The sequence below is a fragment of the Acipenser ruthenus genome, chromosome 32, assembly GCF_902713425.1.
Source record: "Acipenser ruthenus chromosome 32, fAciRut3.2 maternal haplotype, whole genome shotgun sequence".
Lineage (NCBI taxonomy): Eukaryota > Metazoa > Chordata > Actinopteri > Acipenseriformes > Acipenseridae > Acipenser > Acipenser ruthenus.
In genome coordinates this window covers 8,396,479-8,458,172 of record NC_081220.1, presented here as the reverse complement: position 1 = coordinate 8,458,172, position 61,694 = coordinate 8,396,479, and the positions used below count along the sequence as shown (strand labels likewise).

At 42.1% G+C, this 61,694-nt stretch overlaps 20 non-coding genes across 20 annotated transcripts; 8 read left to right on the top strand and 12 right to left on the bottom strand.

Moving 5' to 3' along the window:
- Nucleotides 1-8,393: 8,393 nt before the first annotated feature.
- Nucleotides 8,394-8,466, top strand: trnak-cuu (transfer RNA lysine (anticodon CUU)). Its single transcript has one exon. It is a non-coding gene; the product is annotated as a tRNA-Lys (tRNA).
- Nucleotides 8,467-8,813: 347 nt separating this feature from the next.
- trnal-caa (transfer RNA leucine (anticodon CAA)) lies at nucleotides 8,814-8,924 on the top strand. The gene is made up of 2 exons: nucleotides 8,814-8,851; nucleotides 8,879-8,924. It is a non-coding gene; the product is annotated as a tRNA-Leu (tRNA).
- A 716-nt stretch (nucleotides 8,925-9,640) lies between these two features.
- On the bottom strand, nucleotides 9,641-9,846 carry LOC131703568 (small nucleolar RNA U3). Its single transcript, XR_009310009.1, has one exon. It is a non-coding gene; the product is annotated as a small nucleolar RNA U3 (small nucleolar RNA).
- Nucleotides 9,847-11,993: 2,147 nt separating this feature from the next.
- Nucleotides 11,994-12,066, top strand: trnak-cuu (transfer RNA lysine (anticodon CUU)). Its single transcript has one exon. It is a non-coding gene; the product is annotated as a tRNA-Lys (tRNA).
- A 347-nt stretch (nucleotides 12,067-12,413) lies between these two features.
- trnal-caa (transfer RNA leucine (anticodon CAA)) lies at nucleotides 12,414-12,524 on the top strand. The gene is made up of 2 exons: nucleotides 12,414-12,451; nucleotides 12,479-12,524. It is a non-coding gene; the product is annotated as a tRNA-Leu (tRNA).
- Nucleotides 12,525-14,172: 1,648 nt separating this feature from the next.
- trnaw-cca (transfer RNA tryptophan (anticodon CCA)) lies at nucleotides 14,173-14,244 on the top strand. The gene has a single exon. It is a non-coding gene; the product is annotated as a tRNA-Trp (tRNA).
- Nucleotides 14,245-15,960: 1,716 nt separating this feature from the next.
- On the top strand, nucleotides 15,961-16,033 carry trnav-uac (transfer RNA valine (anticodon UAC)). The gene has a single exon. It is a non-coding gene; the product is annotated as a tRNA-Val (tRNA).
- An 11,693-nt stretch (nucleotides 16,034-27,726) lies between these two features.
- Nucleotides 27,727-27,798, bottom strand: trnaw-cca (transfer RNA tryptophan (anticodon CCA)). The gene has a single exon. It is a non-coding gene; the product is annotated as a tRNA-Trp (tRNA).
- A 397-nt stretch (nucleotides 27,799-28,195) lies between these two features.
- On the bottom strand, nucleotides 28,196-28,267 carry trnae-uuc (transfer RNA glutamic acid (anticodon UUC)). Its single transcript has one exon. It is a non-coding gene; the product is annotated as a tRNA-Glu (tRNA).
- Nucleotides 28,268-30,452: 2,185 nt separating this feature from the next.
- Nucleotides 30,453-30,526, bottom strand: trnan-guu (transfer RNA asparagine (anticodon GUU)). Its single transcript has one exon. It is a non-coding gene; the product is annotated as a tRNA-Asn (tRNA).
- Nucleotides 30,527-31,460: 934 nt separating this feature from the next.
- Nucleotides 31,461-31,532, top strand: trnae-uuc (transfer RNA glutamic acid (anticodon UUC)). The gene has a single exon. It is a non-coding gene; the product is annotated as a tRNA-Glu (tRNA).
- Nucleotides 31,533-34,201: 2,669 nt separating this feature from the next.
- trnae-uuc (transfer RNA glutamic acid (anticodon UUC)) lies at nucleotides 34,202-34,273 on the bottom strand. The gene has a single exon. It is a non-coding gene; the product is annotated as a tRNA-Glu (tRNA).
- Nucleotides 34,274-36,284: 2,011 nt separating this feature from the next.
- trnak-cuu (transfer RNA lysine (anticodon CUU)) lies at nucleotides 36,285-36,357 on the bottom strand. The gene has a single exon. It is a non-coding gene; the product is annotated as a tRNA-Lys (tRNA).
- A 623-nt stretch (nucleotides 36,358-36,980) lies between these two features.
- Nucleotides 36,981-37,053, bottom strand: trnaf-gaa (transfer RNA phenylalanine (anticodon GAA)). Its single transcript has one exon. It is a non-coding gene; the product is annotated as a tRNA-Phe (tRNA).
- A 919-nt stretch (nucleotides 37,054-37,972) lies between these two features.
- trnaw-cca (transfer RNA tryptophan (anticodon CCA)) lies at nucleotides 37,973-38,044 on the bottom strand. Its single transcript has one exon. It is a non-coding gene; the product is annotated as a tRNA-Trp (tRNA).
- A 2,652-nt stretch (nucleotides 38,045-40,696) lies between these two features.
- trnal-caa (transfer RNA leucine (anticodon CAA)) lies at nucleotides 40,697-40,807 on the bottom strand. The gene is made up of 2 exons: nucleotides 40,770-40,807; nucleotides 40,697-40,742 (listed from the first exon to the last, which is right to left on the bottom strand). It is a non-coding gene; the product is annotated as a tRNA-Leu (tRNA).
- An 831-nt stretch (nucleotides 40,808-41,638) lies between these two features.
- On the top strand, nucleotides 41,639-41,712 carry trnan-guu (transfer RNA asparagine (anticodon GUU)). The gene has a single exon. It is a non-coding gene; the product is annotated as a tRNA-Asn (tRNA).
- A 135-nt stretch (nucleotides 41,713-41,847) lies between these two features.
- Nucleotides 41,848-41,920, bottom strand: trnaf-gaa (transfer RNA phenylalanine (anticodon GAA)). The gene has a single exon. It is a non-coding gene; the product is annotated as a tRNA-Phe (tRNA).
- Nucleotides 41,921-42,820: 900 nt separating this feature from the next.
- On the bottom strand, nucleotides 42,821-42,892 carry trnaw-cca (transfer RNA tryptophan (anticodon CCA)). The gene has a single exon. It is a non-coding gene; the product is annotated as a tRNA-Trp (tRNA).
- Nucleotides 42,893-43,520: 628 nt separating this feature from the next.
- trnaf-gaa (transfer RNA phenylalanine (anticodon GAA)) lies at nucleotides 43,521-43,593 on the bottom strand. Its single transcript has one exon. It is a non-coding gene; the product is annotated as a tRNA-Phe (tRNA).
- Nucleotides 43,594-61,694: the final 18,101 nt, after the last annotated feature.

Genomic DNA, 61,694 nt, shown 5'->3' with positions numbered 1-61,694 from the left:
GCTCGCTTAGCATGCGCGAAGTAGCGGGATCGATGCCCGCATTCTCCAAATAATTTTAAAGTATCTGCGTATTTTGTCCCGGCGCATTATGGAGATAAATACAAAGCGTGACAATTCTTTGTAACAGTGACGCCCACCCTACATGTGTATTTTAATGCACAGTCTGCTAATTTGTAATAATCCCCGGACTGAAAAACTGCAGCGCGTGATATTTTGTAGGTCTTCTTATCTCCTATGTCCGCTAACGCTAGGCACAACGTGCCCGAGTGCTGTAGCAGCAGCCATGAAGCAAGTTAGTTTTTCAGTAGAAATAAAGTTTTTGTGTATGTGTAACCTTTTTTAAAACTACAGTGCATGCAAGACCACACGGTTACGTAATGGGCAGCTAGGCTGCGTCTCCTCCTAAATATTAGTTTCGGTTTGAATGAATTACTGTGAATAAAACAACCTGTTGTTTTAGCGTACTCTGCGTTGTGTTGTGTATTATTATTTGTTTGACCCAGACCACAATCACTCTGGCTCAGACTCAGGTACAACAGAGTTTATTTTTTGCTCATCTCCTGCAAACGAAACCAAGTATAGCAGACAGACATCAGCACACTGTTGCACAGCTGGAGCCATTTTACAAACTAACTCCAGTATGCTGATGTAAATTACCCACATGGAGAAGAAACAGGAAGTGTCCCAGAATTCCCTACCAGTTTGTAGTTTATTTGCTAACTTCTTAAACTAGCTGGCTACACAGAAAAGGACGCCCTCGTCTTACATGTTAATGCAAACGTATGTCACAACTGTTGCAAACTCTAAAGTCTCTGGGAATCCGCAGGGCCTGTTTCTTCTTTTGGGTTTCCCAGATTTGCCTGCCCCTAGCAATCTTCTGGCAATATCGGCACTGTTCAGAACCTAGAGTCTCTGCGTGGTGCTCTAAAGATAACCTATTAGGTGGCCTCCTCTGCCGAGTGGAGCGGCGGAGTTCGATGTTTCCTGGGGCCTGGCCCATGGCAGGCGGACCTGCTCTGGCCTGGCTACGGATACTTAAAATCTCCGGGGTCTGGCTCGGGGCGGATGGACCCTCCGGGGTCTGGCTCGGGGCGGATGGACCCTCCGGGGTCTGGCTCGGGGCGGATGGACCCTCCGGTCCTGACAACTCACTACCTAAACAGATGTGGTCTGGGTTGTGCGTTTCTGAATAGTCAGCCCCTATTTCTGTATCATGATAACCCCTTTCCCAGCTAAGCTGACTGTCATTATCGCTATCGTCTCTATCGCTGAGAAATGGATGGGTGCCCAAGCCCATGTGTCTGCTAGGTGCGAGTGCAATTGATTTAGGGAGCTTCTCTGTTCCTATGCTATCAATCTGATTCCCCCGGTTTCTTGCTTGTGACCCTACCTCTACATATAAGTTTTCCTCATCCTCAGAGGTGTCTATTTCAAAATTTGACCTTACGTGGCTAGTGTTCGAACCCTGATCATCCATACAGGTAAGCTGCTTGGTATTGTTTAATGGGAGAAACATACAGGGCGTCAGTAAGTTTTGGTGAATAACTCTTTCCCCCCCTCCCGTTTCAGGACACACAACGTATACTGGCAGATCAGATTGTTTACGAACTACAATGTGCGGTATTTTCTCCCACTTGTCTCCCAATTTTTGTTTTCCTCTAGCACTTTTATTTGCCACTAGGACACGGTCTCCTGGTCTCAAGGTAATTTCTTTTGCTTTCTGATCGTAATACCGTTTCTGACGGCGCTTGGATCTTTCAGATTCCAACGTTGCTTGCTTGTAAGCCAACTCCAGTCTACTACGGAGACTTGACACGTATTCCTCTGGCTCTGATTCCTCCTCCTCCTGGCATGGGAGCCCCAAAGCCAAATCCACTTTAAGACGAGGATGTCTGCCATACATGAGGAAGTAGGGTGAGAAGCCTGTGGACTCATGACGGGTGCAGTTATATGCGTGGACCATGGGTTCAACGTACTCCTTCCAGTTTGACTTCTGGTGAGGTTCCAGAGTGCCCAGCATGTTCATCAAGGTTCTGTTAAACCTTTCAGTGGTACCATTACCTTGTGGGTGGTAGGGAGTGGTTCTGCTTTTGGCTACCCCCATTGCTTTCCAGAGTTGGCACAGGAGACCACTCTCAAAGTTCCTCCCTTGGTCAGTGTGTATCCTTTCGGGAATCCCGTAATGGCAAATGAAATGTTTCCACATAACCTTGGCTATGGTAGCTGCTCTCTGGTCAGGAGTAGGATAAGCCTGAGCATAGCGTGTAAAGTGATCGGTAACTACCAGGATATTTTCTATACCCCCTTTGCAGCGCTCCAAGGTGAGAAAATCCAGGCATACAAGCTCTAAAGGCCTAGTCGTGTGAATAGAGATCAGGGGTGCACAGGCGCCCTGTGAACTTTTCCTTAGGCAGCATCTTTCACATGATTCACACCAGTGTTGGATAGTGGAAAACATAGCTGGCCAATAGCATCGTGCACGCATAAGATCTACGGTTCGTTCCATCCCCAAGTGGCCCATGTCGGTGTGTAGCATGTCGAATACTTCCCGCCTTAGCCTTTCAGGCAGCACCACCTGTCTAACTTCATTCCCTTCTGGCGACTTGAATGTTCTATAGAGGATGTCCTCTTCAAACGTCAGCTTGTTCCACTGTCTCAGCATCGCTCTGACAAGGGGCTCCTCCTGCTTCCTCTTCCTTACACTTGGTGCCCGTCCAGCCTTGAAGTAACGCAGCACAACGGAGATTACTGGGTCCTTTTCTTGATGTCTCCTAAGCTCCTCCCTAGGCAGTCTGGGGATGACCTCAGCCCACTGACTGGGTGGTGCAGTGCTGGATAGAGTATTTCTGGTGGAGTTAAATTCCCCTTGGTCTGAAGTGCTAGCGGTATTGACATTACAACCGACCTTCAGTATGCTTGCAATTTCAGCTCTCGGCATGCGTGAGAGGCCATCTGCGTTCGCGTTGCTCTTTCCCGGGCGGTATTTTATCTCGAAGTCAAACTCCGCTAGCTTTGCAACCCACCGTTGCCCTGTTGCATCAAGGTGGGCAGTACTGGTTACATATACCAACGGGTTGTTGTCAGTCAACACGGTGAAACGGTGCTCTAACAGGTAGTCCCTCAGCTTCTCAGCTACTGCCCACTTCAAAGCCAGGAACTCAAGTTTGTGAGCCGGGTACCTTTTCTCGGAGGGGGTGAGACAGCGGCTGGCGTACGCAATTACCCTCTCTTTGCCGGACTGCACCTGGGCCAGCACTGCACCTAACCCCTCTGTTGAAGCATCCGTCTGGAGAACAAATGGAAGGCTGTAGTCGGCGTACCCTAAGACGGGTGCTGTTGTCAATCTCTCCTTCAGCTCAGTGAATGCTTGATCACATTGCCCTGTCCAACTGAATGGTGGTGGCCTCCCGGCCGGTTTGTGGGGCCGTTTTCCCTTCTTAGGGGACCCTGCGGTCAGGTGAAAGAGGGGTGCTGCTAAACTGGAGTAATTTTTTATAAATCTCCGGTAATAACCGGAGAACCCCAAAAATTGCGCTACCTCCTTCCTGTCTGTCGGGGTCTTCCAGTTCCGCACCTGCTGTATTTTCTCTGGGCTATACCACCGGCTGACACCACATGTCCCAAATATTTAACCTCTTTCCGGAGCAGGTGGCACTTCTTAGGTTTTAACTTAAGCCGGAACTGGCGCAGCCGGTCAAAAACTAACTGCAGGCGCTCTAGGTGCTCGTCAAATGTTCGGGAGAATACAATGACATCATCTAAGTATATCAACACAGCTGAAAAATTTAGGTCTCCCAGGCAGTGAGTCATCAGTCTTTGGAAGGTGGCTGGTGCATTCTGCAGGCCAAAAGGCATTCGGTTGCACTCAAACAGGCCCATGGGTGTAGTGAATGCAGTTTTGGGCTTGTCGTGTTCAGCCACCTCTACCTGCCAGTAGCCGGAAGTGAGATCCAGTGTGGAGTAGAATTCAGCATCACCAAGAGCATCCAAGGCCTCCTCAATACGGGGCATAGGGAATGCATCTCTCACCGTCTTTGCATTTAGTTGTCTGTAGTCAATGCAGACTCGGATTGAGCCGTCTTTCTTCCTGGCCACTACAATGGGTGAGGCATAAGGGCTCTGACTTGATCTAATGGCTCCCGCTTCAACCATATCCTGTAGATGTCGTCTAACCTCCTGAAACTGGGCTGGTGGGATCCTACGGTAAGGCTGGCGCATGGGCTTGTTATCAATCAATGGTATTTCATGCTTGACAGCGGATGTACATCCAAGGTCGAACTGATTAACTGAAAACACATCAGAGTTCCTCCGGAGCAGTTCTTCCAGCTTTTCCTGTTGTTCCTGGTTCAGCACTGCTGCCTCCTTCAAATCCATCTCCGGAATGTCCGATTGAACTGGTGCTTTATCTGGTGGGGAAGAACTTTGTTGATCATGCGATGAACCGGCTGTGCTACCTAGATCTGGGGTAGGGTCAGAGGGAACCACTGTTTCTACGCTGCTCAGTGCAGAGATGCTAGCTACTGTCTGGCCCCTTTTTATAACAATATTGTATGTGCTTTGGTTGTAGAGGTGCACTAGAGTCCGCCCATGGACCACATCTGCCACTGCTTCTTCCACCACCATGTTTTTAATAAACTGTTTGCCATCTGGAGGTCTGATAAGTACAGTGTATGGACTCCTATCACGAGACCATGGAGACTTGACTGTTATGCATCTGTGTTCCCCAGGCTTAATTTTCACTGGCTGTTTTCCTGCATAACGAACTTGTGACACCGTCTGGGGCTCCCTTCCGGGTGACTTCACCCTCACCTGTTGGTAGGCAGCATGCCAGGCTGGATGTTCATCTTTCAGGCAGCTAGGGAACTCTCTGCCCAGCCGTTTTTCTAAGTCCTGCTTGCTAGCCCTAATAACATTTGTTCCTAACAGAAGTGGTACAGACTTTCGGTACTGTGTCGCCGGCACAACGAAAACTGGAACAGCCGCATAGGTCTGGTCTAGAAAAGACAAATTCAAACGCAACACCCCTTGATGTGGGACCTCGTGACCTCCAGCCCCTTCTATGCGGATATCAACCTCATCTGGTCTCAGGTTTCCGAGGGTGGGGTGTTGGTGCCAAAACTCCTCAGTAATTGATGTAATCTGGGATCCTGAATCAATTAGGGCTCTACAGGGGACACTATTCACCACAACAAAATCTTCATTCATTGGGCCAACTAAACTGGAAGAATTTGTCTCCCCACTGCACTCCATCTGTGGCGCACTGTGAACACAGGTAACTATAGGGCTGGTCTTGTTTTCGTTGCCCTCCACTTGCCCCTCAGTGTCAGGCTGTACTAGTTTAAATGAGAATTGTTTTCTCCTACACTGTGCTGCACAGCATAAGCATTTGGCTGGTTACGGCACCCTTGACCACACCGATGGCACACAAAGGGCTCCTGGCGACGCGGAGGTCTCTGAGTCGCTGCTCCATTACCACTTCCTTGGCTACTGGTGGGGACATACCTGTAGGTAGTAGCAGTTTGTTGCATAACCATGGCCTCCAAACGCCCCATCTTCTCAGACTGCTGTCTCTGGTGAGTGGCAAGGTCCTGAACTAGGGTGGTAAGACTCTGAACAGCATCACTTAACCCTCTTGTGGCTGCTGCTTCCTGCTGGGGCAAAACATTACTTTGCATGCTCCCCTCTGCACTGACTGCAGCCTGCTGCATGCTGCTAACACTCTTTGCTCTCACCTTCTTGTCGCCTAGTGAATTTTTCTCCCTCACCAGCTGTCTCAGTTCTCCCTGTAACTGCCTGAACGTAAGATAGCGAGGCTGCATGGGGGCAAGACGATCACGTACATCTTTCTCACTTATGCCACGCATGAACTGCTGGGTGAGTTTATAGTCCCTGTCTTGGAGTGCCCCGCCTCCATTTATTTTTTCTTCAATGCTCCTCAATAAGGCATCTAGCTCTATGGCATAGGTGGAGGCTGACTCATCTGGGCGCTGGTGTCGCTCATAAAAGTCTGCCATTGGGTCAAGAGATAAATGGCAGTCACTGTACTCAGCCCTCAACTCCTCAAAGGCTCTGGAGGCGATCTGCTCTTCTAATGGGAGGTTCAATACGAGCTTCCTTGCTCCACCACTCAGGTAACGCACCAGTGTGTCAAAATGTAGGGACGCTGGAACATGTGTAGCACTCAACAAGTATTGGATATCCTTAATCCAGTCTTCTATATCAATCCTGCAATCTTTACTATTGCTGAATAATGGCATACCTCGTACCTGATGCATCGCTGGCACATAGGTAGGAGTTGGGCCCACTGGGAACGTTTTGCATTTTGTCATCTGGGGCATGGCTCTGGTCTCCTCCTCCTCATCAGAACACCATCCAGATGGTTCTGTCTTCACAGGCCTTTCTGACCAGCCCTTTCTACTCTCAGACATCTTCTGTGTCCAGTCCTCCCTCAATCCAGCAGTAAAACCAGAAGAATATTCTTCTGTCTTTCCCTTTCCAGAACTAAACTGCTTAGCCATAGGTCTGCCTTGTTAGTAACCACTAGTTGTTTACTTAATTATTATTTATTTGTTTATTTATTTTTATCTTTTTTTTTTTTTTTTAAATCCGTATTCACCTTTTATTTGTCTATTTAATTTATGTTTACGCTTCCCTTAGAAGCTGCCCATCCGGGTCACGGCACCAGATATAATAAAAAAAAAATGTAACCCTTATTAAAACTACAGTGCATGCAGGACCACACGGTTACGTAATGGGCAGCTAGGCTGCGTCTCCTCCTAAATATTAGTTTCGGTTTGAATGAATTACTGTGAATAAAACAACCTGTTGTTTTAGCGTACTCTGCGTTGTGTTGTGTATTATTATTTGTTTGACCCAGACCACAATCACTCTGGCTCAGACTCAGGTACAACAGAGTTTATTTTTGGCTCATCTCCTGCACAGCCGGAGCCATTTTACAAACTAACTCCAGTATGCTGATGTAAATTACCCACATGGAGAAGAAACAGGAAGTGTCCCAGAATTCCCTACCAGTTTGTAGTTTATTTGCTAACTTCTTAAACTAGCTGGCTACATATGGGTGTTTTGAAAAGCTCAGTTAAATAGCTACGTATTTTGAAATAAGGATGTATTCATTATTATGAACGTTGGCAGAAAGGATATTGTATTAATATTTCCCACGCGTGCTTGACTTGAGTTTCAACAAAGGCATTTGACTTGGGTTCATTATTTAGCGTATACTGCCATCTACAGCATTACTGTGGGTGTCGTTTGCTTCTTTTGACAATAATACGGCTGTTTTCACGGGAAACCGTGAGAGCATGTAGTCGTGGCCGAGTGGTTAATGAACAAACAGAGCTGTCAGAAATGGAATTCGAACCCACGCTTCCAGGGTAACTGTGATCTGAACGCAGCGCCTTAGATCGCTCAACCATCCTGAATTACACACGTCTTTTTACAACATTGCAGTACACTGCTGAACCTCCGATGTCTGACGCTGCAGTAAATCAACTCGTGTGTGCGTGTACTTATTCTTTTTCTGTTTATATGAAGGAGGGCGACCTGTTTTGTCGCATTCTATATGGGATTGTAGCAGTCACACCCAGTGATGCCCAGTGAGAGTCCTAATACCGACACTACTAAAAACAAATTAAAAGGTTTGGAATAGGAATGACAACAGAATGACAAAGGCAGAATAACAATTCACAAAGCTATATTACAATGATCCAAGATTCACATAAATCAGTTCAAATAACTATACAATAAAATGTATTAAAGTTGTACTAAAAACAAGGAGGGGAAGTTGAATAAAGCCAGCCAATAGCCACATTTTAAAAGCATGGGGTATTAGACCAACATATAGCAGCGATTACACTTCTCATTAAGAGTGCTAGGTGATTGGAAACAGCTCTTCCCAGCAAGGGTTCAACAACAAAAGCCAGATTGTTAATACACACAAGTTTTAACAGTATTAGGGAACGTTAGCTGCAACATTGCAGGCTTAACTATATTAGAGCAATTCAACAGCAATACAAGTTTAGTTAAGATAATTAGCAGCAACGTTCAGGTTTAGCAGCGGTGTAGCATAAGTAAACAGAACCAAAAGGTGTGGGGACATTTACCTGCTGCTGGAACACTTTTAATCTAACAAAACAAAACTGATGAGACCGGGATTTAACCACACGTCTCAGAAGCTTTATTCAACAGACTAGCTCTCGAATTATCCAACACTTTACTTTTGGAATATACTCACACGGCTGTAACACCGCAGACACAGAAACAGCGCGTCTCCAGAACACTCATCTACAGCAGCAGCACACCGAATCTCAGGTCCCACGCACCTGTCGGTACTTCCTCTCTCGCCCCGCCTGAAACAAAGAAACTTTCTCCTGTCAGCCCGGCTAGCTCAGTCGGTAGAGCATGAGACTCTTAATCTCAGGGTCGTGGGTTCGAGCCCCACGTTGGGCGTCCTTTTTAAATACAAATTGTAGATGTTTCTTCGAGGCAACGGAGCAATGTCTGATTCTGTTCACATTGTATAAAGTATTGCAACACAATTACTTATTGGTCATTGTCATATAGCAATTGCTATTGTAAAATGCGTGCATCTTTTAAAGCTATACCGATATTGAAATAAAGAATCTTTCTTTCGTGGGTTGGCTTCAATCTCTTTCTTTTTTTACACTTGTCATTACATCATTCGTGGAGCAAGTTTGTATGTGCGTAATAAACCCAATCGGGCCTTGATACAATAGACAACCCTAGTCTGTGCTGAAATGAAATAATGCGGTTTTCTACGATAGCAAACACAGCTTGTCAGAATGGCCGAGCGGTCTAAGGCGCCAGACTCAAGGACTCTGTCTTTCCAAAGAATTGTGTGTTCTGGTCTCCGAATGGAGGCGTGGGTTCAAATCCCACTTCTGACAGTTCACTTTTACTTATTTTTTAAATGAATAAATATGTTCATTTTACTATAAAAGATTGTTTCAAGGAAATCAACAGCTGATACCAAACTCTTGTCAGCACTCAATACCATTTTAATTTCCATTTTAAATCGGACTAAAATAGCGTTTCTAACACAGATTGCATTTTTGCTGTAAACTGGCTACTTGTTGAAGTCACTGAAAAATATTTTGAGTAGAAACATGTGTTATTTAACTAAAGATTGTTTTAATATTTCAAATAACACATTACTTTGAAAAAAATCTCCGACTGCCACTGGATCGTGGTCTCAGGCTGGGATGCGGACCATTGAGAACAGTACAAACGATCTATTAGTGGAAGTAGCTTACATGAGAAATGCCCTCGTTTAACATGCTAGGATGATCGACTACGGTATTCTCCAACTGCTGTTTACATTTTCTAACACGTTATGAGGACGAATACAAAGGTTGACAGCTTCCTTGTAAGTGGGGGTAAGCACAAGTTATTTTCAGATGTAATGTCTATTTTAAACTCAATCTAGTCCTGCGTAGTGCAAAAGACATTGCTATATATTTATATTAGTCAAGCCCTATTTAAAGTGTTCATAAATTGTTTTAACATTAGCAAAGATCAATTTAAATTTGGTTATTGATTTAAACAACTGAACAATTGTGGGCTTGATGGTTTCTTTTTTCTACGTTTCTACCGGAATGAGATACGCACTCAAAATGTGTCCCCTTCCTTCAACAATCCCCGACTGAAGATTGAAGTGGTCATTACTTGCAGCGAGTAGGTTCCCGATAACAACACTCATTGTCAGCTCGGTGCTGAGAAGAAAACATTGCCACTCCTCCTGGTGGATACCGAGACCAATCCCTTCAAAACATGTTTCATTCTAGAAATGATCCTTGCAAATATAGTCTTAACTTTTATTAGCAGACCTTCGCCCCCAACTGGCAAGCTCTACTTCATATGAAACAATGACTGGGCAACAACGAGGTGTTACATTAACAATACAAACCAACTCGAGACAGCCAAGCCGTTAAAGCATACCTTAAGTTTGTCGCGTGATACAAAAGCAAGTATTGGCATTTTTGCATTGTCTGCCTCGTCAAACAAGCTCGAGCCACAGCACACAACGCTGCTGCATCGGGACACAGATTGTGGATTTATAAGCGACTGAATAAACGAGCTGAGACTACTTTTTAAAGAAATTGAAAACATACCTCTAGTCGAAATATTTGCTATTTAGTTAATTCAATTATTTTTTAAATTTGCAAATCACAGACTACATTGCCAAAATAATAATAATAAAAAAAAAAAAAAACTAATCTGATTTGCTCGTATCAAGCTGCGATGAAGCCTATGAGAATCGGTGGCACCATTAAAGGAGAATTAGCTCAAATGGTAGAGCGCTCGCTTAGCATGCGAGAAGTAGCGGGATCGATGCCCGCATTCTCCAAATAATTTTAAAGTATCTGCGTATTTTGTCCCGGCACATTATGGAGATAAATACAAAGTGTGACAATTCTTTGTAACAGTGACGTCCACCCTACATGTGTATTTTAATGCACAGTCTGCTAATTTGTAATAATCCCCGGACTGAAAAACTGCAGCGCGTGATATTTTGTAGGTCTTCTTATCTCCTATGTCCGCTAACGCTAGGCACAACGTGCCCGAGTGCTGTAGCAGCAGCCATGAAGCAAGTTAGTTTTTCAGTAGAAATAAAGTTTTTGTGTATGGGTGTTTTGAAAAGCTCAGTTAAATAGCTACGTATTTTGAAATAAGGATGTATTCATTATTATGATCGTTGGCAGAAAGGATATTGTATTAATATTTCCCACGCGTGCTTGACTTGTACAAATCTGATAGAGTTTCAACAAAGGCATTTGACTTGGGTTCATTATTTAGCCTATACTGCCATCTACAGCATTACTGCGGGTGTCGTTTGCTTCTTTTGACAATAATACGGCTGTTTTCACGGAAAACCGTGAGAGCATGTAGTCGTGGCCGAGTGGTTAATGAACAAACAGAGCTGTCAGAAATGTATTTCGAACCCACGCTTCCAGGGTAACTGTGATCTGAACACAGCGCCTTAGATCGCTCAACCATCCTGAATTGCACACGTCTTTTTACAACATTGCAGTACACTGCTGAACCTCCGATGTCTGACGCTGCAGTAAATCAACTCGTGTGTGCGTGTACTTATTCTTTTTCTGTTTATATGAAGGAGGGCGACCTGTTTTGTCGCATTCTATATGGGATTGTAGCAGTCACACCCAGTGATGCCCAGTGAGAGTCATAATACCGACACTACTAAAAACAAATTAAAAGGTTTGGAATAGGAATGACAACAGAATGACAAAGGCAGAATAACAATTCACAAAGCTATATTACAATGATCCAAGATTCACATAAATCAGTTCAAATAACTATACAACAAAATGTATTAAAGTTGTACTAAAAACAAGGAGGGGAAGTTGAATAAAGCCAGCCAATAGCCACATTTTAAAAGCATGGGGTATTAGACCAACATATAGCAGCGATTACACTTCTCATTAAGAGTGCTAGGTGATTGGAAACAGCTCTTCCCAGCAAGGGTTCAACAACAAAAGCCAGATTGTTAATACACACAAGTTTTAACAGTATTAGGGAACGTTAGCTGCAACATTGCAGGCTTAACTATATTAGAGCAATTCAACAGCAATACAAGTTTAGTTAAGATAATTAGCAGCAACGTTCAGGTTTAGCAGCGGTGTAGCATAAGTAAACAGAACCAAAAGGTGTGGGGACATTTACCTGCTGCTGGAACACTTTTAATCTAACAAAACAAAATTAATGAGACCGGGATTTAACCACACGTCTCAGAGCTTTATTCAACAGACTAGCTCTCGAATTATCCAACACTTTACTTTTGGAATATACTCACACGGCTGTAACACCGCAGACACAGAAACAGCGCGTCTCCAGAACACTCATCTACAGCAGCAGCACACCGAATCTCAGGTCCCACGCACCTGTCGGTACTTCCTCTCTCGCCCCGCCTGAAACAAAGAAACTTTCTCCTGTCAGCCCGGCTAGCTCAGTCGGTAGAGCATGAGACTCTTAATCCCAGGGTCGTGGGTTCGAGCCCCACGTTGGGCGTCCTTTTTAAATACAAATTGTAGATGTTTCTTCGAGGCAACGGAGCAATGTCTGATTCTGTTCACGTTGTATAAAGTATTGCAACACAATTACTTATTGGTCATTGTCATATAGCAATTGCTATTGTAAAATGCGTGCATCCTTTAAAGCTATACCGATATTGAAATAAAGAATCTTTCTTTCGTGGGTTGGCTTCAATCTGTTTCTTTTTTTACACTTGTCATTACATCATTCGTGGAGCAAGTTTGTATGTGCGTAATAAACCCAATCGGGCCTTGATACAATAGACAACCCTAGTCTGTGCTGAAATGAAATAATGCGGTTTTCTACGATAGCAAACGCAGCTTGTCAGAATGGCCGAGTGGTCTAAGGCGCCAGACTCAAGGACTCTGTCTTTCCAAAGAATTGTGTGTTCTGGTCTCCGAATGGAGGCGTGGGTTCAAATCCCACTTCTGACAGTTCACTTTTACTTATTTTTTAAATGAATAAATATGTTCATTTTACTATAAAAGATTGTTTCAAGGAAATCAACAGCTGATACCAAACTCTTGTCAGCACTCAATACCATTTTAATTTCCATTTTAAATCGGACTAAAATAGCGTTCCTAACACAGATTGCATTTTTGCTGTAAACTGGCTACTTGTTGAAGTCACTGAAAAATATTTTGAGTAGAAACATGTGTATTTTAACTAAAGATTGTTTTAATATTTCAAATAACACATTACTTTGAAAAACATCTCCGACTGCCACTGGATCGTGGTCTCAGGCTGGGATGCGGACCATTGAGAACAGTACAAACGATCTATTAGTGGAAGTAGCTTACATGAGAAATGCCCTCGTTTAACATGCTAGGATGATCGACTTCGGTATTCTCCAACTGCTGTTTACATTTTCTAACACGTTATGATGATGAATGCAAAGTTTGACAGTTTCCTTGTAAGTGGGGGGAAGCACAAGTTATTTTCAGATGTAATGTTTTTATTTAAGCTCAATCTAGTCCTGCGTAGTGTAAATCACATTACTATATTTTTATATTAGTCAAGCCCTATTTAAAGTGTTCTTAAATTGCTTTAGCATTAGCATTGACCAATTTGAAATTTGCTTATTGATTTTAACAACTGAGGAATTGTAGGCTTGATGTTGTCTTTTTTCTGAGTTTCTACCAGTATGAGACCAAACTTTCTAGCCGGGGGAGGTTTCAGTCCCCGCCCACCTACATAGTATTCAGGAGGAGGAAGGCTCTGGTGATTTCAAGAGTTTTGCTGCAAAAGTCTTTCTTACCCGTTAAGTGCCATTGTCCTAATCTTAGACTACTTTGTCATTTTTGGCGCATTTTTAACTGGCATGTTATTTGAATTTTCTTTTAACTCTATTGTTATGATAACTTACTCTAATTTTGTTAACCGATACAGTTAAGTCTATATGTAAGGTATCAGATTAAATAAACACACCTTGTGTTCAGATTTTTTTTTGTTTTAATAAATGTATTGGTCCTCTATGGGTAGAGACAGGTAAACTGCATACCTGCCGTTTCTACACCTTAACATTTACAAAATACACACACTAAATTGAAAAGTAATAACACAAAGTCTTGCCTTCAGTTAATATTTTAGAAAATCTATTTTGCTAACAGAAGACAAAGTCTCTCTGGGGTTGGCCTGTCATTAGATTGCCGATGTAAGATCCCTGGTCCCATCGTAGAAGCAGGATAGTTTATTCACAAATAAATACATACACATTTGTTTACGTTTCTTTTGTTGGTAAATTAACCCAATACATTATTGCATTCTGCCACGTAATTAGACGATCAAAGCCCATTTGTGCCAGTGCGCATTCAAAGGAGACGCGCTGAGAGAATCCTAGTTAAATACTAGTTTTACTGATTTAAACTAGTTGTTTAATGTTTTCTTTACTTTTAAAGCTGAGAATCAAACACACTTGCGACAACTTCATAGCCCTGCTGGCTACGAACACGTATCGAGTCGGCTGTTTCCTATAACCCTGGTGATACCGAGTGTTTTCCAAGTATCAGCATCGGCATTACCATGCGTTTGGCATGCTTGCTGTGCACTCTAGCATTGCATAACAAGCATGTAGTATGCCGGGACTTCGTGGCGCAACGGTAGCGCGTCTGACTCCAGATCAGAAGGTTGCGTGTTCAAATCACGTCGAGGTCAAAGCCTTCTTTGTTTCTATTCCGCACTATTTCGTTTTTTAACGTGTTTGGATTTGAATGTTTCCGTGCATTTATTTAAACAATTTAGCCTACACAACATATCGATTGTATAGCGATCAAACAGAGATTTATTGTATTGTGATTCTTTTTTATGTTTCATTTGATACTGCACAATAAATTAAAGTGACTCCCAAATTAATGTTGGCCAGTCTTCAATGACATAGTTGGGTAATAAAGTCATATTAACACTTCCTTGCATGTTATATTGAAAACAGCTCTACAAATACTAGTTTTGAAGAAACTTAAAGTACAGCAAGTAATGATTGATGCCTTAAAGCTTAACAGACCTTTACAAATTAACAAAGAAAACATAAAAAAGGGGCACATAGTCGGCAGGATGTGAACATGAGCGGGGAAACTCCAACATCTTTTAAGTCCATCACCTTAACTACTTGGCCAAAACTACTTTGTGTAAAGTACCAAGTTCTATAAACATATCACAGACCAAGAACAAATACACACAGTTTGTTTTTAATAAAACATTGACGAAACCACAATCCCTGGTTTAGGAGGCTAGTGCCTTATCCTTTAGGTGACTGCGGCACTTTCATATGGATAGTAGTCAGCGTGACAAAATACGACCAGAGGGAAAAAAGCAGTGGTTTCCCTGTCATTCCATTGCCATATTACATTGTGCATGTTCAGAATATGCGGGAATCCTGAAAACAGCATTGTAATATGTGAACAAATCAATAACTGAATTTAATTAATGCATGGATTAAACGATATTGAGTGTTACGGTTGTTAATTAACTTGCAAAGCAAACGTTTTAGAGCTCAATTTTTAAGAGAGTTCAAGAGCTGACATATGCAGGAGCTCGATATATTGACGTATTCCCAATTGCTTTATCTTTTGGTCTTTCTGGGAACAATTTAAAAAGAAAAGAAAGCAATGTCATTTGTAAAGAAACGAATGTGATAGAAAACCTAACGTTTTTGAGGTCAGTTGTCGATTTAAATTTGTCCAGTAATGTGCACATTTCCCTGATTGCGAATATAATACGAAGTCTTGCCTTCAGTTAATATTTTAGAAAAACTGCTTTGCAAACAGAAGAAAAACAATCTAGCAGAGGATGGTTTCGATCCATCGACCTCTGGGTTATGGGCCCAGCACGCTTCCGCTGCGCCACTCTGCTGCTGTTGCCGCATAACTGAATTACCAAGCAGCAGAAAAAAAACTGAACTCATTGTTTTAACCAGCCACACGGCAGTGGCCGGGCCAAACCATGGAAACGTCGTAAATCAGAGATGATCCTTTTTCTTTTCTCCCAAATACGTTATGCAAAGTATGCAACTTTTCTGCCCACTTTGATCACAGGCAGTTTTATTCCCCAGTTTCGGCGGCCAATTCCAATATTCTGTCTCTCGAAAGCATCTTAAATCGTGGAAAGCGCTCTTTGTTTAAAATTACACAGAAGACTTCTTTTGTTCGACCAGGCTTACAATTAGATATTTTCTTCTTTTCAAATAGATTTTTTGAAGCGCATATGGGGCGCTATAGAAAATATATATGATTCATTGATTGAATGTTGGCCTGCGTTCAGTCTGGCAGGGTTAATTCTTAAAAAGACAACGCTGAAGGGTCTGATAAATGATTGCAATTATTTGAGATGCTGCATGTAGACAATAATGTAGGAGCACCACCACAGTTCTGACAAGGTTCCATAGTGTAGTGGTTATCACGTCTGCTTTACACGCAGAAGGCCCTGGGTTTGATCCCCAGTGGAACCACTGCAGTTTGTTTTTAAATTATATCAATCCCTGGTCAAGACAAAGTCTCTCTGGGGTTGGCCTGTCATTAGATTGCCGGTGTAAGATCCCTGGTCCCATCGTAGAAGCAGGATAGTTTATTCACAAATAAATACATACACGTTTGTTTATGTTTCTTCTGTTGGTAAATTAACCCAATACATTATTGCATTCTGCCACGTAATTAGACGATCAAAGCCCATTTGTGCCAGTGCGCATTCAAAGGAGACGCGCTGAGAGAATCCTAGTTAAATACTAGTTTTACTGATTTAAACTAGTTGTTTAATGTTTTCTTTACTTTTAAAGCTGAGAATCAAACACACTTGCGACAACTTCATAGCCCTGCTGGCTACGAACACGTATCGAGTCGGCTGTTTCCTATAACCCTGGCGATACCGAGTGTTTTCCAAGTATCAGCATCGGCATTACCATGCATTTGGCATGCTTGCTGTGCACTCTAGCATTGCATAACAGGCACGTAGTATGCCCGGACTTCGTGGAGCAACGGTAGCGTGTCTGACTCCAGATCAGAAGGTTGCGTGTTCAAATCACGTCGAGGTCAAAGCCTTCTTTGTTTCAATTCCGCACTATTTTGTTTTTTAACGTGTTTGGATTTGAATGTTTCCGTGCATTTATTTAAACAATTTAGCCTACACAACATATCGATTGTATAGCGATCAAACAGAGATTTATTGTATTGTGATTCTTTTTTATGTTTCATTTGATACTGCACAATAAATTAAAGTGACTCCCAAATTAATGTTGGCCAGTCTTCAATGACATAGTTGGGTAATAAAGTCATATTAACACTTCCTTGCATGTTATATTGAAAATAGCTCTACAAATACTAGTTTTGAAGAAACTTAAAGTACAGCAAGTAATGATTGATGCCTTAAAGCTTAACAGACCTTTACAAATTAACAAAGAAAACATAAAAAAGGGGCACATAGTCGGCAGGATGTGAACATGAGCGGGGAAACTCCAACATCTTTTAAGTCCATCACCTTAACTACTTGGCCAAAACTACTTTGTGTAAAGTACCAAGTTCTATAAACATATCACAGACCAAGAACAAATACACACAGTTTGTTTTTAATAAAACATTGACCAAACCACAATCCCTGGTTTATGAGGCTAGTGCCTTATCCTTTAGCTGACTGCGGCACTTTCATATGGATAGTAGTCAGCGTGACAAAATACGACCAGAGGGAAAAAAGCAGTGGTTTCCCTGTCATTCCATTGCCATATTACATTGTGCATGTTCAGAATATGCGGGAATCCTGAAAACAGCATTGTAATATGTGAACAAATCAATAACCAAATTTAATTAACGCATGGATTAAACGCTATTGATTGTTACTGTTGTTTATTAACTTGCAAAGCAAACGTTTTAGAGCTCAATTTTTAAGAGAGTTCAAGAGCTGACATATGCAGGAGCAGGCAATATTGACGTATTCCCAAGGGCTTTATCTTTTGGTCTTTCTGGGAACAATTTAAAAAGAAAAGAAAGCAATGTCATTTGTAAAGAAACGAATTTGATAGAAAACCTAACGTTTTTGAGGTCAGTTGTCGATTTAAATGTGTCCAGTAATGTGCACATTTCCCTGATTGCGAATATAATACGAAGTCTTGCCTTCAGTTAATATTTTAGAAAAACTGCTTTGCAAACAGAAGAAAAACAATCTAGCAGAGGATGGTTTCGAGGTCAGTTGTCGATATAAATGTCTCCAGTAATGTGCACATTTCCCTGATTGCGAATATAATACAAAGTCTTGCCTTCAGTTAATATTTTAGAAAAACTGCTTTGCAAACAGAAGAAAAACAAGCTAGCAGAGGATGGTTTCGATCCATCGACCTCTGGGTTATGGGCCCAGCACGCTTCCGCTGCGCCACTCTGCTGCTGTTGCAGCATAACTCAATTACCAAGCAGCAGAAAAAAAAAACTGAACTCATCGTTTTAACCAGCCACACGGCAGTGGCCGGGCCAAACCATGGAAACGTCGTAAATCAGAGATGATCCGTTTTCTTTTCTCCCAAATACGTTATGCAAAGTATGCAACTTTTCTGCCCACTTTGATCACAGGCAGTTTTATTCCCCAGTTTTGGCAGCCAATTCCAATATTCTGTCTCTCGAAAGCATCTTAAATCGTGGAAAGCGCTCTTTGTTTAAAATTACACAGAAGACTTCTTTTGTTCGACCAGGCTTACAATTAGATATTTTCTTGTTTTCAAATAGATTTTTAGAAAACGCATATGGGGCGCTATAGAAAATATATATGATTAATTGATTGAATGTTCGCCTGCATTCGAATTGGCAGGGTTAATTCTTAAAAAGACAACACCGAAGGGTCTGATAAATGATTGCAATTATTTGAGCACCACCACAGTTCTGACAAGGTTCCATAGTGTAGTGGTTATCACGTCTGCTTTACACGCAGAAGACCCTGGGTTCATATTAACACTTCCTTGCATGTTATATTGAAAACAGCTCTACAAATACTGGTTTTGAAGAAACTTAAAGTACAGCAAGTAATGATTGATGCCTTAAAGCTTAACAGACCTTTACAAATTAACAAAGAAAACATAAAAAAGGGGCACATAGTCGGCAGGATGTGAACATGAGCGGGGAAATTCCAACATCTTTTAAGTCCATCACCTTAACTACTTGGCCAAAACGATAGGTTGCGGATGCAACTCCGGTTCCCTGAAAGAGAAAATAACCATCAAGGTATGGGACATTGCCGTCAGGCAGTAGGGATTGGCTGAGCTTTATGTCAAAGCTGCCGATAGGCCTCCGCGCAAGCTGGCGTGTAAGCCCGCCCCCCTGGGAGCTTACTATACGCAGCGCGCGGAGAGTCACTTCCTCTTTTGCCCTTCAGGCCGTGAAGGCCTCCAGAGCGACCTCACGGCTTGATGGTTATTTTCTCTTTCAGGGAACCGGGGTTGCATCCGCAACCTATCGTTCCCTTTCAAGTCGAAAATAACCATCAAGGTATGGGAACAGTGTACCCAAGCCGTCGCGAGGGAGGATTCTCGGCATTAGGACAGACTTACGTCATAACGCAACTGCGTAGGCAGTACATCTACACATATGCGGAGCTGCGCCTCAGCGTCTATGCTCGCAAAGACACCTGTCCCAAGGTGGAATAGTCACACCATATTGTCAACCACTCTAGACGTCCGCAACCTGAGGTGTCATAGAGTGCAACACAGATGCTCCAAATGACGGAGCAGAGGATTCCAGTACATTTAACCGGTAGAACCTCGTAAATGTATGCGGTGTAACCCAACTGGCTGCAGCGCAAATGTCAGACATCGGCACCCCTCTAAAGAGGGCCCAGGATGTTGCCATACCCCTAGTGGAATGTGCCTTCAACTGCCCTGGTGGCAGAAGGCCCATAGTATCATATGCTAACTGAATAGCATCCACTATCCAATGAGAAAGGCGTTGCTTAGACAACGGCTGACCCAAAGTTTTAGAACCATGGCATATGAACAGCTGTTCTGTTTGCCTCACAGTCTTTGTGCGATCAATATAACACCTCAATGCCCGCACAGGGCAGAGCATGTGTAACCGCTCTTCCTCTGGGGAAGAAAAAGGAGGAGGATGGAACGCCATCAACTCGACTGGTTGGTTCATGTGAAACGGGGATATGACCTTGGGTAAAAAGGCCGTATTTGGACGCATGGAGACCTTAGAACCGTCTCCTGCGAAACGAGTACATGATGGATGCACCGAGAGTGCATGTAACTCACCCACACGTTTTGCTGATACCACTGACAGCAAAAATGCAGTCTTAATAGACACGAACTTCATATCCACACTGTGGAGAGGCTCGAACGGTGCCTTGGTAAGGGCTTCTAGCACCACATCAAGGCTCCAAGACGGTAAACTGGTCGACCTTGAGGCCGCAAGCGTCTTGCGCCCTTTAGGAACTGAGATGCCAGGAAATGGCAACCAGGTGATAACCCGTCAATGCGTACATGGCAAGCCGAAATAGCGGCCAAATACACTTTCAGTGTAGAGGGAGACTTACCCTCATCTTACAGCTTCTGCAGAAACTGTAATATCACTGCCATAGGGCAGGAGACCGGGTCATGGCCCTCAGCCAGACACCAACTCTGAAACAATTGCCACTTATACGCATATTGCGACCGAGTAGAGGGCACTCTCGCACTCTGAATGGTGGATATAACCGCCGTCGAAAGCCCTAAGGCTGACAGGCGCTCCCGCTCAGGGGCCAAGCCCATAGCTGCATGAGCTTGGGGTTCGGGTGCCATAGCCCTCCTTGGGCTTGGGACAACAGGTCCGCTCGCAGAGGGAGCTCCCTCGGGCGACCGTGCAACAACTGCACTAGACTCGGGAACCATATCCTCCGAGGCCACCGAGGAGCGATCAGGATCACTGTCGCTTGCTCTACCCTGACCTTCTCCAAGAAGGCGGGGAGCATCGAAATCGGTGGAAATGCGTACAGGAGCCCTGGCGGCCATTCGTGAGCCAGTGCATCGACTCCTAGGGGGCTGTCGAGGTCCTTCACCGAGAACCATAGGGGGCAGTGCGTGGTCTCTCGCGAAGCGAAGAGATCGACTTGCGCTGTGCCGAACCAGTCCCAAATGCGCTCTACCACCCGAGGGTGAAGACGCCATTCGCCTGCAAGAGGACCTCCACTGGACAGGAGATCCGCTGCGTAATTGACTCTGCCCGGTAGGTGAACCGCCCGCAGAGAGGCTAAACGCGGTTGAGCCCAAAGCAACAGCCGTGTTACCAACCGGTGAAGACCGGGGGACCGCAAGCCGCCCTGGCGGTTGATATACGCCACTACCGTGGTGTTGTCTGACCGCACTAACAGGTCAAGGTCCACCGCTCTGAGTTCCAGAGCATTGATGTGGGCCGACCTCCAGGGTCCTGACCACACTCCGCGAGTCCCCGACCCGTTCCAGACTGCTCCCCAACCTTGGTTGGAAGCGTCGGTCGTAATAACCTCCCTTCGGAAGATGGGACCCAAGCGTACGCCCTGGCGGATGTTCGACAGAACTTTCCACAAGCGCAGTGCTTCCCAGCAGGTTTGGGATACCCTCAACCTGCGGTGTTTGTCTCTCCGCGGATGCAACGCGAAGGCATTGAACCAGGCCTGCAGAGGTCTCTGGTGTAGTAAGCCCAAAGGAAGGGCTTGCGAGGCGGCAGCCATCAACCCCAGCATGCGCTCACACAGCTCCATGCTGACTGTTTCTCTCAACCTGAATAGGGAGAGACACCGCTCCAGTGAGGCAACTCTTTGTGTCGACAGGGTCGCTTCCATGGACACAGAGTCCAGATGCAGACCCAAGAATTCGGTCTGTTGGCTCGGCACGAGGCGGCTCTTTTCTGAATTGACCTTCAGACCTAGCCGCTGAAGATGGTCTGTAACCATCACTGTGTGCTGTGCCAACTGCTCCTTTGACTGCGCGCAGACGAGCCAGTCGTCCAGATAGTTCAGCAGTCGGATGCCTTGAGCCCGCAAGGGGGCTAAAATGGCGTCCATACACTTCGAAAAGGTTCGAGGAGCTAGAGACAGGCCGAATGGCAGGACACAAAACTCGTAGACCCTGCTCTGAAATGCGAAACGTAGGTACTTCCTGTGACCCGGACAGATGGGAACGTGAAAGTATGCATCTGTGAGGTCTACGGTGGTAAACCAGTCGCCCTGCCGGACAGACTGGACAATGTGCCTGTGCGTAAGCATCTTGAACGACAACACCCGTAGGTATTTGTTCAGTAGTCGCAGATCTAAAATAGGGCGGAGCCCGCCGTCCTTTTTTGGCACTAGGAAGTACTTGGAGTAGAACCCCTGGTTGGTCAGAGCAGGGTCTACTAGTTGAATGGCACGCTTCTTGAGCAATGCCTGTATTTCTGCATTTAGAGCTGAGGACTGAACCGAGTACTTCACTGCAGTTACCACCACTCCCCTGAAGGGGGGGGGGTTTAACCGGAATTGAAGGGTGTACCCGGTGAGTATAGTCTTGCGCACCCAGATGTCGTTGGTGCATTGTTGGCAGAACAGAAGCTGTGGAACAGTGTAGGGGTGGGTTAATGGCTGCCGGGGTTTCTCAGGGCTGCTTAGGCTGCGCTCGCTCACGAGGGGCCTGACCAGAGCCACGAGGGCATGGTCTGCTACCTCCTCTGGGGCGCCAGCCTCCGCGCTGCGGTCTTGCAAACGCGGGTTGGCTGCGTGCTGAAACCCCCAAAGGGGCGGTTTTACTGCCCTGTGGGTGCGCTTGCTGCTGCGGCGGCGCCCTGCGCCATTGGCGCTCCTGCGGCCGCCTTGGCTGGAAAGGCTTGCTTGGCCACATCTTAGCCAACTGCTGCGATGCCTCACGCGCCTTGACGGAGCGTTGCAGCATCTCCTCCACCGCTGGGCCAAACGTGTGCCCCGGGGATATAGGAGCATCTAGCAACGGGGCCTTATCAGGCTCCTGTACCCTGGCCTGTGAGAGCCAGAGCTGCCTCCTTGCCACTACAAGGGAAGCAATGCTCCTGCCCTGTGCTCGCGCATTCAGCTGAGCCAGCTTAACCAAAAGCTGTGCAACTGCACCCAGCTCGGTTCTAAGTCCGACGGATGGGGACTCAGGCAGGTCGCGAATCAGCGCCGCCTGGTAGACTGTCAGGAGGCTGGCCACGTTGGACAGTCTAACTGCCTCTGTAGCCGCGGCATAACCCTTTTTTAGGTGGGCCTCCGTAATCCTACACTGCCTGTTAGGGCAGGAAGGGTCCTTAGCCAGCCCCGATAATGTCGGCGCCTTTACTAGCACGGCGAACGCGGCGCCCACTGGCGGAAAGGACGCTAATCCAGCTTCGCTCGCCCCGTGCATGGTAAAAGCCGAAGCCTTGCGAGAAGTCGCCGGGGCGGAGGCCGGGGCTCCCCAGGTGGACTGCACCTCCTTAATAAAATCCGGGAACGCCGGGAGCATCCTGGACTGAAGGGGCGGAGCCGATGGCAACTCAAATAAAGAGCGTCGTGTTGGCTCTCACGCAGGCCAGTCCACGCCTGAGTGACGGGCTGCCCTCTCCACCACTGACCAGATAGGGTCATTAGTATCCAGCACTTGAGGGTCGTCCTGCCCAGAGTGCTGGGATGCCACCTCAGGCTCTGTGTCCTCAAAGAGCGGGTCTGCATCAGATGCGTCCCTTGAGAAAGCATCGGCGTCCCACTCTACTTCCTGGGGCACTGGTGGAGGAACCGTCAGCTGACTAGTGCTGGGTCCGGTTACTAGCTCTGGGGCCCGAGGCGCCACATTTGCTAGGGTCATAAGGAGGGATTGTTGTCCCATTATGAGCTCCTAAATTGTGACATCTTGGAGGTGAGCTCAGCCACCCCAGATGTGTCCTGGTAACGCCTACCCCTCCGAGGGGAGCGAGAGTGCCTTCTCCGGCGAGGCGATCGAGACCTGGATCGAGACTCCCGACGGGGGCGAGCCCCGCGAGAGGAGGGACTGCGGGAACGTTCCCGAGCACGCCTGGCTGGAGATCTCTGACCAGCTGTAAGCTGGGAAGATGGGCTCAGAGGGAGCTGAGACGTCGCCAGCAGCGACACGATCGATGACGACCGAGCGCCGAAGCGTCGAGCGTCGAGCACTGAGCCCCAAGTGCAGAAGCACTAAGCACCAAGCGCAGAAGCGTTGCACAAAGCGCCGAAGCGCTGCACCAAGCGCACAAGCGCTGACACCAAAAGCGCCGGAGCGCGAGCGCCGAAGCGCGAGTACCGAGCGTGGAACGCTAGCACAGACGCCTAAGCGTCAGCTGACCCGCCAAGCGGAGACGCTAAGTGCTGGTACAGTGTCTGATGCTGTGCAATACCTACCTGAAAGGTGCTGGGGATTTTGCACGTTGGTGGTTGTCTTCCTCTGTATAGTGAAGGGAAATTTTTTTTTTTTTTTTTTTGTGGACGCTGCAGAAGGTAAGGGAGTGTAGTGCAATACCACGTGGCGGGAACGCGCCGCGGGGGGGAACACTGCAGAGCAGACTACCCGCACACACACACGGTCTAGCCTAAGCTAGACCGAGGATGCAAAATGCGCGTGGGCCAAGGCCAACGCAACACGCGTCCGAACACACAATATACAATATATATAACAAAATATATATATACAATAAAATATAAATATATATACAAAATATATATATACAAAAAACCCACACAATAATAATTAAGAACAGAGGAAAGACGGGGAGACCACGAAGAACGCGATGCCGAAGCAAAGCGAAAAGGAATATATAATGTTAAACAATATATAATCCTAAATAATAATACAATAACAATAATAATAAACAATAATAACTCCGGAGAGTATAGCTGAAATAAACTCGGAGAAGGGGATAAACCAGCTTCTCAAGCCTAAGCTTTAGTGAGTACAATCAGTTAAATAGCTCTAAGTCCTACCGCTACTGATGCTGAAGGCAAAAGAGGAAGTGACTCTCCGCGCGCTGCGTATAGTAAGCTCCCAGGGGGGCGGGCTTACACGGCAGCTTGCGCGGAGGCCTATCGGCAGCTTTGACATAAAGCTCAGCCAATCCCTACTGCTTGACGGCAATGTCCCATACCTTGATGGTTATTTTCGACTTGAAAGGGAACTAACTTGCTGCAGGACTCTAGCACAAGCAAGGACTTTGTAAAGAATTGTGTGTTTTGGTTTCCAAATGGAGGCGTGGGTGCAAATCTCACTTCTGACAGTTGACTTTTAATTATTTTTAAAATGAATAAATGTGTTCATTTTATTATAAAAGATTTTCAAGGAAATCAACAGCTGATACCAAACTCTTGTCAGCACTCAATACCATTTTAATTTCTGCCTCGTCAAACAAGCTCGAGCCACAGCACACAGCGCTGCTGCATCGGAACACAGAGGTGGATTTTAAAGCGACTGAATCAACGAGCTGAGACTACTTTTTGAAGAAATTGAAAACATACCTCTAGTCGAAATATTTGCTATTTAGTTAATCCATTTATTTTTTGAATTTGCAAATGGCAGACTACATTGCCAAAAATCTGACAATCTGAATTGCTCATATCAAGCTGCGATGTAGCCTTTGAGAATCACTGGCATAAATCGAGGGGAATTAGCTCAAATGGTAGAGCGCTTGCTTTGCATGCGAGAAGTAGCGGGATCGATGCCCGCTTTCTCCAAATAGTTTTAATATATCTGCGTATTTAGTCCCAACGCATTATGGAGATACATACAGTGTGACAATTCTTTGTAACAGAGTCGCCCGCCCTACATGTGTATTTTAAAGCACAGTCTGCTAATTTGTAATATTCCCGCAGACTGAAAAACTGCAGTGCGCCCTCCATCGTATGCCTTCCGAGAAGCACAAAGGGAGATTTTTTATATTTTTTAGCAATTGAAGAGTTTGTGTTAATTGAGAATAAATCTAAATGGCTTGAAGTTTGCTTTAATTTGTAACGTGTTTGTAATGAATTAGTGGTTTTTTACCATCATTGTACTGTATACTAGCTACTGTTGCATGTCCAGGAGTTTGTTAATCAGCTTCCCATATGGTCTAGCAGTTCGGATTCCTTGTTTTCACCTAGGTGGCCCGGGTTCGACTCCCGGTATGGGAACGTCTTTGTTATTGTCGTTTTGTTACAGAACTGTGGTCATGTGTAATGTGTTTTCATTATGATGATAAACCTACAGTTACTGCTGCAATGTTATTGCAGAATGATGCAATGTATTTGACTCTATTCACATCACCTCACATTTCACTGGTTGCCTACGAGGGCTTGAGAGGGGTGACGTAAAAGTGAGAGAGAAAGAGCAAAGTTTAAACACATAACATACAACAATCTGACACTCGCTCCCGACGGGTCAGGCAGCATCCTCTGGCTGCTGGGCATTTAGTGGAACAAGAGACAGGAAGGGGACCAACAGGACAAAAGGACAGATCCTTCGCAACTCAGTGCGGCATCCTCAGGCAGCTAAGCTGTCAGCTGGGCAGCGTGGAGAGCTTAGGAAATGTGTCTCGGGTCCGTTTAGGAGAGACAAAAACAGAGAACCACCTCCGTTTAGGACAGACGGAAACAGAGAAACGATGGAATGCTGTCAGTAGTGTGCAGTGGCCTGCTGTAGAGAGCAGAGAGCTGCTGAATGCAGTGGAAATTGGTATTTGAGAGTTAAGGCGTTTAAGATGATGTCGGAGATGGGTCTGCCTTTGGGCAGAGATGAAGAATGCATAGATCTGAGGCCTCTGCAGAACCTGAGAGGATGAGAATGCGCTGCTCGGAGGCTGCTGCAAAACCTATTGATTTGATCAGGAGCAGTCTAAGAGTGTATTGTCTATTGCGGTGTTGGAGGACTCTTGACTGAAATGTTGATAATCGTAGGACATAGTTTCCGTATGTGCCTGGAAGCTCAAATTGAATGAAATGGACTTTGAAAGTTGTATTAAGTGCCTTGATGAAGTTGGGGGCAAATGAGGAAGTGCAAATCCAGGAGCAAGGTTGCAGGAATGGCCTGATGCAAGGAAGCTGGAAAATTAATGTGACAGTGGATTCTTAACATCTCAGAAAGCTGATAAGCACGGCTTCATGACCAGATCCTCGAGGGGAGTGGTTTTGATTTGAAATAATCAAGTTAATATATGAAGCAAAAGAGGTTGAGGCAGGACGGGACTGAGAATCCCTCGGAAAGACAACGAACTGCAGGAATTGATAGAAAGTTTGGAGTGTGCGAGATTCGCAGCGATAGCAAATCAGTTTAAATTATGTAGTTTGTGGTGTTATGCTGCCATCTCGAGGTTGCGATTGGAATTGAAACTACTGGCTTCAGTGAAGCAGGGTAGCATATATTTGGTTATTGCGATTAAAATTCTTGTCTATGGATAAAACGTTTGCTTTAGAACAGTTAGTGATGATATAAGTAAGTTAACGTAGGTCTAGAAGAGGAGCCTGCAGTATTTAGATGTCAAAATTCGGCGAGTTGAAGCTCTCATGTTGCAAAAGCGCAGCAGCAGGAGCCAGAAGATTGCAGTAGTGAGGCACAGGCTCGCATTGCCTGTTAAAGCTGCCTGGTCGCCATGGCAACTTACCACTCCCAGTAGTCACTCGATGAGGCGTTGCCGTGGTAACCATGGTCTGTGAGGCGCCGGTGTTAAAGAGTTGCAGTGCAGCGGTGACGTCGGAACAGTCTTTCTAATGAGAACGCAGAGCAAGCTGAGAATGACGCTGCGCTGGAGACTGGAGGGAGCAGAGAAGACTAACAATGGAGCTCCTGCAGAAAAATACAAAAGCTGAATGATGAAAAGAATCACCTGAGCAGGTAGGAAAATAGCTGATACTGTCTACCAGCGCTGAGCAGAGAAATGACCTGCAGTGAAAGGAGCGAACAACAAAAAAACAAACACAGACCAAAAACAAACACAGACGAAGGGTGGAAGCAGTGCTGGGTGTATAAATAGAAAAGAAGGAGAGATTGACATGCAAGCTACCTAACGGGTTTGCCCATACCGCTCTGGTCACGCCCTTTTTACCTGACCAAACACAGCAGCGCAAGATAATGGCAGAGAGACTGGAACTTGATTGAAATTTGTTTGTCGCTATATAATCAATAAATTGTATAAATTGTATAAATAAATGTCCGGAGACATTCAAATCCAGGCACGTTAAAAAATGAAATATAGTGGAATAGAAATAAAGAGGCTTTGACCTCGACGTGATTTGAACACGCAACCTTCTGATCTGGAGTCAGACGCGCTACCGTTGCGCCACGAAGTCCTGGCGTAGTGCATGCTTGTTATGCAATCCTAGAGTGCACAGCGTGACATGACAGAATGCAATAATGTGTTAATTTACCAAAAAAAGAAACATAAATAAATGTGTAGGTATTTATTTGTGAATAAACTATCTTGCTTCTATGATGGGACCGGAGACCTTACATCCGCATTCTAATGATCGTCCCACCCCAGAGAGACTTTGTCTTGACCAGGAATTAATATAATTTAAAAACAAACTGTGATGGTTCCACGCGATGGGAATGTGAATAGAGTCAAATACATTTGCATCATTCTGTATATATATAATATATATTTTGAGTAACTGTAGCTTTATTATCATATTTAAGACACATTACACATGACCACAGTTCTGTAACAAAATGACAATAACAAGAACGTTCCCATACCGGGAGTCGAACCCGGGCCGCCTGGGTGAAAACCAGGAATCCTAACCGCTAGACCATATGGGAAGCTGAGGGACAACCTCATGGACATGCAACAGTAGCTAGTATACAGTACAATGATTGGTAAAAACACAAGAACCGATATTTCATTATAAACACGTTACAAATGAAAGCAAACTTCAAGCCATTTATTTTTATTCTCAATTAACACAAACTCTTTAATTGCTAATAAATAAATAAATAAATAAATAAATAAATAAATAAATAAATAATCTCCCTTTGTGCTTCTCGGAAGACATACGATGGACGGCGCACTGCAGTTTTTCAGTCTGGGGAATATTACAAATTAGGAGACTGTGCTTTAAAATACACATGTAGGGCGGGCGTCTCTGTTACAAAGAATTGTCACACTTTGTATTTATCTCCATAATGCGTTGGGACTAAATACGCAGATACGTTAAAACTCTTTGGAGAATGCTGGCATCCATCCCGCTACTTCTCGCATGCTAAGCGAGCGCTCTACCATTTGAGCTAATTCCCCTCGAATTATGCCAGCGATTCTCATAGGCTACATCGCAGCTTGATATGAGCAATTCAGATTGTCCTAATGTCTGCCTTTTGCAAATTCAAAACATTTTTTTAATTAAATAGCAAATATTTCGACGAGAGGCATGTTTTCAATTTCTTCAAAAAGTAGTCTCAGCTCGTTGATTCAGTCGCTTTAAAATCCACCTCTGTGTTCCGATGCAGCAGCGCAGTGTGTTGTGGCTCGAGCTTGTTTGGCGAGGCAGACAATGCAAAAATGCCAAAACTTGATTTTGTATCACATGACAAACTTAAGGTATGCTTTAACGACTTGGCTGTCTCAAGTTAGTTTGTATTGTTAATGTAACACCTCGTTGTTGCACAGTCATTGTATCATATGAAGTAGAGCTTGCCAGCTGGGGGTGACGGTCTGCCAATAAAAGATAAGACTATATTTGCAAGGATCATTTCTAGAGTGAAACTGTTTTGAAGGGATTGGTCTCGGTATCCACCAGGAGGAGTGGGAGTGTTTTCTTCTCAGCACCGAGCTGACAATAAGTTCAATTGTTTAAATCATTAAGCAAATTTCAAATGAATCACTGCTAATGTTAAAACAATTTAAGAACACTTTAAACAGTAATGTGATTTGCACTACGCAGGACTAGACTGAGCTTAAATAAAGACATTACATCTGAAAATAACTTGTGCTTACCCCCACTTACAAGGAAAGTGTCAAACTTTGTATTCGTCCTCATAACGTGTTAGAAAATGTAAACAGCAGTTGGAGAATGCCGAAGTCGATCATCCTAGCATGTTAAACGAGGGCATTTCTCATGTAAACTACTTCCACTAATAGATTGTTTATACTGTTCTCAATGGTCCGCATCCCAGCCTGAGACCACGATCCAGTGGCAGAAGGAGATGTTTTTCAAAGTAATATGTTATTTGGAATATTAAAACAATCAAGTTAAATAACACATGTTTGGACACAAAATATTTTTCAGTGACGTTAACAAGTAGTCTGTTTACAACAAAATGCAATCTGTGTTAGGAACACTATTTTAGTCGGATTTAAAATGGAAATTAAAATGGTATTGAGTGCTGACAAGAGTTTGGTATCAGCTGTTGATTTCCTTTAAACAATCTTTTATAGTAAAATGAACACATTTATTCATTTAAAAAATAAGTAAAATTGAACTGTCAGAAGTGGGATTTGAACCCACATCTCCACTCGGAGACCAGAACACACAATTCTTTGGAAAGACAGAGTTCTTGTAGATGCCTGTAGATGCCAGGCATTCCGGTTCAGATCTGAAATTCTGTGTCATACAAAAAATCATTTCAAGATCGCGGTGGTGGTGATCTCGATCAAAAACTATTACAATGTGAATCAAAAAGGATCTTCTATCTCCATAAATAAATTATAGCGCTTTGAGATTATATATGTTACCAACGGATTGTTTAGAAATGTACTTAATTATATTAAAGCTGTTCTAAAAAAGAATGTTATCTCGAAAATGGAGTCTTGTCAAGCCGAAATAGCGTTAGACTGAAAATCTAAAGGTCCCTGGTTTGATCCCAGGTTTCGGCAAACAGCAAGAATTTTTTTGTTTTGTATTATTTTGAACTAAAAAACAGAGCACATTTTTTTCTTCAGTGTAATTGGAAGAAATAACAACGTATCAGAGTGCCATTTTCTAATGTGATTAAGAAATGCAAAAAGCATCGTCCCTGGGTGGGCTTGAACCACCAACCTTTCGGTTAACAGCCGAACGCGCTAACCGATTGCGCCACAGAGACCAACCTGTCAAACTACAAAAACTAACTTGCTGCAGCACTCTAGCACAAGCAAGGACTTTGTAAAGAATTGTGTGTTTTGGTTTCCAAATGGAGGCGTGGGTTCAAATCCCACTTCTGACAGTTGACTTTTACTTATTTTTAAAATGAATAAATGTGTTCATTTTATTATAAAAGATTTTCAAGGAAATCAACAGCTGATACCAAACTCTTGTCAGCACTCAATACCATTTTAATTTCTGCCTCGTCAAACAAGCTCGAGCCACAGCACACAGTGCTGCTGCATCGGGACAGAGGTGGATTTTAAAGCGACTGATTCAACGAGCTAAGACTACTTTTTGAAGAAATTGAAAACATACCTCTAGTCGAAATATTTGCTATTTAGTTAATCCATTTATTTTTTGAATTTGCAAATGGCAGACTACATTGCCAAAAATCTGACAATCTGAATTGCTCATATCAAGCTGCGAAGTAGCCTTTGAGAATCACTGGCATAAATCGAGGGGAATTAGCTCAAATGGTAGAGCGCTTGCTTTGCATGCGAGAAGTAGCGGGATCGATGCCCGCATTCTCCAAATACTTTTAATATATCTGCGTATTTAGTCCCAACGCATTATGGAGATACATACAGTGTGACAATTCTTTGTAACAGAGTCGCCCGCCCTACATGTGTATTTTAAAGCAGTCTGCTAATTTGTAATATTCCCGCAGACTGAAAAACTGCAGTGCGCCCTCCATCGTATGCCTTCCAAGAAGCACAAAGGGAGATTTTTTATATTTTTTAGCAATTGAAGAGTTTGTGTTAATTGAGAATAAATATAAATGGCTTGAAGTTTGCTTTAATTTGTAACGTGTTTGTAATGAATTAGTGGTTTTTTTACCATCATTGTACTGTATACTAGCTACTGTTGCATGTCCAGGAGTTTGTTCCTCAGCTTCCCATATGGTCTAGCGGTTAGGATTCCTGGTTTTCACCCAGGTGGCCCGGGTTCGACTACCCGTATGGGAACGTTTTTGTTATTGTCATTTTGTTACAAAACTGTGGTCATGTGTAATGTGTTTTCATTATGATGATAAACCTAGTTACTTGAAATTATATATATATATATATATATATACACAGAATGGTGCAATGTATTTGTCTCTATTCACATCACCTCACATTTCACTGGTTGCCAACGAGGGCTTGAGAGGGGTGACGTAAAAGTGAGAGAGAAAGAGCAAAGTTTAAACACATAACATACAACAATCTGACACTCGCTCCCGATGGGTCAAGCAGCATCCTCTGGCTGCTGGGCATTTAGTGGAACAAGAGACAGGAAGGGGACCAACAGGACAAAAGGACAGATCCTTCGCAACTCAGTGCGGCATCCTCAGGCAGCTAAGCTGTCAGCTGGGCAGCGGGGAGAGCTTAGGAAATGTGTCTCGGGTCCGTTTAGGAGAGACAAAAACAGAGAACCCCCTCCGTTTAGGACAGACGGAAACAGAAACGATGGAATGCTGTCAGTAGTGTGCAGTGGCCTGCTATAGAGAGCAGAGAGCTGCTGAATGCAGTGGAAATTGGTATTTGAGAGTTAAGGCGTTTAAGATGATGTCGGAGATGGGTCTGCCTTTTGGCAGAGATGAAGAATGCGTAGATCTGAGGCCTCTGCAGAACCTGAGAGGATGAGAATGCGTTGCTCGGAGGCTGCTGCAAAACCTATTGATATGATCAGGAGCAGTCTAAGAGTGTATTGTCTATTGCGGTGTTGGAGGACTCTTGACTGAAATGTTGATAATCGTAGGACATAGTTTCCGTATGTGCCTGGAAGCTCAAATTGAATGAAATGGACTTTGAAAGTTGTATTAAGTGCCTTGATGAAGTTGGGGGCAAATGACGAAGTGCAAATCCGGGAGCAAGAAGGTTGCAGGAATGGCCTGATGCAAGGAAGCTGGAAAATTAATGTGACAGTGGATTCTTAACATCTCAGAAAGCTGATAAGCATGGCTTCATGACCAGATCCTCGAAGGGAGGGGTTTTGATTTGAAATAATCAAGTTAATATATGAAGCAAAAGAGGTTGAGGCAGGAGGGGACTGAGAATCCCTCGGAAAGACAACGAACTGCAGGAATTGATAGAAAGTTTGGAGTGTGCGAGATTAGCAGCGATAGCAAATCAGTTTAAATTATGTCGTTTGTGGTGTTATGCTGCCATCTCGAGGTTGCGATTGGAATTGAAACTATTGGCTTCAGTGAAGCAGGGTAGCATATATTTGGTTATTGCGATTAAAATCCTTGTCTATGGATAAAACGTTTGCTTTAGAACAGTTAGTGATGATATAAGTAAGTTAACGTAGGTCTAGAAGAGGAGCCTGCAGTATTTAGATGTCATAATTCGGCGAGTTGAAGCTCTCATGTTGCAAAAGCGCAGCAGCAGGAGCCAGAAGATTGCAGTAGTGAGGCACAGGCTTGCATTGCCTGTTAAAGCTGCCTGGTCGCCATGGCAACTTACCACTCCCAGTAGTCACTCGATGAGGCGTTGCCATGGTAACCATGGTCTGTGAGGCGCCTTTGTGAAAGAGTTGCAGTGCAGCGGTGACGTCGGAACAGTCTTTCTGATGAGAACGCAGAGCAAGCTGAGAATGACGCTGCGCTTTGAACGGCGCTGTAGCTGCGCTGGAGACTGGAGGGAGCAGAAAAGACTAACGATGGAGCTCCTGCTGAAAAATACAAAAGCTGAAAGATGAAAAGAATCACCTGAGCAGGTAGGAAAATAGCTGATACTGTCTACCAGTGCTGAGCAGAGAAATGACCTGTAGTGAAAGGAGCGAACAACAAAGAAACAAACACAGACCAAAAACAAACACAGTTGAAGGGCGGAAGCAGTGCTGGGTGTATAAATAGAAAAGAAGGAGAGATTGACATGCAAGCTACCTAACGGGATTGCCCATACCGCTCTGGCCACGCCCTTTTTACCTGAACAAACACAGCAGCGCAAGATAATGGCAGAGAGACTGGAACTTGATTGAAACTGAACTGCCCCCCCCCCCCCCCCAGGAAGTAATTTGTTTGTCGCTTTATAATCAATATGTTGTGTAGGCTAAATTGTATAAATAAATGTCCGGAGACATTCAAATCCAAACACGTTAAAAAATGAAATATAGTGGAATAGAAATAAAGACGGCTTTGACCTCGACGTGATTTGAATATGCAACCTTCTGATCTGGAGTCAGACGCGCTACCATTGCGCCACGAAGTCCTGGCATAGTGCGTGCTTGTGATGCAATCCTAGAGTGCACAGCGTGACATGACAGAATGCAATAATGTGTTAATTTACCAACAAAAGAAACATAAATAAATGTGTAGGTATTTATTGGTGAATAAACTATCTTGCTTCTATGATGGGACCGGAGACCTTACATCCGCATTCTAATGATCGTCCCACCCCAGAGAGACTTTGTCTTGACCAGGGATTAATATAATTTAAAAACAAACTGCGATGGTTCCACGCGATGGGAATGTGAATAGAGTCAAATACATTTGCATCATTCTGTATATATATATATATATATATATATATATATATATATATATATATATATATATATATATATATCGAGTAATTGTAGTTTTATTATCATATTGAAGACACATTACACATGACCACAGTTCTGTAACAAAATGACAATAACAAGAACGTTCCCATACCGGGAGTCGAACCCGGGCCGCCTGGGTGAAAACCAGGAATCCTAACCGCTAGACCATATGGGAAGCTGAGGAACAAAATCATGGACATGCAACAGTAGCTAGTATACAGTACAATGATTGGTAAAAACACAAGAACCGATATTTCATTATAAACACGTTACAAATGAAAGCAAACTTCAAGCCATTTATTTTTATTCTCAATTAACACAAACTCTTTAATTGCTAATAAATAAATAAATGAATAAATAAATAAATAAATAAATAAATAAATAAATAAATAAATAATCTCCCTTTGTGCTTCTCGGAAGACATACGATGGAGGGCGCACTGCAGTTTTTCAGTCTGGGGAATATTACAAATTAGGAGACTGTGCTTTAAAATACACATGTAGGGCGGGCGTCTCTGTTACAAAGAATTGTCACACTTTGTATTTATCTCCATAATGCGTTGGGGCTACATCGCAGCTTGATATGAGCAATTCAGATTGTCCTAATGTCTGCCTTTTGCAAATTGAAAACATTTTTTTTTATTAAATAGCAAATATTTCGACGAGAGGCATGTTTTCAATTTCTTCAAAAAGTAGTCTCAGCTCGTTGATTCAGTCGCTTTAAAATCCACCTCTGTGTCCCGATGCAGCAGCGCAGTGTGTTGTGGCTCGAGCTTGTTTGGCGAGGCAGACAATGCAAAAATGCCAAAACTTGATTTTGTATCACATGACAAACTTAAGGTATGCTTTAACGACTTGGCTGTCTCAAGTTATTTTGTATTGTTAATGGAACACCTCGTTGTTACCCAGTCATTGTATCATATGAAGTAGAGCTTGCCAGCTGGGGGTGACGGTCTGCCAATAAAAGATAAGACTATATTTGCAAGGATCATTTCTAGAGTGAAACTGTTTTGAAGGGATTGGTCTCGGTATCCACCAGGAGGAGTGGGAGTGTTTTCTTCTCAGCACCGAGCTGACAATAAGTTCAGTTGTTTAAATCATTAAGCAAATTTCAAATGAATCACTGCTAATGTTAAAACAATTTAAGAACACTTTAAACAGTAATGTGATTTGCACTACGCAGGACTAGATTGAGCTTAAATAAAGACATTACATCTGAAAATAACTTGTGCTTACCCCCACTTACAAGGAAAGTGTCAAACTTTGTATTCGTCCTCATAACGTGTTAGAAAATGTAAACAGCAGTTGGAGAATGTCGAAGTCGATCATCCTAGCATTTAAAACGAGGGCAATTCTCCTGTAAGCTGCGTCTAGTAATAGATCGTTTATACTGTTCTCAATGGTCCGCATCCCAGCCTGAGACCACGATCCAGTGGTAGACGGAGATGTTTTTCAAAGTAATATGTTATTTGGAATATTAAAACAATCAAGTTAAATAACACATGTTTGGACACAAAATATTTTTCAGTGACGTTAACAAGTAGTCTGTTTACAACAAAATGCAATCTGTGTTAGGAACACTATTTTAGTCTGATTTAAAATGGAAATTAAAATGGTATTGAGTGCTGACAAGAGTTTGGTATCAGCTGTTGATTTCCTTTAAACAATCTTTTATAGTAAAATGAACACATTTATTCCTTTAAAAAATAAGTAAAAGTGAACTGTCAGAAGTGGGATTTGAACCCACGCCTCCATTCAGGGACCAGAACACACAATTCTTTGGAAAGACAATGTCCTTGAGTTTGGCGTCTTAGACCAACTGGCCATTCTGACAATCTACGTTTGTTATTGTAGAAAAACGCATTATTTATTTCAGCACACACTAGGGTTCTCGTATCAAGGCCCGATTGGGTTTATTACGCACATACCAACTGATGCTCCATGAATGATGTTAAGACAATTCTAAAAAAAAAAAGAAACGGATTGAAGCCAACCCAAAACAGTAAGATTATTTATTTCAATATCGTTATAGCTATAAACGATGCATGCTTTTTACAATAGCAATTGCTATATGACAATGACCAATAAGTAATTTTGTTGCAATTTTGTTACTGTATACAATGTGAACAGAATCAGACTTTGCTCCGTTGTCTCGAAGAAACATCTTCAATTTGTATTTAAAAAGGACGCCCAATGTGGGGCTCGAACCCACGACCCTGAGATTAAGAGTCTCATGCTCTACCGACTGAGCTAGCCGGGCTGACTTTTCGAGGTTTCTTTCACTGTAACCAACTGAGCTATTAATTTGTCATCTTATTTGAGAAAAAAGTGAATGACAGAACCAAAGATTCCAAATATAATCCACTGAACTGTAGCTTTCTTATCATAATGAAAACAGATTACACATGACCACAGTTCTGTATCAAAATTAAGTCGTAAGTATATGGTTTCCATTGTAGCTATTTACACACACTGCTCTGTTGTCTCCCAGGGTGTTATCTAACAAAACGACATATGATGTGCTGCCATAATTGATTACATAGACCTTCCTGCCCCATGTTGCTTTCTTCTTAGATGTGATCTCAGGTTCTGATGACTTCTGCTCCCTCGATCACGTTCTGCAGCATCTCGCCTTGCTCATCAGTCCCGTATGCTTTGGATGCTTAACAGGGTGGTCTCTGTGGCGCAATCGGTTAGCGCGATCGGCTGTTAACCGAAAGGTTGGTGGTTCAATCCCACCCAGAGACGATGTTTTTTGCATTTCTTAATCACATTAGAAAATGGCACTCTGATACGCTGTTATTTCATCCAATTACGCTGAAGAATAAATGTGCTCTGTTTTTTTAGTTCAAAATAATACACAACCAACATCGTCTTGTTGTTTGCCGAAACCCGGGATCGAACCAGGGACCTTTAGATCTTCAGTCTAACGCTCTCCCAACTGAGCTATTTCGGCGTGACAAGACTGATGTTTCGAGATAGCATTCTTTTTGGCAATCCAGTAAACCTGTAATGAAAAACGTTCAACAGCTCGGCAACACCATAACAGAATCCGATGCCTTTACAAATGCTTTTCGAAACTGTTAAGTTTTCTCCCAAATGCGGTTCTCAACAAATGTTTTTTTTTTTTTTTTTTTTTTTTTTTGTATTCCTTCCAGAGTAAGTCCAAAAGTCAAACACTGGAACTGGTTGCCTGAAAGTGCCGCGCTTGAACTGCCTCAAGAAACGCTAAGCTCTAAAACGTGTACATAGAAAGTCTTTTAACATCTTTAACACAATCATCTGTATTCCAATAGCGGTTAATCCACAGGGTGATCAATAAAGTGACTGCTGGCTTTGTTTAAATATTAACGAGATGTTTTCAGGATTCACGCGTATTCTGAACAATCACAATAGAATATGGTAGTGAAAGGACAAGCAAATAACAGGTTTATTGGCTCTGGTCTTGTATCATCACCCTGACTACTGTCCGTAAGAAAGTGGCATTAATAAAAACGTCATTATGCAAAGTTCCCAATGCGCAAATACGCAGCATATTTAAACTTCTTCACAATCTTTAACCTTCCCAAATGAATTTAAAATACTTACTGAAAGGTTACGCACATTTTCACTATCTCATGCAAGGAAGTGTTAATATGACTTTATTACCCAACTGTGTCAATGAAGACTGGTCAACAGTAATTTCGGATTCACTTTAGTTTATTGTGCTGTATCAAATGAAACATAAAAATGAATCGCAATACAATAAATATCTGTTTGATCGCTATTCAATCAATATGTTTTATAGGCTAAATTGTATAAATAAATGTCCGGAAACAGTCAAATTCAAACACGTTAAAAAATGAAATAGTGCGGAATAAAAACAAAGGCGTCTTTGACCTCGACGTGATTTGAACACGCAACCTTCTGATCTGGAGTCAGACGCGCTGCCGTTGCGCCACGAAGTCCAGCTGTAATGGTAGCTTGTTATGCAATGCTAGAGTGTACAGCAAGCATGCCAAACGCACGGTAATGCCGACGCTGATACTAGGAAAACACGGGGTATCACCAGGGTCATGGGAAACAGCCGACTCTATGAAGCAGGGCTATGAAGTTGTCGGAAGTGTGTTTGATTCTCAGCTTTAAAAGTAAAGAAAACATAAAACAATACGATTTGCTTTTAGAAATTTCATTATTTGAAACGTGGGCATAAACACAGTTATATTGGCTGGGAATCATATGCCTGTGTTTATTTATTTATTTTCTGCACGTATTAATTAGTATTGTGTGAATATTCTATTTAGATCGTTTTTTTTTCTTTTCATAATTTTCTGTTTGCTTTGCACTGTGTTTTTGCTGTGTTGATTATTATTTGTCTGTTTTGTTTGGTGCACGGGTGAAACGGCGTTCGTAAATAAAGTATTTTTTGTTTTGTTTATCAGAAGCACTGTGCACACGGACCTCAGGTCCCGCCCCAAACAATTGCAGGTACCTGTACACACCTGGAATTAGAAGGGCTTTGAGGTATAAAAAGGGTGAGGAACTAAGAGACTGGGAGCATGGAACGAGGAGATACCGGAATAGGAAAGAGAGAGAAGCTGAGGGAAGTAAACGAAAATAAAGAGGACGAGATTAGACAGCGAGTGGTTGGGGTTTTTTTTGTGCACGGACAGTGTCAGTTTCATTTTGTTATTTTTTCTCTTAGACTCACTCTGGGAGTACTGCGGAATTTGGCGATTGAAGACATTTGAAAAGAGGTACTGACAAGAACATTTGCGTTCGTGGTTTATGTCAGGATATCAGGATCTCTCCTGAGGACTTCAGCTGAAGCGCAGCACCCTATGGAGAGGGCTGCCCAAACAGGCGTCTGGACAGGAGCCCTAAGAGGAGGTCTGGACCAGAGAGTGGATGACGTATGGTTAAGTGAACAAATACACATTAAAATGCATCTAATGCTCAAAAATAAAACAATAATTCAAATAAACAAACTGTGCAAAAAAGGAAAACCAATCCAATTAAAATTCAAAAATCATAAATCATAAGTGATAACACTGAATAAAATAATAATCAACACATTCGTCACCCGTGACATTACCACCACTGCGATCTTGAAAATGTTTGTATGCCACAGAATTAAAGATCTGAAACGGAATGTTTGGCATCTACAAAATGTCTAGCTAGTGGTGGATGAATATATTTTCTCCTAATTGAACTTTTATGCTCGCTCATTAATGCGCAATTGTAACTGTCTAGTAGTTTTACCATCATATTGCAAATGGCTAGGACAAGAAATCACATTAATGATATGAGCTGAAGCACAGTCACTTGTAAGATACTGTACTCTTTTTTTTCGTTGTATGGCTTGTACATTTTCTTAGTTTTAAATGTATTATCACAGGCGGTACACTTACGATTTGGAAAAAATCCAGTAGATTTGTCCAGTACACCTAGATCTCTCGAACATCTAAACGAGTCAGCCCTTAATAAAGACCGTCCGTGTTCATTTCGGCGTTTATGACATTGTCTATACACAACAGCTCTTATGTAATCCTATTGGTATCGAATCGATCGCAATTAATGTGTTCCATGTTTCCAGTCAGTTTGATAGTTTTAATACTGTATTACATTCTGAATATGAATAGAGCTGAATTATTAATTGTTGATAATACTTAGAATACCAGATACATATTTAGCATTAAAAAGCAATACATGTGATTTATTTAAACAGTCGTTCATTATTTTGTGTATCATCAGCGGCCACACAAAGCTGAGCGCAGTGCGTTATACTGTAATGATGCTCCAGTCAGTCTGTCCGGACTGCACCTGAACCATCTTAAAAACACGAAGCCCCTAAGCAGCTAATTTGTAAAAGTTAGTAAAGAGTTGCGCTAATATAACGAAGCTAAATTTGAACTCCTAGCTGGTACAACGAGAGAGGACGAGAGGGCGGGCAGAGAAGGAGGGGGAGACGCTGCTAGGCAACCGGCTCGTGAACATTCCGCTCAGCTGAGGAGAGACCGTTAGGATTTAAAAATGCGAACGTTCCGAGCGGCGTTAGGCGCTCCGTTAAATTAACACACCGTTGCTGGCATTTGAATATAACCATATTTTAAATACTCAAATAGGACTGTATTAAAAAATATATATGTTTTTCAAAGTAATATGTTATTTGGAATATTAAAACAATCAAATTAAATAACACATGTTTGGACACCAAAATATTGTTCTTCCTCATAACGTGTTAGAAAATGTAAACAGCAGTTGGAGAATGTCGAAGTCGATCATCCTAGCATGTTAAACGAGGGCATTTCTCCTGTAAGCTGCGTCTAGTAATAGATGGTTTATACTGTTCTCAATGGTCCACATCCCAGCCTGAGACCACGATCCAGTGGTCGACGGAGATGTTTTTCAAAGTAATATGTTATTTGGAATTTTAAAACAATCAAGTTAAATAACATGTTTGGACACAAAATATTTTTCAGTGACGTTAACAAGTTGTCTGTTTACAACAAAAATGCAATCTGTGTTAGGAACACTATTTATTAGTCGGATTTAAAATGGAAATTAAAATGGTATTGAGTGCTGAAATTTATTATTTTTAAAAATAAGTAAAAGTCAACTGTCAGAAGTGGGATTTGAACCCACGCCTCCATTCAGAGACCAGAACACACAATTCTTTAGAAAGACAGAGTCCTTGAGTCTGGCGCCTTAGACCACTCGGCCATTCTGACAAGCTGCTTTTGTTAATGTTGAAAAACGCATTATTTATTTCAGCACACACTAGGGGATCGTATCAAGGCCCGATTGGGTTTATTACGCACATACCAACTGATGCTCCATGAATGATGCTAAGACAATTCTAAAAAAAAGAAACGGATTGAAGTCAACCCAAAAAAGTAAGATTATTTATTTCAATTTCGTTATAGCTATAAACGATGCATGCTTTTTACAATAGCAATTGCTATTTGACAATGACCAATAAGTAATTTTGTTGCAATACTGTATACAATGTGAACAGAATCAGACTTTGCTCCGTTGTCTCGAAGAAACATCTTCAATTTGTATTTAAAAAGGACGCCGAACGTGGGGCTCGAACCCACGACCCTGAGATTAAGAGCCTCATGCTCTACCGACTGAGCTAGCCGGGCTGACTTTTCGAGGTGTCTTTCACTGTAACCAACTGAGCTATTAATTTGTCATCTTATTTGAGAAAAAAGTGAATGACAGAACCAAAGATTCCAAATATAATCCACTGAACTGTAGTTTTCTTATCATAATGAAAACAGATTACACATGACCACAGTTCTGTATCAAAATTAAGTCGTAAGTATATGGTTTCCATTGTAGCTATTTACACACACTGCTCTGTTGTCTCCCAGGGTGTTATCTAACAAAACGACATATGCTGTGCTTCCTTAATCGATTACATAGACTTTCCTGCCCCGTGTTGCTTTCTTCTTAGATGTTATCTCAAGTTCTGATGAGTTCTGCTCCCTCGATCACGTTCTGCAGCATCTCGCCTTGCTCATCACTCCTGTATGCTTTGGCTGCTTAACAGGTTGGTCTCTGTGGCGCAATCGGTTAGCGCGTTCGGCTGTTAACCGAAAGGTTGGTGGTTCAAGCCCACCCAGGGACGATGTTTTTTGCATTTCTTAATCACATTAGAAAATGGCACTCTGATACGCTGTTATTTCATCCAATTACGCTGAAGAATGAATGCGCTCTGTTTTTTTAGTTCAAAATAATACAAAACCAATATCGTCTTGTTGTTTGCCGAAACCCGGGATCGAACCAGGGACCTTTAGATCTTCAGTCTAACGCTCTCCCAACTGAGCTATTTCGGATTGACAAGACTGATGTTTCGAGATAGCATTCTTTTTGGCAATCCAGTAAACCTGTAATGAAAAACGTTCAACAGCTCGGCAACACCATAATAGAATCCGATGCCTTTACAAATGCTTTTCGAAACTGTTAAGTTTTCTCCCAAATGCGGTTCTCTTTTTTTTTTTTTTTTTGTATTCCTTCCAGAGTAAGTCCAAAAGGCAAACACTGGAACTGGTTGCCTGAAAGTGCCGCGCTTGAACTGCCTCAAGAAACGCTTAGCTCTAAAACGTGTACATAGAAAGTCTATTAACATCTTTAACACAATCATCTGTATTCCAATAGCGGTTAATCCACAGGGTGATCAATAAAGTGACTGCTGGCTTTGTTTAAATATTAACGAGATGTTTTCAGGATTCACGCGTATTCTGAACAAGCACAATAGAATATGGTAGTGAAAGGACAAGCAAATAACAGGTTTATTGGCTCTGGTCTTGTATCATCACCCTGACTACTGTCCGTAAGAAAGTGGCATTAATAAAAACGTCATTATGCAAAGTTCCCAATGCGCAAATGCGCAGCATATTTAAACTTCTTCACAATCTTAAACCTTCCCAAATGAATTTAAAATACTTACTGAAAGGTTACACACATTTTAACTATCTCATGCAAGGAAGTGTTAATATGACTTTATTACCCAACTGTGTCAATGAAGACTGGTCAACAGTAATTTCGGATTCACTTTAGTTTATTGTGCTGTATCAAATGAAACATAAAAATAATCGCAATATAATAAATATCTGTTTGATCGCTATACAACCAATATGTTGTATAGGCTAAATTGTATAAATAAATGTCCGGAAACAGTCAAATTCAAACACGTTAAAAAATGAAATAGTGCGGAATAAAAACAAAGGCGGCTTTGACCTCGACGTGATTTGAACACGCAACCTTCTGATCTGGAGTCAGACGCGCTGCCGTTGCGCCACGAAGTCCAGCTGTAATGGCAGCTTGTTATGCAATGCTAGAGTGTACAGCAAGCATGCCAAACACATGGTAATGCCGACGCTGATACTAGGAAAACACGGGGTATCACCAGGGTCATGGGAAACAGCCGACTCAATACTTGTTCGTAGCCAGCAGGGCTATGAAGATGTCGGAAGTGTGTTTGATTCTCAGCTTTAAAAGTAAAGAAAACATAAAACAATACGATTTACTTTTAGAAATTTCATTATTTGAAACGTGGGCATAAACACAGTTGTATTGGCTGGGAATCATATGCCTGTGTTTATTTATTTATTTTCTGCACGTATTAATTAGTATTGTGTGCATATTTTATTTAGATCGTTTTTTTTCTTTTCATAATTTTCTGTTTGCTTTGCACTGTGTTTTTGCTGTGTTGATTATTATTTGTCTGTTCTGTTTGGTGCACGGGTGAAACGGAGTTCGTAATTAAAGTATTTTTTGTTTTGTTTATCAGAAGCACTGTGCACACGGACCTCAGGTCCCGCCCCAAACAATTGCAGGTACCTGTACACACCTGGAATTAGAAGGGCTTTGAGGTATAAAAAGGGTGAGGAACTAAGAGGCTGGGAGCATGGAACTAGGAGATACCTAGTTGTTTGCCGAAACCCGGGATCGAACCAGGGACCTTTAGATCTTCAGTCTAACGCTCTCCCAGCTGAGCAATTTCGGCTTGTCAAGCCTCCTTTTTCGAGATAACATTATTTTTTAGAATAGTTGTAATATAATTACGTACATTTCTAAACAATCCGTTAGTAACATAATATCAAAGCGCTATAATTTATTTCAGCTCTTATGAGACAAGTATCTTTGCGCATTATATCATCCTTGATTACAATATGTAATATTAATTAATTGCTTCAGTTAATATTTAAAAAAACTACTTTGCTAACAGAAGAAAAACAAGCTAGCAGAGGATGGTTTCGATCCATCGACCTCTGGGTTATGGGCCCATCACGCTTCCGCTGCGCCACTCTGCTACAGCTGCCTCAGGACTGAATTACCAAGCAGCAGAAAAAAAAAAAACTGAACATCATTTTAACCAGTCACACGGCAGTGGCCGGGCCGAACCATGGAAACGTTGCAAATCAGAGATGATCCGTTTTCTTTTCTCCCAAATACGTTATGACTTTGATCACAGGCAGTTTTATCCCCCAGTTTCGGCGGCCAATTCCAATATTCTGTCTCTCGAAAGCATCTTAAATCGTGGAAAGCGCTCTTTGTTTAAAATTACACTGAAGACTTATTTTGTTCGACCAGCCTTACAATTAGATATTTTCTTGTTTTGAAGTAGATTTTGTGAAGCGCATATCGGGCGCTATAGAAAATATATATGATCAATTAATTAATTAATTGATTGATTGATTGATTGATTGACTGTTAGCCTGCGTTCGGTCTGGCAGGTTTAATTCTTCAAAAGACAACGCCGAAGGGTCTGATAAATGACATTGTAATTATTTGAGATGATGCATGTAGACAATAATGTGAAAATGGTTGTTTTCGAATTTGTATCATTTAATTTCATTTTTCTTTTTAAATGTAGAGCTGTTTTATATTTATTAATGTATTATTATTAGGCTTGTAGTATTAATATTATTCATAATGTTCATTATTAACGTCGGTATTGTCGGTATTAAACACAGACAGATATGAGGTTCAGTCCAAACAGAGCGCCGAACTCAGCGAGGTCCAGCAGGGGACAGTAACTTCACACGGGGCCATTTCATCAACCATCACCTCACAAACACTAACAAGCAAATCATTATTATTCTCCATTTTTAAAAGTCGCTCAGCGCTCTCCTGTAGCAGAGCGTTAAGTCATTTCAATTCAGCTCCGTGTGCTTTCTGAGCGGCTCACTTACTTAACGCGCCTGAATGCATCGCTTGAACACAGCGCTGAAAGAGCCAACATGGCGAACTCTGACATCCAGTTTCATAACCGCCTCGACAGGGAGGCCAGCCAATCAGACTCACATGCTGGGGATGGAGTGTTTCTACAGCCAATCAGACTCACATGCTGGGGATAGAGTGTTTCTACAGCCAATCAGACTCACATGCTGGGGATAGAGTGTTTCTACAGCCAATAATACGCGATGACTCCAACCAGACCCGCCTTCTGCTGGTGACGCTTTCATTTCAGTCCAGGAAATAGAGAGGTTTGTTTTGTTCATGTGTGGAGAAGAGGCTGCAGTCAGTGATGATTTTACAACACGCTGTCTCCTGCTGTTTAAAGTATTTAGGCTGGGATGAAATGTTTTCTAATAATTAGTGATTTTTGTGTTTGTTTATTACCTGCACGGAGTTCCGTGAAAAGGAAAGCATCCCTTTTCTGTGTTGAATTTCACACACAGAGCGGAGCGCGTCAGTCGCAGCTACAGACAAGTCGAGCTTTTCAATGAGATGATTTACTGAGAAACAAACGCGTTGAAGCTCCAGCAGAGCTCTGCGCGATTCTGAAAGACCAAAGTAAAGTTACTCCTTGCAAAGCCTGTTGTTTGTGTTCTTTCTTTATCACACCAGAAGAAGTGATGAATATATTTGAATGGGAAGGCTACAGTAAAAAATAAATATTACTAAATACAAACCGCAGGCGGTGTTTCTGATTGAAAAGAGGATTCCGCTAGACCAGTGTGAAACTCAAACCAGTGAAGATGGACGCGTCAGCGTGTCCGTGTCGCTCTTTCAAGACGAGCTCGCCTCTACCATCGAGCACGCAGTGAAAGCGGCTCTACACACCGTCTTGTGCGCGATTACTAAAGCTGTCGGCAGCAAATTCACTGAATTCAGAGTGGAAATGGAACAAAAAGGAGAAAGAGAATGAAAGTCTGAAGCTGAGATTGGAAATATCAGAGAGCGAGCTGAAAGCTTTGCGAGGGTGTATAAACGCTACACATGCAGACATTAAACAACCTTTAATATTTCAAGGTAAGATTGATGTTATTGTGTGTTATTGCTTGGTCAATCAAACACCTTAAACTACCTTCATTGGAAAGATTTTGGTTAGAATTTCTCTTAAGACAATGTGAATAAAGGGGCGGCAGCATCACCCTGCCTGCACCAACCTGGTGTAAGATTTTGGACCCGAGTGGTTCCACAAGTTCAATTAAGGGTTGAAGTTGGAGGAAGTAAATACAACACAGTAAGGTGTCAACTGAATTGTATCATTTTATTGAGTCTCTAGATTGAGTCTCTAAATAAAGTACTTTGTTCAGCTGATGGTAAGCAGAATTAGGAAACGATCGCACATATTGCTTATAAACATTTACTAATCCAGGTTATTATTTAAGAGCAGAGATGAGTTTGCACGGGATACATACAATAGGGAGAGCCACACCATTACAAATGTATTTTAATGCTACAAGGGATGTTATTGGATTTATATCTACAGGTCATGTGACGTTGCTCAAGTAAGCTTCCAGTGTTGTTGCTAATGATTATTACACAGGTGGAGTTTGTACAAAAAACATATTGCTGCACTTTAAAAAGTTTGAGTTGTGTAAATCACCTGTTTAAATGAAACTGCTTTGAGAATAAGCAGGCTATCCTGCTGTAGTCGCTTGTCTGCTCAACTTGCATCCTGCATTGACCATTTCCTTCAAAACCATTCTCAATACTGTATCAGGTAACAAAAAGACATTCCTCAGACACTTCGCTAAGACTGCAAGTCTCCTGGCTTGGTTTCTAAGCATGTTTGCAGTAGAGAAATGGATGTTTGCATTAGAACAATGCAAAGGCAGAACGGCGGTCATGATGGTGATTGACAGGGAGGTAGAAGTGGATGCAATGCTCCAGTGTGAGGCTACAGGAGGTGAGAAAGACCAGCAGCACTGAATCTTGTACAGGACGTAGAATAAAAAGATGTTCATATGAAAATGCCTTTTCCTTCACTTTGTTCATAGGAACACAAACACAGCGTTAACCAATAATTGCAATGTAGAATAACAGGAATGGTATCAATGCCATCATGTACCTAAACCACCAAACTATTATACCGGCTCACCCCTATACGAAATAACTGAGGAACAGTAACTTTAAATCCCTGATCAAAGCAACTAACAAACCTAGCTGGTAAGTAAGAAATCTAATTGTATACAGTTTTGTTTCCCACAGATCCCAAAGAGAGCCACGCTATCCCTGAATCTGAAGCACAGGAAGGGCCAAAGATAGAAGCAGGAGTGCTGTGCAAGTTTAATGCAGGTTACAGAGCTGGCATGTGTTAAAGATGAAGAGGTCCCTCAACAGGAATGTGTTCCTATTAAAGAGGAATTCATAGAGCAGGAATGTGTCCCCATCGCAGAGGAACTTCCTCATGAAAATCATGTCTGTACACTTGAGGAGAACAACAAGCTGGGATCCAACCTGTGTGATGACTCTCCATCTGAATGTGAACTGGGATTTAGAGGTAATCTTACAAAACAAGCAGCATTGAGCTGCCTATTCATCCTGCAGAAACTGGTACTGAACACCAGCAGTGTGCTTGAGATTCATATTTTAACCAAGGGGAGCTGCCCAACCACTATGTCAACAAGGACATCACTGTGCTTGCTTCTGAGGCACCTGCTAGATGTGCAGCCGCTGCCACGCCTCTTTAGAATGCTGTGAGATCAGCGGTGTCCAATCACGCTCCTGGAGGCCATTCCACTCCACATTGAACAGGTTCAGTTATATAAAGTGATACTCCTGTGTCTGGATGGACACCCCTGTGTTAGATCTTTGCCTTTCCTCATTCCTGGTAGGCTGTTTGCAGTTCTGCTCCCACAGCTTTACAGAGCTGCAGGGATCACATGTCCCATCACTGGGTGATGCCAAATCCAGTCGGGTTGCTCAGCGTCACCAGAAGAAACATTTCAGTAGAGAATTTCTGTGGAGAATGTATGCAGCAGGATCACCAACATGAGTCTTATTTTATTTCTTACAATTTATGCAAATACAATATAATCTTTAAACGCTCATCTCACTGCAACTATCCCGAGGACTGTAATGTTTGCTCGCAATGCCACATTTCACTTTTGTGTGTCTCACAGTAAGCATTGCTGTGTTATTATTGTCACAGTACAGTAAGTATGTGTGTGGAGGTGTTCTGTACAGCAGACCAGCTCAACAGATAATTTCTATATTAATTATTAATTATCAAAAAACAAATTAAATATTAGATACATTGCAGTACTATCAAAATGCAGGTACTAAATAGGATTTTTCATGATGCTCTGTTGGCTCGATTTAAAATATTCCATTTTAAACATTAAAAAAAGCATGTTTTTCATTTTCCACTTGGCTGACATGTTGACATCATTTTTGCTGTGACTGAAACTTGCGGGACACTAACTGGTGAATGAATCCACCTCATCTCAAGCAACCAATCACTGAACTGCTCATTCACTTGTGTTCAGAACAGTGCATGTGGAAGAATGCTGTACAATAACCTTTGTCTCTCTTCTCTTTCTTTCTTTAACTTCTAAAGTAGATGAAGGAGAACACGACTCCACTCTATCACCCCAGTGCAAAAACGCTTCTAGAGGCAAACCACAGTGCAAGAAACACAGAAAAACAACACCCCAAGAAGAAAATGTGAAGACATTGAGAACTCACTCAGTTACAATCCCTTCTTTACAAGACAGACACCCACTTACTGTGGAGAGTACAGAGACGCCACATTCTGTATGTTTTAACAATTCTGAAACCCAGGGCAACTTGAAGACCTTACCTCATTCTATTAAAGGTGGGAAGAGTTCCTGTCAATTAGATGTTCCTAAAACTCACAAGGGAAATCCCACAGGAGGGACTCCGTGTTCCTGAGCTGATTGTGGGAAGAGTTTCAATCATATATCACTGCTTAAAAGACACCAGCGCATTCACACAGGAGAGAAACATTATCACTGTGCTGTTTGTGGGAAGAGATTCAGTCAGTTAGGAAACCGTACAAGACACCATAACATTCACACATATGTGTAATCCTATCCCTGCACAGTGTGAAGAAGTGAAGTCAGTTGCAGGCTCTTACAGGACTTGAGAACATTCTCAGAAATGCAGACACTTGGGGACACCTAAACAACAGGAGTGCATTCGACTAAATACAGAAATATTAACTGAAAACAAAAGAATAAACTTGCTTGATAAATAGGGTCACCCCTAATCACAATCTGTTCAGATCAAAAACTCACCAAAATCTGTGTTCATCATGTTTTTGAGCATTCTGATTGTGTTACATCACATTATTAATATATTAAATAGATTGTTATTATGAGTGCAAGTTTCTCTTTTTTTCCTCCTGCATTGCTCAGCCTCTTGCAGTGTGTTGTGTGGAATCTTCCCTCATACCATGGTGAATCTGCGGTACCTCAAGACGCAGCACAGTATACCACAGTTATCATGCGGGCAGCTTGAAGTGGAAAATCAATACTGTTTCCAGCAGGGTGCGCCAGAGACCTTTTAGCACTTTAATGGGCTGTATACCATTGCTTCTTAACAAGGTGATTTCTGCTCCTGATGTGTTGAATACTCCCCTCTCTCTCTCTGGGGGACTCTATTAAACAAACAGGCATGAGGTATTTAGAAATCACAGCTTTATTACATCAGCTTAGATTCTCTCGTGTACCAGTTCTCTGTGCATGGAAACAACATTTTCATGAGCTATCTGTGAAAACAGCACAAGAACTTTACACATGGCTAATTTATATAGCAACCCCCACCTTTCCCCTTCATTTACATGACGTCTGATGAAAGCCAGGTTTTCTCAAGTAAAATAAACTGAGCGAATGGGAACCCGAAAAAGCATTTTGCACAAGACATTTTTATTAAGCAATTCCAGTGGTTTGCAGAAGTATTCACCCCCCTGCAAAGTTTTCACATTTTGTTGGCACCTGAGCGTACTCCACGACGCTTTCAAATTAGACTTTACATGTAGAATCTACACAAACTACTCCACATTGATAAAGTTAAAGGTCACAAAATTAGTGAAATAGTTTTAGCTTGTATGTACTCAAAGTGGTTTAACTTGTAGATAATTACATTCAGGCATATAAAGACTTTCAAGCTGCAACTCACATAGTGAACCAACAAAGCAACCATGAAGACCAAGGAGCTTTCGAAACAAGTCAGGGATAAAGTGGTAGAGAGGCACAGAGAAGGGTACAAGAACATTTCAAAGGCTCTAATTATCCCTCTCAGCACAGTGAAGGCCATCATTAAGAAGTGGAAGATGCATCATACCACCCAGACACTACCCAGATCAGGTCGCCCTCCCAAACTGAGCAGCTGGACAAGCAGGAAACTGGTTCGGGATGTCACTGAAGCCACCAATGACCTTGAGAGCTCTGCAAAGTTCTGTGTCTAAGGTGGGAGTCAGCATTCACACATCAGCAATAAGCCAGTCCCTACACAAAGCTGGCCTGTATGGATGGGTGGCAAGAAAGAAGCCATTACTCAAAAAGCAATTGAACTACTGGTGACACATTTGCTTTTTATATTTCCATATTTCAGCACATGCATCAGTGATGTGATATCCATCAAAGTTCCTTTGAAATGCACAATCAGGTGTTCAGTGGGAGCAGTGGTCACGCTTCATTTGAAGTGCTGCTTGTTTAGTCTAGTAACTGTTAGCAACGAGCTCATTAAAACTATCAAACATTGTTCATTGTGTTCTTAATGGTTGGTTAATTAAAAAGTAACCTATTTATGTACTAATAATGTCATATTATTGGAATTGGGAGAGGTTTGTTTAAAGGAACTATTGAAGCTAGTACTGTAGTAATGTTTAGCAGTGAGATCAGGTTTAGTTTTATTACCGTATACTCACTAGGAATTGACGCATGCGCTTATACTTGAGTATGTGCTGTTTTCTGTGCAGGTGCAGTTACTCCTTTGGTTTCATATAGAAGCTTATGCACCTGCATTTGAGTGTAATGCAAGGTGTGGAGGCTCACATGTTCATATATTGCATTACAAGTTAAACACCATATTTATTCTTTCTCTTTGAATTCCAAATGTTGTAAGACGGATAAGGGTGTCTGCTAAGAAATAAATAAATAATAATCTTTTTAGCTTGTAATAATATAATAATAATATCTTTATTTTTATTTAGCACATTTCATAGTGGACCACCATCTCACAGTGCTTTACAGAGGTAGGCTGTGAACTGTGCATTATATGCAGTCACTTACAATAGGGCATTGATTTAATAATATAAGAAAAGTTATGAAGAAAATCAGGGAATTTAATGCATCAATACTTTTCTAGTAGCTGACTGATCCCTGGCTTTCATCTAGTTGGCTTTTAAAGACATCCTAATGACTCTGCAGCAGCACCATTCTAGTGACCCATTTCAAACACTCCCAACTCTGTGAGAAGTGTCTTCCCTAATCCTTCTTTGTTCCAGGCTAAATAGATTCAGTTCCCTTGTCTGTTGATTGTCTGTTAACTCCACTGCAAGGGATGTTGCCCAGTCGGAGGAGCACGTCAACCCGAGCACTTTTTGACTCTGGGTGTAATAATAAATGTGTCAATTACCAGACGCTGTTATCCAAAGCAACTACACAGACTAGGGAATGAACTATACACCAACAATTTCTGCTGCAGAGTCACTTCCAATAGGACCTCGGTTTTACATCTCATCCGAAGGACGGTGCACAAGGAGGTTAAGTAACTTACTTTGAGAAGATGTGTCTCCTAACCTCTGTCCTAAGTCTGTCTCCACTTATAACTGTGTACTCTAGTCCTGGTCTCTCTGCTGTGATTGAAAGAGTGACTACAGTTAACTCCAACTTTTTAAAAGCTTTAGTCTCTAGTCTTTTTTTTGTTCCAGACTGAATTGATTTAGTTCTCTCAACTGTTCTCTCAGCATATTTAGGGTTGGTTGAGTGTACAAGGAAAACAACTGACTCTGGAGAGGATTTACCAATCAATGCCAGCACACTGGAGATCCAGAATTCAGAACACAGAACCAGGGAGGACATTCGGCCCATCAGTGCAGCAGCTGATTGATCTCAAACCTGTTAAGTCGGGTCTTAAAGGATCCCAGCCCTAACAACGTGACTTGGTAACCCATTCCATCCCCTCACCACACTCTGTGAGAAGGTGTCTCCTACCCTCTGTCCTATGGCTATCCACACTTAATTTCCAACATTGCCCTCTGACCCTGGTGTCAGTGCTATGCTTGAGGTATTAGTTTGGGTTAACTTTGTCAACACCTTTCAAGTTTTTAAAGACTTCAGTCAAGTCTGCCTAATTGTTCTGTGTTCAAGCTAAACAAATTCAGTACCCTCTTCACAGCTCATTCCTTTAAGCCCCGGGATTAGTCTTCATCTTTATGATTGCTTCCCTGTTGCTGGTAGAAATGAGTCTATCACAACACCAAGGTCTTTCTCTCACACCCACTGTGTATTTCAATCCTACTTTTTTCCTTCTAAAAAGAGACTTAGTAATACAATTGTGAAATGTTTCAATAAGAAACATGCACTCCACACCGTACAGCAGCTGACTGATTTGCTAATGAAAGAAGCAGCTCAACCACAACACCTGGTATAATGAATATGTTTGTGAGCCAGGTGTTTGCAGTACTGTACTGTAGATATGAAATTCCAGAGAATGCTTCATTTTGCATGAGTGATAACTAATCATTCTTTTGCCTTTAATACTGTATATGGGGCCACCTGTCTGCACCTGCTGACCCCAGCACTGATCCTGCACTGTGTTAAGAGAACAATGGAGATCACTGACACTGTGTCAATAGATTTGGATCATAGGGTATAGAGGAAATAGTTTTCAAGTGAAGTATGGAAATTTGGAAGAGGAGGGCATCACACAGTATCACAGTGTAGAGAAAGAAAGGGTCCTTGATGAGGGTTTAGTGGTGAAGGAGTGCATTTGCCTGGGAGAGGGTATAAAACAGAGCAGGGTGGAGGGACCAGAGCAGCTGAAGAGTGGAAAAGCAGCATCAGCACCTTGTCAAGATAAAACCCTGGACTACAAGAGCCATTCTCCTCTCGGTCCTGACAGCATGTCTTCTGTCAGGGGCTGGTAAGACTGCCTTTCTTCTGAGTAACATGGGGAGGGAGGGAGGGATTGCATTGATTGCCTTCAACGTAAAATAAATGGGGGAAGAGATGGCATTGACTGACTTTCATCAGAATAACAGAAGGGTAGGGAGATAGCAGACAGTCTTCCATGGGATAACATAGTGGAGAAGGCAGGCTTTTCCTCAATGCTGCATCATTGAATAATCAACTTACCATAAGAATATCCTTCTTTGTTCTTAATTTGTACATTGCCATTTAAAAGAATGATTTCACCCCCTCCATTTCCTCTGTGTGCAGATGCAAGGAGCCTCCTTGAGGACTCTGAAGAGCTGGGAGATGATGATTACCAGGCCAGCAAGAGAGAACTGGGTAAGATCCATTCTACCAGAACTCAATCCTATATTCTCAACACAGAGGTTTGTCTACTTGTCTTGGGGTTTGATTTGATGAGCCTGTACTCCACTAGAATAAGACACAGCATTTAGAGTACTTGAAAACTCCCATGTGTTGCATCAACCTCCTCCCACCATGGGGACAAATCAAGGTTTGCATTTGAAATTTCCCTTCGAGTCGATCTTGCCTCCTGCTCATCTCTTCAATAAACCATTGCAGGGTGTGTATAAAATACACTGAGATTTTAAAATGTTCATTCAGTTTGATTGACCTTTTTCACAAAATATACATATCCTTGAAACATACAGACCTGCTCTTTCATTTATTGTGCTAATATTCAAACCACTTTTTATACAGCAGATTTAATATAATAATTTATTTAAGAGATACTAAAAATGCAAAGTTGATTTATTACAATTCCTTGCCTTATATAATATGTGGCACTTTAAAGTGGTTTATTTATATAATATTAATTCAACTATTCTATACTGTTGCAGTTATTAACAAAAGTGCAGAATTTTATGACCATAATTACAGTGCCTTGCGAAAGTATTCGGCCCCTTTGAACTTTGCGAGATTTTGCCACATTTCAGGCTTCAAACATAAAGATATGAAACTGTAATTTTTTGTGAAGAATCAACAACAAGTGGGACACAATCATGAAGTGGAACGAAATTTATTGGATATTTCAAACTTTTTTAACAAATAAAAAACTGAAAAATTGGGCGTGCAAAATTATTCAGCCCCTTTACTTTCATTGCAGCAAACTCTCTCCAGAAGTTCAGTGAGGATCTCTGAATGATCCAATGTTGACCTAAATGACTAATGATGATAAATAGAATCCACCTGTGTGTAATCAAGTCTCCGTATAAATGCACCTGCACTGTGATAGTCTCAGAGGTCCGTTTAAAGCGCAGAGAGCATCATGAAGAACAAGGAACACACCAGGCAGGTCCGAGATACTGTTGTGGAGAAGTTTAAAGCCGGATTTGGATACAAAAAGATTTCCCAAGCTTTAAACATCCCAAGGAGCACTGTGCAAGCGATAATATTGAAGTGGAAGGAGTATCAGACCACTGCAAATCTACCAAGACCTGGCCGTCCCTCTAAACTTTCAGCTCATACAAGGAGAAGACTGATCAGAGATGCAGCCAAGAGGCCCATGATCACTCTGGATGAACTGCAGAGATCTACAGCTGAGGTGGGAGACTCTGTCCATAGGACAACAATCAGTCGTATACTGCACAAATCTGGCCTTTATGGAAGAGTGGCAAGAAGAAAGCCATTTCTTAAAGATATCCATAAAAAGTGTTGTTTACAGTTTGCCACAAGCCACCTGGGAGACACACCAAACATGTGGAAGAAGGTGCTCTGGTCAGATGAAACCAAAATCGAACTTTTTGGCAACAATTCAAAACGTTATGTTTGGCGTAAAAGCAACACAGCTCATCACCCTGAACACACCATCCCCACTGTCAAACATGGTGGTGGCAGCATCATGGTTTGGGCCTGCTTTTCTTCAGCAGGGACAGGGAAGATGGTTAAAATTGATGGGAAGATGGATGGAGCCAAATACAGGACCATTCTGGAAGAAAACCTGATGGAGTCTGCAAAAGACCTGAGACTGGGACGGAGATTTGTCTTCCAACAAGACAATGATCCAAAACATAAAGCAAAATCTACAATGGAATGGTTCACAAATAAACATATCCAGGTGTTAGAATGGCCAAGTCAAAGTCCAGACCTGAATCCAATCGAGAATCTGTGGAAAGAACTGAAAACTACTGTTCACAAATGCTCTCCATCCAACCTCACTGAGCTCGAGCTGTTTTGCAAGGAGGAATGGGCAAAAATTTCAGTCTCTCGATGTGCAAAACTGATAGAGACATACCCCAAGCGAATTACAGCTGTAATCGCAGAAAAAGGTGGCGCTACAAAGTATTAACTTAAGGGGGCTGAATAATTTTGCACGCCCAATTTTTCAGTTTTTTATTTGTTAAAAAAGTTTGAAATATCCAATAAATTTCGTTCCACTTCATGATTGTGTCCCACTTGTTGTTGATTCTTCACAAAAAATTACAGTTTCATATCTTTATGTTTGAAGCCTGAAATGTGGCAAAAGGTCGCAAAGTTCAAGGGGGCCGAATACTTTCGCAAGGCACTGTACATGTTTTCAAAACAGATACAAAAATCTTAATACAATTAAAAAAAAATCCCAGTTTTCCTAATCGGTCCGTTTGCATTCTCCATTCCATGCTGTCATTCCTTTCATAGCACTGGATACAACACAGGACTGCTCTCATTAAAAATGTAACCACAGCCTGTGTTTACAGATCTCAGCAACACTTTGGAAGACTCAGAGGAGCAGGAAGGAGCACTGGAGAACAAGAGAGCGCTGGGTAAGGAAAGAAAGAAAGAAAGAAAGAAAGAAAGAAAGAAAGAAAGAGAAAGAAAGAAATAAAGAAAGAAAGAAAGAAAGAAAGAAAGAAAGAGAGAAAGAAAGAAAAAGAAAGAAAGATAGAAAGAAAAAGAAAGAAAGAAAAAGAAAGAAAGAAAGAGAGAAAGAAAGAAAGAAAGAGAAACAAACAGAAAGAAAGAAAGAAAGAAAGCTTCTTATTTGCAGGATTTAAGTTAAGCAATGACAAAAAAGCACAGTCCTGCACAGACCACACAATTTGTTTAGAAACTCAATCTGACTAATCATCGCTAATCATGCATAACATCAAGGGCTACTGTATATCCAGGAATCTCATGGTTAAACCTCACAGCTCTGCATTGCAATGTAATGGGGAACTCTCTGCCTCCCTGTGTTGAGTGTCCTATGAAGCTGTTCACTGCAGTCGAGGGAATCCTTCATTGCTTCATGAAGCTCTCTTCTCCCTGTTCCAGAGGCAGAGGATTCAGGTGACAGTGATGCTGAGCTGGACAGTGATGGACTCAAAGGAGAGCGGGAGTTGGGTGAGTCCTTTGAAAAGCACGTCTGGGTAGTGTGTGGGTACAACGTTAAACCTTCAAGAGGAACACATTGTGAATTACAAATGATAGACTTAAGGCCAAACCCCAGTGAATCTGAGCACATTTAGCTGCTGTTTCTCTACTGGCACTAACACAAAGTGCCCAGATCTGTTTCCTAATGTACGTCTAACTGTATAAACCTATTTCTGTTTTACCTGATAGGAGACAATATGATGGAGAAAAGAGCTGACAGTGAGTACAGATGGCCTATAGCTTCTTCGGTTGAGTGTCTGTCTGTCTGTCTGTCTGTCTGTCTGTCTGTCTGTCACACTGATGCGGAAGAGGAAAACACAAAGCTTGAGGGATATACACTTTGAAAATATTTCACCTGTTTGCATTTAACATGTGAATTTAAATGTGTTGATGCAGCACCTTTAATAAGACGTATTGTATTAATTGATCTCCTTAAATGTCAGTAAGAAGGATCGCCCAACTGAGATATAATAACTTGACTAAAAGGTTGTCCTGTTCCCTTACCTTTTTATCAATCAATATTTATTTTATATAGCACCTTTCATAGTTGACCACGGTTGTTTTGTGCATAAGTCTGTGTGATTCTTTTCATATGTAATGCAGACTGAAATATATTTCTGTTAGTAAGTGCCATCACCATCTAGTGCATAGCAGTGAATTGAAAGCAGAAGGAAGCGTGATCCAGTCACTGGCTCTTCTATAAAGACACTTTGACTGATCCAGCCTACATTATGTACATATATCTAAGACAGGCAACTAGAACTGAAGAGCAGCTCCTGAACTCAGGTGAAAACATTGTAACACACACTCTAACAAAATGAAATCTGAAGCTCCTTACTGTTCAGCAATCTTCTTTAATGTACATTGAAATCCTAATCCAAATTTGGAGAGTTCCTCAACATGGTCTGTGTTTAAATAGAAGGGATGCAACCTACTGTTTGTTTAATGATCTTCACGTGCTTTCTGTCTCCTGAAGTGGATTCTGAAGTGGTCCTGACACAGTCCATGGTAGTGAAGAAGGATGCCCTGTCCAAAAGATACTACAGAAGTAAGTGTGTGTCTCTCTGGAGCTGGCTCCTGGTTTGGGTGAACCGCATGGATTGTAGACTGAAGGTCAATTGATTGAAGACATTGAGAAACACTTCAGTATTACAACATATTCTACCATGGAGTGGTTTCATTGTTCTGGACAGACTGTAGGAAACACTTTGAAATGTGCCCCTTGGTGTCTTCATTTCTGTAACAGCTATCAAAATCAACTGATATTCTCAGAGGAACAGAAAACATTCCAGTAAATGGAACTCAAACATGAATATAAAGTGAACTATTAAATCCAATAACCACTGTTTCTGTTTTTCTTTTTCTTTGGAACAGCTTACTGTTGTGAGTATTTTATTTTATTATGGTACATTAATATGTAGAAATGAATTGTATATATAATTTTAAATTGTATTTAATGGTGTATGTTTATTTCATTTCCAGATTATAGCATCTGTGCTCGTGGTAAGTGTGAATCTGATATTTTAATAAAAATGTGACTGTACACTACAATACAATACACATGTACTGTGCGTGTCACAAGAAATGAATACATGTTAACAATGGGGCCTCCTACAGCTGATGTTGAGAATATGGAATGGGGTATTATTGTATAATATGAATTAGCTGCTCTTAATAAGAAATGCCATCTTCATTTAATACATACTCACATAGCGAGGTGTTCTGTATCCTGTGGGAGGGGATATAAAGAAGGAGCCCTGGCTTTGGATTTTGCCAATAATAGAAATGTACAAATAGAGAGACACTCCTTTGAAATATATAGCTCTCTAATACACTACTGAGGCCCCATTCTTGTATAAAGCAGCCACTGCAGTGACTTCAAATGGACTGAACTCAATATATCACTTGTATCTTTCACAGTAAGGTACAGATGCTACTATGGTAAGTAAATGGATTCTACTTTATTTTGTGCAGCAATCAGTGGGTTTTATTTATTATTTTCAATCAGGGCATGAATTGTTTATCAGTGTAGCTTTGCTGAGAGGCTTCAGTGACACAGTGACTAGAGTGCAGAGCTGCAGTGTGGAAGGTAGTGGGTTTGAGCAGTTTAGTGGTTAGTGCTGGGCTGTAGTATAGGAGTTAATGGGTTTGATAGCTCAGTGTTTAGAGAAAGTGGTGCCCCGCAGAGTGGAAGGCACTGTGCATGCTTGTGGATCTGAGTATTACTTTTTTATTCATTAGTCTTTTAGCAGTCACTTTTCTCCAAAGTGACTTCTAGACTAGGGGGTGTACTATGCATCAACAACTGCTGCTGCAGTCACTTACAATAGGACTCCAGTTTTACGTTTTGACTTGCTCAGGGTCACACACAGTGAGTGAGTGGCTGAGCCGGGATGTGAACCTCCTGGTAACAAGCCCTTTTCATTAACCACTGGGCCACTGTCCCTGGGTAGCTCAGGGGGTTGAGTTCTGGGCTACAGTGTGGAAGGCAGTGGGTTTAAGAAGCTCTGTGTTAAAAATAGACTGTTCCTAATTATCTTTTCTTTTTTTGTGTAGCTCATCACTATCACTACTATTTCTACTACCGTCATGGGTACCGCTGCGCTCGCCGTGAGTATGCCTTATTATTTCTGTATACATTGGTTGTGGGATATATTAGAACAATTTGAAATAGAAAACCAAGTGTCATTCCATATCAGTTTAGAACATGAGGTCGACCAGGTCAAATATGGATGGAACTCCAAGAGAGACACAGAATTGTTGGAATAAGTTTTATAACAGATGCCATCCATCATAATCCTTCAACTGGAGATATCAAGATGAGTTTATGATTCATCTTTCTACTGCATTGTCTCAAAGTATTGATCGATTTGAGGTCATTTGTAACTTATTGGAAAGAGGAAAGTCTAACCTGTCTCTTGCAATCAAGAAATGTATACTTAAACTTATTACATGTGTGTGATCTCATGCCGGAATAACCAACTCCACAAATAATCCCAGGAGATCTGATGAATGGGATTGCTGCTGTTTTATGGTGTGTGTACAGTAGTTCTCTGTGGGAGGTCATTATGTCAGGGTTGGCTTTGAGTTGAGAAGAAGGGTCCACTGACCTCAATCTCCTGTGGAACTTTTGTCATTTCACTGAAACAAAATATAAAAGCAGGGGACAAAACAGAGGAGCTTTGATCTAGGAAACCTCAGAAGCATGTTTGGCATTTGAACTAGTATAGAGGGTTTCCGTGTTTTTTATTGATAGGATTATATTGCGAGGTTGTGGTGGCTCCACAGTTTAGCAGTTGATCCATACCCTTTGAGATTGTGAAATTGCATGCTGAATTACACAAAGATTTACTCAAATTTGTAATTCAAATGAGTGCAATACAAAGAGTGTGGAGGATGCTGTCTACACATGGGAGGGAGTTCAATTCTGCAGCTCAGTGTGACACTGATTGTCTATATTATTAGACAATGCTGACCATTACCACCCCACAATCCCATTACCTAGCTGTGCAATGCTCTGTAGGGTATGGATCAGAACAATAGCTTTTCTGCCCAGGTTGCTGATAATGTCTTCAATTGGTTTCAGACTGGCGTACCTACCGCTGCAGGCGATGCCAGTACTACTGAGAAGCAGCAGCGCCCAGGGATCACAGTGCTGGAGTTTACCTGACAGCAGACCTGCAAGCAAAGCTTAAACACACCAGCAACCTTCTTTTGTAGCATCGCTGTAACCTTTCTGTTGTGGTCCCTCTCCCCACACACAGCTACAGCACCCATACTTATTTCTATCAGGCCATTCCCAGTTTGTTTAAAACAGCTGCTCTCTGTTGTGCATTTGGTCAATCTCTCCAAGGATATATAATAGAGACAACATTATTTTTTTCTATTGGGTGATTCCCTGCCTCTCATGAAGCAGGTCTTTACATTGTATGGAAAGGTGTCCTTATTTAACATGTAGTCTCAGATTCTCAGTGAGATCACATGCTCACACATGTTTGAATAGAAATACAACTCCACATGGGCACATACACAAAGCGTTACTTGGAGAGCGTGCTTGATTGATTTGCCCCAGCTCATAATCACTGCACCAAGTCAGGTTTGACCAGTAGACTCCTTTCTTCTCCCAGCTCCTTACAGCCACCCTGTGATGTCACAAGTGACCCGTGACAGACCTTGTTCACAGACTGACAAAAACATTGTGTTTATATAGAGATTTTCTTCATCTCTCAATTATTTTAAAATCTCTTTATTTGCATTCATGACAACAAATGCTCCAACTGTTGACCAGTATAAATGCTGTCCTGCCAAAACAACACTATCTGCTGTTACATGAAACTGGGTAAAAGCCTGTCTCTTTCTGTAAAGCTTTTTAAGCAATAAAACTATTAGCATCAATGTCTCGTTTTGGACTGGTTTATTTCACATGACATGTATTCTTGTCAAACTGCCACCACTGAAATCATTCAAAAAGCACTCTTTATTGACAACAAATAACTCTTTTCAGTGCAAGGGAGGATTCATGTATTTCCTCTTTCTTCTGCATTTTATATTTAGTAAAGGAGAAAGTGCCTGATTGTTTCTATAATGTCATCGGTTTAGCCGTTCAGAAGCACGCTGCTCTTTCCCAGGTATTTGTTACTTGCATATTGTGGGTAAACCAAGAGGCATGATGAGAAGCTGGAGGCATTATGGCAAACCCTGCTTTTACTTTACTGTGTGCTCCCTACATTAAACTGGTTATTGAACCTGGACCATCTCTCATCTTTCTTTTCTACTAATGAATTACTCTTCAACTTTGGGGAAACAAATCACAAATGTGTGTATTGTATTATCATGATGTGCTAGAATTGACCTTGCTCTAAAGACTCACTGTGCTGTCTGTATTAACTTGTATTATAACAAGGTCAAGTTTATCGATTAATGTCAGTGGGCATTTGGACAGCATTTAAATACTCCCGCTTCTAGAACATAAGAAAGTTTACAAACAAGAGGAGGCCATTCGGCCCATCTTGCTTATTTAGTTGTTAGTAGCTTATTGATCCCAGAATCTCATCAAGCAGCTTCTTGAAGGATCCCAGGGTGTCAGCTTCAAAAATATTACTGGGGAGTTGGTTCCAGACCCTCACACTTCTCTGTGTAAAAAAGTGCCTCCTATTTTCTGTTCTGAATGCTTCTTTATCTAATCTCCATTTGTGACCCCTGGTCCTTGTTTCTTTTTTCAGGCCGATAAAGTCCCTTGGGTCGACATTGTCAAGACCTTTTAGGATTTTGAATGCTTGAATCAGATCGCCGCGTAGTCTTCTTTGTTCGACTGAATAGATTCAATTCTTTTAGCCTGTCTGCATACAACATGCCTTTTAAACCCGGGATAATTTTGGTC